The sequence below is a fragment of the Budorcas taxicolor genome, chromosome 16, assembly GCF_023091745.1.
Source record: "Budorcas taxicolor isolate Tak-1 chromosome 16, Takin1.1, whole genome shotgun sequence".
NCBI classification, from domain to species: domain Eukaryota; kingdom Metazoa; phylum Chordata; class Mammalia; order Artiodactyla; family Bovidae; genus Budorcas; species Budorcas taxicolor.
The window spans coordinates 4,854,693-4,924,439 of NC_068925.1; the positions used below are offsets into that span (position 1 = coordinate 4,854,693).

The window sequence follows — 69,747 nt, forward strand, 5'->3', positions numbered from 1 at the left end:
TCCAGCTGCCTGGGTTTCCTCCTGGAGGCTGAGTGAACCTCAGGCCAGCTCAGGGAAGATTTTGCTGCTCGTACCCCTCCAGGTTGGCACCTCCAACCTTAAGCATTTAGGGCCCTCAGGCCCATTCGTTTCTGTTAAAAGTTGTCAGAAATTCTCCATCCGTTTCTGGGTCAGGATCCCAAAATCTGATTCAAGGTCTCAACCTGACCTAAATCTTTCCTGCTGTCAGGGTGACAGATTAGCAAATAAAAATACAGAATGCCCATTTAAATTTGAATTTCAGATAAATAATACACACTCAGTTTAGTATGTTTTAGGTAATATTACACTACAGAATTATTCATTGTTTAATTGAAATTCAAACTTAACTGAGAAGAGAATCCTGTGTTTTGTCTGGCAACCCTACCTGCTATACCCCTTATTGGTAGAGCAGCAGTTTTTAGTGTTGCGGCTCTTTACACCCTAAAAAATTATTTAGGACACTCAAAGAGCTTTTATGTGGGTGAAATGATGTTTACTACATTATCAATTAAAACATAAATTTTAAAATATTTATTAATTTATTTTAAAAGACCAGTCTAAAGAAACAATGGTAATAACTCACTACATGTTTATATATAGAAAACACTTTTTACCAAAAAAGCTATATTTTTCAAAAAAAAAATTAGTGAGAAGAGTAGCATTGTTCTACATTTTTGCAAATTTTTTTTTTTTAATTTATTTCTTCATTTGACTGCACCAGGTCTTAGTTGCAGCATGTGGGATCTAGTTCCCTGACCAGGGATTGAACTTGGGGCCCCTGAATTGGGAGCCTGGAGTCTTAGCCACTGGACCACCAGGGAAGTCCCTGCAAATGTTTTTAATGGTTGGCTTAATGAAAAAGATAGATTTTTTTAAATTAAAAAATTTAATTGAGTAACAAAATACATAAAATTCACCATCTTAACTGTCTTAAGTGTGCAGTTCAATAGTGTTAAGTATGTTCACATTGTGCAGAACTGGATTCTTGTACCTCCTCAAGATTCAGTCTGCTATAATTCACTCACAGCACACACATGGTTGAATGTGATTCCAAGCTGGTTCTCATTTCTGAGCTAAGCGGTGGGGTGGGAGGAGACTGAGGCTGGCTCTTGCCTAGTGCCCTAGCAGGGATGAAAAAAAAAGGGCCCAGAAAGACTCGGGACCTAGGGACCTAGCAAATGGCACACAAGCTGTGAAGCAGACCAAGCTGGCTTAGAGAGAGAGAGACAGTTCTGCTTCATCTTGAGGCTCTGAGAGACTAAAGAAGGCAAACTCCTCCAGGCAGGGAGGAAACAGTGGATGCCTTTCTCAGGACATGGTCAGTGAACCAACATGCTCGATGCCCCAGCCCGCCCTCACCCATGGCTGGCGAGGCAGGAGCTGTTCTTGTCCGATGCCGGCTGCTCATTTTGGCCCTCACCCTCGTTTCCTGCCACGACTTGTGGCTGTGGGGAAGGACCGCTCAGGGAGACCCTGCCTTGGGGCCGGAACACCAGGAGCCTTAGTTATGGGCACTTATTCCTTTTCTGACCAACCTGTGACCAAAGCCTGGGGCCAGAGCCAGCCAGGGGTCTACCCCTCAGCCACACGAGGGGTCCCGTTACAGCCAAGTCCAGGGGAGCTGGACACATTTTCTGTACCAGACACACACCCTTAGCACGCTCATGTCTGTGCTGTTTGCGGTCATCCTGTGGGTGTTATTTTATGGCTTCAGCTTTATTATATACACATTCCTTGAGAGAGGGAGCCATGCCTTGACTGCCTTTGTGTCCTCCCTGGCGCCTACAACAAAGTAAGGTCTCGATACGCGTTGACGGGTTTATTAGGGGGTGAGTTTTCACTGATGTAACTATCAGATTCCCTTTTCTAAGGGGCTGGGGCCATGGGAGCAGGTGGAGGCCCTTTATTAAACATTTATTGAGCACCTTCTCCCACTCCTTCGTTTTCTTCGGGGAGGTGTTGCTTACAAAGCACGTTCAGGAGTCATCCAGTGATGTCCCGGGGCAGCAGAGCTGACGTGAGTGCGCTGGGAAAGTGACCGTCTAAGTGATTGCACTGTGCCCTGCCTACAGGAGGAATGTGCTAAGCCAGGGAGCTTGTCTCTGGGGCAGTGTGTAGGGGAGGCTCTCCAGAGTTCTGCTGGGGGAGGGCGCCCTGAACCAGCCACCTGGTGCGTCCTGGCTGAGAGGCTGCCACGCCACGAAGGCCATTCATGGCCACAGTGTTCTCTGCCCAGTTTCCATGCTCTCTGAGTAAGCTTCCCTCTGAATCTCAGCTTCGCCTCATGTAGAAGCAAGGGGTGAACGTGCTCATCAGCAACCCAAGGGCCTGGTTGGTTTGACAGCAGTTTACAAACCAACAAACTGACGTTCTGGCTGTGTCTGTTCATCTTCTGGAGCTTTGCAAGTCTGCCCCTGAGTCTCCTGGGCCTGTGGCTAGCAAGGTTTCTGAGCAGCCATGTGAGGCCCAGACCCTGAATTGAGAAAGCGTCTCAAAGGGGACCTGGCCACCACGTGAGACTCTGAGGAGGAACCAGCCAGCTCCCCCCAGGTGGCACCCAGCCCACGGCTTCTCCATTCATAGAGCCCTGCACTTAGAGCCAGCCAGGGGTCCTTCAGCAGAAGTGGGGCTCCACGCCAGGGGCTGACCTGCTTCGGCAGGAAGCCAAAGGACCAGGAAGACACTGCAGACCAGGCTGGAGGCGGATTCGGAGTCCAGCCAGAGAACTTTGAAAGGTCACTGCACCCTTCCCTCTGCTGCTGGGTGAGGCATGTGGTCAGCCCTGCTGGGGAGCTGGGTCAGCACCCCTGGGAGCTGGTGTCCTCCGAGGAGGAGAAAGCAGGGACGAGCAGGGAGTAGCTTCCACCGGAAATGGGGTTTTGGCCTCTGGGGCTGGGAAAATCCTGTTGTGCTTTTCTGTTTATTAGGGAAGCTGAGTCAGTCTCCTATCTCCTAAAAAGCTGCTGTTTGTAGAATTTCATTGGTCAAAGCCCGCACTCCCCTCTCCCAACAGCTTCCTTTTCTCTGGGGAATTCCTGTGGGGGTAGGTGACACAGGGGAGGAATTGGAGAGTGAGACCCAAAATCAGAACTTTTGCCCATTTATGGACTTGAAGCCCCCTCCCCAACTCTAGGATGACTCATTCCAACTCAACCTAAACATCCCCAGAGGGGAAAGGGTGAAATTGAGTCAGGGGATGAGCTGGAGTGAGGAGGGGAAAGCCTGAGAAGCATGGGGTGCTGTGCTCAGTGGCTTCAGTCGTGTCCGATTCTGTGTGACCCCATGGACTGTAGCCCCCCAGGTGCCTCTGTCCATGGGGTCCTCCAGGCGAGAACACTGGAGTGGGTTGCTGTGCCCTCCTCCGGGGGGTCTTCCTGGCCCAGGGATCCAATCTGGGTCTCTTATGTCTAACCTGCACTGGCGGGTGGTTCTTTACCCCTAGTGTCACCTTCTTATGAAACACGATCAGTAAGGAGGATTTTAGAGCCGAAAGCAGGCGGAATAAAAGAGAGAGAGAGAAAGAAGTTTGCAACCCAGAGAGGAAGCTGCTTGCCCAGTGGCGTGGCATTTCTCTAAAGGCAGCAGCTCTGTAGAGAGAGGTTAAAAGCCCTCACTTGGAGTCAGTCCTCCAACTCTGGTGTCATCAGAGCCACTCACCAGGCCTGTTAAAATGAGGGCTGTGTGGAAGCTTGCCCAGGATCTGAAGCAGGAAGTTCTGAAACAGCGGAAGAGAACTGGGAATCCGGGAGCTGGCTTGTTCTCTGGGGCCTGGGTTGTACAAGGCAACTCCCCTCCCCTCTGCCAATGTCAGAGGCAGAGGCCTGGCCCCAGAGTGACATTTCCAATGTGCTTATAAAATCTCTAAAATCCTTAGATGTGCGGTCATGAAGTTTCACGGCTGGATGGTTTTGAGAGGTCTTTTAACACAGCCCTCTGGTACAGGAAGACAAAGGACGACCCCCTGCAGTCTTCTTCCATCCCTGGGAGAAGCCTGTGTCTTCCTCAGGAGGAGAAAGTCAGTTGCATATGGGCAAAACCACCTTCCTGACTCAGCAACACCCATCTCCTCCGCTGTCGAGCTTTCACAAACTGATCAGCCACAGAGTAACTGCTTTCCTAGTCAATGTGTGTGTGCATGCTAAGTCGCTTTAGTTGTGTCTGTTTCTGTGCGACCCCATGGACAACAGGCCACCAGGCTTCTTTGTCCACGGGGATTCTCCAGGCAAGAATACTGGAGTTGGTTTCCATGCCCTTCTCCAGAGGATCTTCCCAACCCTGGGATGGAACCCGTGTCTTTTACATCTCCTGAACTGGCAGGCAGGTTCTTTACCACCAGCACCACCTGGGAAGTCCTTCCTAGTCAATGAAATCCAGGAATCTTTAGAACTCAGGGACTTCAGAGATCAACTAAGCTGATTTTCCACCCAAAGCAGAAATTCTTTCCTAACAACTCCTGTCTTTATCTCCAACTCACATGTCTTTCAGAAATTCCAGACTCCTTATACTGTTCATCTCCACTGGAGATCTGAGTGCTCCCTAGCTTCCTGCCCCAGCCCCAGTCTCTTATAAATGCCGAGGCTGCTCGGCTAACCCTTTGTCCTGCGTCCTTCCCAGCTCAGACATGCTCTGGCTCTCAGTGAGTCTCCAGATTCGGACTGGCAGAGCTGAGCAGAAGCTCTGGTGGGGTGTGGGCACTATTTCATGCGGAGGACTGCTGTTCCCCACCCATCTGAATTGCCATTTCCCCTTCCCACCAGCCCACCAGAAGGGTCTGAGGCAGCCCAACTGGATGGGGTCCCGGGGGGATCAGACAGCTCCTCCTGACGTGCCCGGTGGGGGGTCTCCCCACTGCATGAAGCGGAGCTTCCATGCTCCCCAGCGAGGGGGTTTCCACCCAGGGACAGCCTGGATGGACTTGCCCCAGGGAAGGGCTGAGGGTGTGGAGAGAATTCTGGTCTGGTTTCTGAAGGCCCTTTCCTGTCTCCCAGAGTTGCCCCCCGGTGGTTGTCTGGGTTATTCACATTCCGGAAGCGCTGATGTGGCCCTAAGTATTCCTAGGGCCCCAGACTTCCCCCCTGGGGCTCAGAGTCATCTCTCTGAGTCTACTTTCTGGAATGTTTCTGGTATGAAGCATCTGGCAGGTGAGGGGAAGGGCCCAGCAATATGGAATCCACATCCCCAGAGCTTGGGTCTCCTTAGGGGCTGGTGTAACAGACACTCTCTTCCCCCCAGAGTCTCTTCCCAGCGGCCTGCCGCCTCCCCGGTTCCCTCTCTGCTGCCCACCCCTCCCAGCCCCTGGTTTGAAAGAGATTAAGCAAACAAACCTCAGAGGACAGAAGATCTCAGTCCTGGAGAATTGCATGGACTGTATAGTCCGTGGGGTGGCAGAGTTGGACACAACTGAGCGACTGTCACAGCCACAGCCCCTTCTTAGACGTTCCAGCCCCAGCAGTGCCGGTAGGGTGTGCTGCTGGGGCTGTGGTGTCCCTTCTCCCATCCTGGCTCCCCACACCAGCTTCTCCCTGTTCTCACTCACCCTCTGCTTTTCCAGCTCCCTTTTGAGGCTTTCGAGGGAAGGGGAAGGCATTTGGGGCAGAAATAACTACCTCCATTGTGCCTAGACAAGAGCGGGCCTGTACATTTGTAGTTCCATTCACTGATATTCACTGGTATTCTCCCAACTCTCCAAAGCCTTCCTAGATTAAATAAATCCCACATCGCCCACTCCTGCTGAGATTTGGCATTCCCCCAGACCTGGAGTTCAAGAGATGTGGTTTTATCCCTGGGATGGGAAGATCCCCTGGAGGAGGAAGTGGCGATCCACTCTAGTATTCTTGCCTGGGAAATCCCCTGGAAAACCTGGTGTTGCAAAGAGCTGGACACAACTGAGCGAACTAACACTTTTCACTTTCACCTGGTGGTTCAGTGGTAAAGAATCCGCGTCCAACGCAGGGGAGACTGTTTGATCTCTGGGTCAGGAAGATCCCATGGAGTAGGAATGGTAACCCACTGCAGTATTCTTGCTGGGAATCCCATGGACAGAGAAGCCTGGTGGGCCACAGTCCCTGGGGTCGCAAGAGTTGGACATGACTTAGTGATTAAACCACCATCACCAAGTGTTTGATACATAAGCACTTAAGTGGTAGCCCCTGTTACCTCCTAAACTGCAATTATTCTTTTCCATCACCCCGTAGCCCCTTCACCATCATCTGAACTGGCAATTTTTCTATTGAACTTTAAACACATGCGGGCTCGCTGCTCAGTCTGCATCCTCTTTGAGGTTACGATCTTCTGTGTTGCACCAGCAACAGAGCACTTACTTCTGTCTTTCACAGAGCTTTCACTTTTTTCCTGAGTCAGTGAATAAATGAACACAGTTGATTCCACATCTGAACTCTCTGCTTCTTGGGTAACGATTTTCTCTTAAGCTTTTCCTATGTCTACCCAGAGTTTGGCCCAGAGCTCCGGCATTCATTTGGACCACAAACAAAGGTATCAGACTGAAGTATCCCATTCGCAGCCTGAACGGTTTGCTTCCTCTCCCATCCTGACCCCACAGTTACCTGGCCTCCTCACTTCTTTCCCAGACTCAGCCACTTTGCCAGCTTCGCACAAGCAGGGAAGGGGAGGAAAGGGCAGGTGCCCCATGCCAGCAGGCACTGCAGGCTGGCGGGAGGGCAGGTGTGTGTGGAGCGGGCAGCTGCAGCTGGCCACGACTGGGGCTGTTTGGGGGGCTGTGCACAGCAGAGGCGGATAAGGCATGGGGGAGGGCGTCTGCTTGGAGCCGGAGCCAGCCGGTTGCTGGCCTGCACTTTGTGCTTATCCTCCCTTTCATCCTGCCCTCCGAGCCTGGGAGTTTCTCAATGGAACCGGCGTCTGGGGAATGCTCTGCAGGGGGTGGAGAGGGCTGGCCAACGAGGGGGGCATTCCAGGCATTCTTTACATCCTCCAGGAGCCAGGCGGTTGGGCGCAAGAGTGAGAAGCTGCCCTGCACTAGCGGGAAAAGGGTTTCTTTGGAAGGAGAGAATAAAGGTGGGGGGGTGCCTTCCAGCAGCCAGGGACAGAGCTGGATAGGGGAGGGAAGGGCGGGCTATATAACTGGACAAACCCAGTTCTTCAGTGCTAAAGGCAGAAAGGGCAAGTTGGGACCCTCAGTCCGGGGCTCTCTCACCCTCTGTGTGCTTACAAGGGCAAAACTGCTGATGGAGGTATACCTGGGAGTCTTTTGGAGCCAAGAGCCAGGTTTTTGTTGTGTATTTTGCTTTCATTAAGCAGGGTCTCCATTTTTCACCCCAGAGAGTCCAAGGAAGTGTGTGTTAGGAGAAAACTCAAAGATCTGTGTCCCACTACCCAAACAGAATGACTGAAGCTGTTTTCCAATCACCGTTCTCATTTTTAATGGGGTGGTTCTTTCTGGTCACAGGAGGGAAGAGGGACCATCAGGTAGACAGATTCAGGGCGTGGCGCGAGGAGCCAGAGACCCCTCCCAGAGAGTGCGATGGGGCATGCAGGCTTACAAAAGATCCCCACCCCCGCCTGTGATCAGCAGGGAAGCTGTGCACTAATACCTCCCTGTACACAAAACTCGGATGTCATAGTGGAATTCCCCAGAGCATAGCATTCACAGTATTGAAAATAGTAAGATTCGCTCTTTTAAAAACACAGAGATGAAAACATTAAAATAAATAAGGACTTTCTAGGGCCCTAAAGGCCCGGAGAAACAGATACATCCATTCTCAATAGCAGGAGCAGCATGGAGGCTGGAGAAGTTCAGAGTCCTTGAGGTCCAAAGTGGGGTCCGGGGGACTCTGAGCCCCTTGAGATGAAGTCCACTAGCAGCCTGAGCCTTTTCAAGTCTTTTAGATCCATAGCAGCGACTCCATTCGCCCTGCGGCATGAGGACCTCCTGGCTGACCCCGTCTCTCCCTCAGGCGGACAGCTGGTCCCTGGGCGTTCTCTTCTACATCCTGGTGCAGGACCACGAGACGCTGGTGAGACAGATCAGCAACAGGGCCTACCGGCAGCCGCCTAAACCCTCTGGGGAGCGAGGGATGTGGGCATTCTCATCCAGACCCTGGGTGTCCTTTGCTAATTCCTGATGCGGGAATTAAACAGTGACATAAAGTGAAGCTTCCCTGGTGGCTCAGACTGTAAAGAATTTGCCTGCAGAGCTGGAGACTGGGAAAGATCCCCCCGAGAAGAGAACGGCAGCCCACTGCAGTATTCTTGCCTGGAGAATTCTGTGGACTGAGGGAACTGTCTGCAGTTGCAGCCTGGTGGGTACAGCCATGGGGCTACAAAGAGTCAGACGCGACCAAGCGATTTTCACTCCCACTTTCCAAGTTTGGAGGATGGGAAAGGGGAGAGAACCTTTGAGGAAACAGAGGCTGTGTTCTCTTACTGCTCAGGTAAGTATGGAAGGGCACACTCTAGGAGACCATTCCCAAGACACCCCCGGGAAAACTAGCGGGGAGGGCCACATTCCAGTTTGAGTGGTTCTGTTAGGGGAAGCACACTGACTGAAACCGCCCACCCTGGCCAGGCACCATAGTAACCATTTGCATGAGTTGTTTTATGACAGGAGATCCTGGTAAGGAACACGGAACTAATAAGCCTCCACCAACTGGCAGAGTTCAGGAAAGGTCAAAAGGAGACACCACATGTCCCACCACCTCCCAGAACCCTTCTCTCTGGCATCCATCTTGGCTGAACAAGGCATGCACCACCAGGAAGGACTCTGAGTCAGAATGATTGGCTAAGGGCAACCCAGAAACTAACCCCATCACCATAAAACCCGAGACTGCGAGCCACGTGGCAGAGCAGCTCTCCTGGGTTCCCTGACCCTCCTGCTCTCCACCCGGGTGCCCTTTCCCAATAAAATCTCTTGCTTTGTCAGCACATGTGTCTCCTTGGACAATTCATTTCTGAGTGTTAGACAAGAGCCCAGTTTCGGGCCCTGGAAGGGGTCCCCCTTCCTGCAACAGTTGGTGGAGATGGGAATGTGTGCATGAATGAAGAGCTTCTAGCCCCACCTTGGCAGGACGGCATCACACACAAACTTACTCCTTATAGGAGCTAGGCACTGATAGAGTGCTCTTTCCAGCTCTCTGTGGCCCTACTATGGGGAGGGCACAGGCTACACTGTACCCACACGCGGGTGGGCAGCCGGCAGAGACCCTGGCCAGGCCTCCGTGGCTCAGTGGCTGCGGCGCCAGCCTTTGTTTAAGAAGTCCAAGAGTAAGAACTACACAGCCCAGACCATCCAGGGGGACGCCGCCCCTCGCCCTGGTAAGGGTGGCCTCAAGCTGCCAAAGGCATCCTCAAGAAGAAGGCATCGACCCCCTCAGAGGGGGCAGTGGGCAAGGCAACCTGGAAATTAACAGGCAACCTAGACTCAGCCACGGGCCTTCCTCGCTGCTTCTCTACTCATTTCCCCTCTAGAGCTACCTTCTTGGTTCCATGGGGCTGAAGACATTGAACCCTCAACGCACTTCACTTGCCCACTGCCCACATCCAGCCCTCCCCATGGCTCAACTGAAACCACCTCAGCCTTCTGGGCTGGGATGCGGGTCCTGGGAGGCAGGGAAGAAGGCAGCCTCCCCCTTAGGGTGCATCCAGCTGCATCTCAGAGCCTGCTCGCATGGGCAATACCCCCTCTTCAGCTGAGCTCCGAGCAGACCCTCAGTCCCTGCTGGCCGCCCTCCGTCCCCTCCGGGCAGTCCAGCAGGGAAAAGCAGCTAGTCCCCAGGGGGTCCTGCCTCCAGCGCCTCAGGCCTCGGCTTCCGGGGCCCTCCAACGGGGGCGCCTCCAGCCCCATGAGGTTGTCCACAGACACAGAGCCCCGCAGAGGGGGCTCGGGGAGCCGTTCGGGCAAGTCCAGCTGGTCAAAGGACTCAGAGGACAGGATGCTATCCTCACTCACAGCCCCCGAGGGGTGGCTGGCCCGGGCTGGAGGGCGCGGGGAGGCCAGTTCATCCAAAGAGCCGAAGGTGGTGGGTGCTGTGTGCTCCAGGGCTGCGTGCGAGAACTTGCCGTTGTGTTTGAGAATGCCCTTGCGATGCGGCAGCCGCCCCGAGGCTGGAGGGGGCTTGTGCTCCATGGTATCCCCACTCACAAACACGTTCCCGGCATCCGTATCCCCACTCACAAACACGTCCCCGGCATCCAAGAGCTCCCCAGACTCGCTGGGCTCAGGTGAGGAGTAGTAGCCGGACTCCCGCTGGCGCGCCTTCTTGAGGATGCCCTTCTTGGGGAGCGGCGGGCCAGCCTGGCCTGGGTTGGCGGGGCTGGGGCCGGGCTCAGGGCCCTGCATTGCCCCCTCTGCGGGATTTGATGTCTTCTTCTTGAGAATGCCTTTCGGCAGCTTGAGGCCACCCTTCCCAGGGCGAGGGGAGGCATCAGTGGCTGGGGCCCCCTGGAAGGTCTGGGCCATGGCGTTCTCCTTGCGGGACTTCTTGAGCGAGTGCTGGCGCTCCAGGCCAGGGGCGAGGGCCCTGCCGCCCGGCGCCTGCTGCTTCAAGAAGCTGCAGACCTTGGCGCCGTTCTCCAGGAGGGGTCGGGAGGAGCGCCACAGCCACTGAGCCACGGAGGTCCGGCCAGGGTCGCTGCTGGGGTGCCCGCCCTCGTGCGGGGCCCCCTGCTCCCCGACACGGGTGGTGTAGCCCCAGTTGACCCACCAGTGGCTGGCCACGTCCTCCAGGGTGGCCCGGCGGGTAGGGTTCACCATCAGTAGCCACCGGATCAGGCCACAGGCATCTAGAAGGGGAGAGAGAGGCTTCAGCTCCGTAGCCACAAGCTCGGGCACCTGCAGCATCCCTTCTGGCTCACCCCACGGATGCTAAGACGGGGCTCCCTCCCAGGTCAGCTGTGCCCCCAGGCAGGCTCCCCAGTCTCCAGGACCGCAGGACCACAGCCCTGTTTACAGGGCTGCTCCTTTGCTCCAGTGAAATGCAGGCCTCTGGGGGTGGAGGCTATGCTGCTCAAGAGTAAACCAAGGTCCTCACACCCTTCTTCTCACCTTACACATCGTACATGAAAGGACAAGAAGATTTCTAAGGACAAACGCAGTAGGCAGTGAGACAACTGTGGCAGAGAGGATCTAGACTAGGCTTTAGGAAGCACTTCCCAAATAAGCATGCCCATAAAGGAAGATTTAGCCCTTCCTTCCTTGCAGGTCACAGACACAGGAGGCAGGGAGATGAGAGCAGGAGGTGGGGTGGAAGGTACCTTCATCTACACTGGGTTGCCGTCTTCACTTAGTGAAAGCGAAAATCGCTCAGTCATGTCTGACTCTTTGCAACCCCACGGACTGTAGCCCACCAGGCTGCAACTGCAGACAATCCCCTCAGTCCACGGAATTCTCCAGGCAAGAATACTGCAGTGGGCTGCCGTTCTCTTCTCTGGGGGATCTTTCAGACCCAGGGATTGAACCCCAGTCTCCAGCTTTGCAGGCAAATTCTTTACAGTCTGAGCCACCAGGGAAGCTTCACTTTACGTCACTTGTTTAATTCCTGCATCAGGAATTAGCAAAGGACACCCAGGGTCTGGATGAGAATGCCCACATCCCTCACTCACCAGAGGGTTTAGGCGGCTGCCGGTAGGCCCCATTGCTGATCTGTTTCACCAGCGTCTTGTGGTCCTGCCCATCAAAGGGCATGGAGCCATGCACCAAGATGTAGAGGAGAACGCCCAGGGACCAGCTGTCCACCTGAGGGAGAGACGGGGTCAGCCAGGAGGTCCTCATGCCGCAGGGCGAATGGCTCCAGGCTCGCCTTCAGTGCCCATGAGGGGGAACCCAGAGCCCAGAGCATCCAGGGACCACCTCCTCCTAGTACCCAGGGGCAAAGAGGGCCATACTCTAGAAGGGACTGGGAGTCATGGAGAGAGGCGCCACCTGCCTCTGCTTGGGGAGGCTGGCCAGGGGCTAGGAAAGGCAACGGGAATGCAGAAGGTGTGGGGCACAGAGCCACGGTGTCAGGGGTCAGGGGTCAGGGTTCAGAGGACTTAAGCGCTCAAGCCAGTTTTGCTACTCCCAGCTACAGAACTGGCTAGGCACTGCTCTGGCGGGGAAGTGAGTCTTGCAATCTGAGAAAGGGAATCATTAGAAAACCAGCTCACCCCTCTCTCAAGGTCTAAGCCAAGAGATTAGGAGGAGGCCAGGTACTCACCTCTGGTCCTGTGTAGGGCTTTCCATTGACGATCTCCGGCGAAGCGTAGAGGGGGCTCCCGCAGAACGTCTGCAGGAACTTGCCTTGGTGGTAGAGGTTGGAGAGGCCAAAGTCAGCAATCTGTAAGATTGGGTCAAACACGGACAGGGTCACACCAAGGCCTGGATTGTTTTGTAGCTCCTGGTCTGCCCCTCTCCAGACCCTGAGGAAACACAGGCCCTGGCAGAAGGAAAGGGTGCCCATGACCTCTAGCCCATACTGGGCACTACCAACACAGCTCAGGCCCTGGAAGAAAGAGCCCTTCAGAGGCTGTGTCAACGAGGTGTGCCTGGGCAGAGGTGAGGGGAGCACCAGAGTCCTCACTGTTCCCCAGGCCCTTGCTCAGCCTGCTCTCCACTCCAGGGATGCTCACTCTGCCTACACACGTCCTACCAACCCAGAAGGCCCACCTCCCCCTGGAAGCCTTCCACTGCCCTGAGATCTTCTCTTCCCATAAAGCCGTACGATTTCCAATGACTCACAGAGGGCCCTGCTTGTCAGTTCTGTCTCCTCACGCTGCCATGTCAATATGCTCCCCACGTGGACCACCTGCCCCGACCCCTTCTGCAGCTCCTTGCCCAGCTGTGGCCCATGGATGGGACTAGTGGCCACTTAATGACTGAAGGACGGCTCTCAGTTGGAGGGGGAGAGACAATGTCTCATGTCAGTGCCAAGGACTTCAGAACACAGTTACCCCATGGGCTTGGGTTGCCTTCCCAGCCAAGGGCTCATCTTGGCCCACATCTAGGCAGGAAAGTGGTGGTGGGACTGGGGTCAGCCCAGGAGATCTGAGAAGCCACAGGGAAGGCAGAGCAGAGATTAGGGCCATCATTATGGCCCAGGAGAAGCAATCTTCTTACAGGAAGGGCCTCCTGAGCCCTCAGATACTGGGGGTTTGAGGGCCCCCAAGCCCATCTTCTCGCTCCTTAGAGAGACCCTTCCCCCAGCTCTCCTCAGACAGAGGCTGAGACCTATGCCCTCTCGCTCCTAGCTTTCCTCCCCAGCAGAGGGTCACATGTGTCCAGGGTGGGGAGGAGCTGTTTATGAACTCCTTCTTTTATGGGTTTTATTGGCCTCTTATCAAGCAGTTACCTATTGACGCCCATAACGAGGCAGATGACTGGTACAGATGGGAAAGTTCATGCCAGCCTGGACTGTGTGCATTTACTGGCTCTGGCCTCCCCCTCCCTGGTTAGCATCAAAGCGAGCCCCACCTACTCCGGGAATTGGAAAGGAGAATGAACTCAGGGCACCTCAGGGCACAGGTCAGGGGCCACTGGGGAAGAGGCTGTGACCTGGGTTGGGGAAGAGGCTGTGACCTGGGTTCGGGAAGATTCTGCGGAGGGTCCAAGTGCAGAGTCAGAGCCCTCCCAGGTGTCTTCAGGGCAGGCTCTTGCTGTCTGCCCCTTCCAGCCCTGAGATCCGAGCTTATCACGTCAACACGAACTTCTCAGACCTAAATTTAACTACTTAGCCATGGGAATTCAGCAGCAGAAGGAAGCAGGAAGCTGGTGCTGGAGTGCTTGCTGTGGTGAAAGGTGCAAAAGGGCTCCTTAATGGTAGCAGATAAAAGTGCACATGCATGCGTGCATATGTGTGCCTGCATCTCTGTGCACACGTGCAGGTGGGAAACACACAGGCCATGGCCTCTCCCTGCCACTCCCAAGGCTGTGAGCAGCAACCGACCCTAGATCTAGACTCCTTCAACCTTGTGATGTTGAGGGTGTTAGAAGACTGGTTCCAGCTGACCTTGCTAGCCATGGGCCCTTGTGTAAGACACGCCTTATCATGAGGCCTCAGTTTTCAACCCACAGAAGGAAGTGCTGAAATGGAGGGTGGCTGAGTCCTTACCGGGACTCAACTCCTCCTGGAACCTCCTGGAGACTAAAAGATGCTTAGGTGGGGCCAGTGCAGACGGCCTGGGGAGGGGTGGGGGAGCAGTTTTAAACAAGAAGTGAGGCTCACCTTGATATTTCCGTTGGCATCTAAGAGGATATTCTCCAGTTTGAGATCCCGGTGGACAACCCCGTTCTGAAAGAGGGAGGGCAGGGGTCAGGGGTCAGGGGAAGGCCATGAGGGGAGATGGACATGAAGACCTAGTCTGGACAGTGAGGAAGCACGAAAGGTGGGGTAAGCACAGACAGGCAGGGAGCCCACCTTCACCGGTGCAACAAACCATGGGTCCTTCCAACCCCAGCCAGGAGACTTGAAGCCAGACACGCCAGCACTCCCATCTCGCCTTTGTTTCTCCCTCCCGGGAAAGCCAGCCCCCCGGCCCAGGGCCCGCCCACCTGGTGGCAGTAGTGCACGGCGGAGACGATTTGCCGGAAGAAGTGCCTGGCCTCACGCTCGCTGAGCCGCTGCCGCCCGCTGATGTAGTCATACAGGTCACCCCGGCTGGCGTACTCCATGACGATCACGATCCTGCTGCTGTTCTCAAACACTGGGGCAGAGCGAGGCAGCAGAGTCAGGCCCTGCGGGGGGCACGCTCCCACCAGGGGCCACACCCTCCTCCCGGCCCCAAACCAGACAACTGTAAGGGGCTAGGATGCTGCCCGCTGATGCTCCCAGCACCTCCCAGTAGCAATGAGTTCAGGCCAAGAGGACTGGCTCACTTCCCTCTCCTTGGAAGTTCAGGCTTCTGAGCATTCTTAAACCTACCCTACGAATTCCGAGACATCGCTGGATAAGAATGAAAAGTCAGGCTCCCTGGTTCAGAACTCAGTACTTTTTTGCCTGCTGACCTTCAGCAAATCTCTTCCAGATACCTCAGTAAGGACATGGGTTTGGGATTCGAATCCTGGCCCCATCACTTACTAGCTGGGTGACCATGGCAAGTCATTCAATCAGTGCACCTCAGTTCCCTCATATGAAGAGGGATAATGACAGCAATTTCACAGGGCTGGGGCGAGAAATAGATAAAAACAAGCGACAGCTCTCAGGCTGGCTGAGCGAGCTGGTGTGGAGCCTGACAAGCAAGCAAGCACTCAATAGATGGTTGCTAAGCTGCTAAGTCACTTCAGTCATGTCTGACTCTGTGCGACCCCATAGATGGCAGCCAACCAGGCTCCACCATCCCTGGGACTCTCCAGGCAAGAACACTGGAGCGGGTTGCCATTTCCTTCTCCAATGCATGAAAGTGAAAAGTGAAAGTGAAGTCGCTCAGTTGTATCCGACTCTTAGCAACCCCATGGACTGCAGCCTACCAGGCTCCTCCATCCATGGGATTTTCCAGGCAAGAGTACAGGAGTGGGGTGCCATTGCCTTTATTATTAGCATCCTCATGCATAAACTTGAAAAATAATACTCAGAAGATCAGAAGAGGGATAAAAGCATATGAAAGTGGTTTGTAATCCACGGAGAGCTGAGACACTCATCACTCTGAACTTCTTTGATTTCCCGTCCAGAGTATTCAGGCTTGGGCCTTGTACACAGAAACAATCAATAAATATTTGATAATTAATTGACTCGCTGGGCTCCTGGCGGTCAGCCTATTTCAGCTGGCTCATCTCCACGTGTGGGAGGGGACCGCTTGCCACCACAGGCCTCGTCTGTTCTCCTGGAAAAGCAGGGAATGGCTGGTTCATCAAACTGGCCCTTCAGCTGGGTGTGTGTCAAAACATGTATGTCCGTGATATTGCATCTTCGTGTCAAGCGGGTCCTATGAGTCTGGCTTGCTCAGTCAACCCCAGAGCGATTCCTGTCTAGCCTGGGAGAAGGAGTTGAGAGAGGAGGCTACTCTAAGGGAGAGTCCGAGCTCCCAAGCAATTGGGTATCTGGCCAGGAAGACTGCTTTTTCCCAGGAGAGCACCATGGCCCAGACTGCTGGGGCCTGCCTAGAGACTCCAACCCTGTGGGTCTCTACAACCCTGCAGAGATACCATTAGCCTTCTCAGCCACTTGCTTGGGTTCCTCATGGGACGGGGTCAGGCCAGGGGACCATGGCAGTGGTTCTGCTCTTAAGCCTTCTAAACAGAACTTGAGAGAGGAGACCTCTCTTCCTCCCATCAGGAATATTCAGGCTGAGAGCAAAGTCTCAGGCTCCCTTCCTCCCTCCTGCTGCTCCTGCCATTCCTTGCTTCCTGCCTAACTGATATTATGTAAAGGCTGCCAGCAGACAGGAGTGTGTGGAGGCCGTTCCCTGTCTTTCCCGCGTCACCATCTCTCGCTCAATTTGTTGTCTGGGTCACAGGGAGCAGGGTAGCTGGGGTGGGAAGCCAGCACTGATGTCAGTGTAAGGGGAAGCTGCGAGATACGAGGACGGGTAGGAACCGGCCTCACGGTGGGAATGATTCAGAGGACAGGAGGCCTGGCTCTTGAGACGTACAAAGAAAGAGAGCATCCACACGCCTGAGACAGGCGCAGGTCTCCGTATGCTTCAGCCACCCCCACAGTGCCAAGGCTCTCACTGGGTTTGGGGAGGCAGTGTTTAAGTATGGGAAACCTAAGAACAAAAATGCCTACAAATCTGTGGAGTTCCTCTCCTGAGCCGAGTACTTGGTGACATTAAATTTGATCTTTGCAACAACCTTGTGACGTAGGTGAGATTATCTCATTTTACAGAAGAGGAACTGAGACCCAGAGACTACATTAAATTACTTGCTCAAGGTCATGCAGCTGGGTTTCAAATCCAGCTCCTGCCCAAGCCTAAAGCCCATGCCTTTTTCTACTCCTGTGTGTCATCTGTTCCGACCGCGTGTGCACACGCACACACACTCTCCGCACACACACACACTCTCCGCACGCACACACACTCTCCGCACGCACACACACTCTCCGCACGCACACACACTCTCCGCTTCAATGCCCTGCCCTCTGTACCTTCGTGGATGGCAATGATGTGGGGGTGGTTGAGTGATGACATGATCTCAATCTCTCGCCGAATGTGCATCAGATCTTGCTCATCTTTGATTTTGTCTTTCCGGATTGACTTGATGGCCACCTGGGAACAGAGGGTGCAGGAGAGTGAGGAGGAAGGCCTGGCAGGCAAAGGCATCCCTGAGGACACTCTGGGGGAGCCCTGACCCTGGTGATCTGCCTCCAGCTGCTACAAAGGCCATAGGTTGCACCCAGAGAAGCCTCTCTACCCTTCACTGGGGCAGGCAGCAGAGAGGCTAGAGAGAACCTTCTCTGGCAAAGATTCTTGCCTGGGTTGGGTGCAGTTTATGTAGTAGGAATGAGGATAAGTCGATGACCTCACTCAGAGTATGGATAGGTGAAGACGGTAGGTAACAACCTGTACTTGTGAGGCCGATGCTTTGTGATTCAAAGCAAATTTATCTTGGTCCACCACGAGGAAAGGACTGGGCCTCTTCTGCTCCCCACTGGGTGGCGAGCACGGTGCCTGGCACGCAGTAGGCACTGAATAGCCATTTGTTGCAGCTGTCACTGAACTGGCCTCAACCAGCCTGAGAGGCAGGCGCGGAAAGCACCACCATCCCCATTTCCAGGTGAGGAAGCGCGCTCCTAGAGAGGCTGTTTCCTTCCTGTTCAACATCACACAGGCACTCACTGGCACAGACTGGCTTGCACTGTTGACCCACGTCTGATACTTTTTCCACCTGATACTTTTTCCACTACAGCCCTCTACTTCGCTACAAACAGTCTCTTGCTAAAAGGTGGGAAACAACCCAAAGGCCCATTAACGGATGACTGATCAGACAAAATATGCTATGTTCACACAATGGAGTATTATTCAGCCACAAAGGAGAATGAAGTACTGATACATGCCCAACACGGACGAACCCTGAAAGCATGCTCAGTGAAAGAAGCCAGACACACAGGGACAAATGCTGCACAACTCTACTTATCTGAGTAACCAGGATAGACAAACGCACTGCACAGAGAGCAGGAGGCTGGTTACCGGGGTGGGGGTGCAGAGGCGATGGAGAGTTATTGCCTAGTGGATACTGAGCTTCCATTTGAGATGATGAAAAGGTTTTAGAAACGCACAGTGGTAACGATGCACAGCATTGTGAATGTACTGAATTGTACACTTAAAATGATGACAATGGTAACTTTTATATGTCTTACCCCACATAAAAAAGTGAAGTTGCTCAGTTGTGTCTGACACTGAGCAACCCCATGGACTGTAGCCCACCAGGTTCCTCCATCCATGGGATTCTCCAGGCAAGAGTACTGGAGTGGGGTGCCATTTCCTTCTCTAGGGGATCTTCCCGACCCAGGGATCGAACCCGGGTCTCCCACATTGTAGGCAGACGCTTTACCGTCTGAGCCACCAGGGAAGTCCCTGCTTACAAAAAGATCACTCAAAAAAGTTATGAAAAAAGTACTAGCGTTTTCAATCCAGGTGAATAGTAAGGTCTCTCCCCCAGCACCAAACAACCAGACGGTTAAACAGAGTCCCCTGGGCTTCGCTACCCTGTCTGTAAAGGTGAACATGCCACTTAAGGATTAAACTCTGGCTGGTACCTGCGGTGGGTTCAGGAAGGGTGGAGTGAGGCAGAGGAAATGGAGAAAGAACTGCCAAGAAGCCGCTTACGCACAGCTCTTATACACAGAGGGGTCCCGGGCCTCTGTCCCGCCACACGGAGCAGCGACACAGGAAACGCGCGCGTGGAGTGCGGGCAGTCGGGGAACCAGGCTGGACTAAGGAGGATGTCTGCCATGCTCTCCTCCTCTGCCTCTGTGAAACGACCGTATAGACGCCACGGGCCACGGGACATGCAAGGCGGGCACCGGGGCCGGGCGGGGGAGGGCGAGGCGTCACCGACGTGGGCCGTTCCGACAGGCCTTTGCGAGCGCACGGGAGGCAGACACAAGACCCCCCCTTCCCCGGAGCCTGGCGAGTTGTAAGAAACCCGAGGAAAACGGCCCCTGGTTCATCCCCCAGGAGGGTCTGCCGCCCCTCGAGGTCCAAAGGAGCCGGAAAAAGGAGCCCGGGGGCGGGGCCGCCCCCCCCCCCTTCCCCGGGCTCTGGGCAGACAAAGGCTTCCTGCTTCTGACGCGCCCGCGGGCCTGTGTCCCCGCAGCCAGGAATGCGGAACCGCCGCAGTCCGGCAAAGGGGCGCTCACAATGCCCGGGCCGGTCACCCCAGCAACGGGCCAGGGACGGCGAGCCTGCGAGACGGGCGGCCGGCGGCAGGGGCGGTCCCCTCGGCGCCTCCTGCCCGCGCCCCGCAGGGGCCCCGCTGCAGCTGCAGGGCCGGCTGCGCCCCCGGCGTCTCCTCACGCCCTCCACCCCTCCCGCTCCAAATGACCGCGAGGAGCGAGCGAAGCAGAAAAACCCCCAGCTTAGAACTGGACAGGGGGTGGGGACGGGGGAAGGGGCCTAAATCCTCCTCCAACTACAGGCTTCAACCGGCAGCCTGGCTGCTGATCACCTCTCCTATACCCTTTTTCTCCCCCTGAAGGGGAGATATTATGGACTCGTTCTTCTCTCTTTAAATTCTTTGTTTTAAAAATCAGGTAATACCCCGAGCTCTTCAGGTAAAGGGCCATAAATTGAATCTATTTATGTAAAAGGAAAATCACATATAAATCACATACTTAGATAATGAAACAAATATTTGAGAATTTAAGATACATATGCAAAACCTAGGCATATCTCAGATGCACACACAGACATACACAATGAGCAAATCACTGTAGGCGGGGTCAGAGCTCTAAAGGAGACAGGCCTAACAGGAAGAGAGGTCTCAGAAAAGGAAAGGGCCCTGAGGGGTGCTAGGAGTCACTGCGGGGATACAGGGTGCACAAGTTGAACCCTGAAATCCATTCTGGAAGCCTACACTTAAAACCAGAATTGTTCATCCTCAATGGACAGCTCCATCCCCCTGCCAGCTCATGCTCTGGTTCCATTATCTATGCTAGGTCTTAGGAGACCACAGTTTGGCTGGCACTTCCCAGGAAGGAAACAGGTTAGGTCATCGAGCCACCACCAGTCCTCAAGCAAGTGACAGACAAGAAGAGCAATGTGTCACTGCCCTGGTGGGCCTGGGGCACTTCCCCCACCCACCCTAGCCCCACCAGACAGGCCTCTAACTGCTGGAGAGCCTGTCAAAGTATATAAGATGGAGCAACAGCTCAGGCTTATAAGGAGCTCAGCATACAGAAAACACTCAACTGTTTACTGGTGAACACAAATCACAAATAAATATTTATTGGTTATATCATTGGGCTGATCCCTGGGACCTACGGGACCAGTGCCCAAATAAGATTTTCTGCCCTTTTTGTGAGGCATGGGTGGAGTCAATCTTGTTTACTAGAACTCATTTTGAGAGACCTTTTTCTCATGAGCAAGATAGTTGAGGAACCACTCTCTAGAATTAAAATATAGTGACCAGACTAAAGGAAGAGAAAGATAGTCGCTGAATGGATCACCCAGAGGCAGGAAAGCCACCTGCGTACCGACAATCCTGGTTCATCCCATGTAATTAATAGTGCCCTTCTTACTCACCGAAGTATTCAGGCTGAGATGTTATATTACATGGCCACCCTACTCAGAAGGGCCAGGAAACTGAAACACAATAATGACAATATAAATGTGAACATTAGATCAGTGGAGCGGCGCCAAGAGCCCAGGTATTTAATCTTTATTTGCCCCTCTGGAGCTATGCAACTCAAGACAAGTCACTTAAATGATCTGGTTAACTGGTCTGGCTAGTTCTAATGTTCTCATCTGAAAAATAAAAGGGCATCTATTCTCCAAACATTTGCTGAACGCCTACTACATGTCTGGCACTGCAGTAGGTGCTGGATTCAGACAAAAACTGGACAGTCCCTGCACCAAGGCCCTTGATCCAGTCAAGTATGATTGAGATCCCTGCCCACCCGGGAGCTCCAAGAGCACTGGAGAGCTTTGCCTGGAGGAGCAAGGTCAATCACCCCTGGGAGAAAGCTTCGTTTTAGATCTTGGAGGAACAGTGGGGCTCACCAAGCCAAGGCACATAGGCTTTTGGAGGGGGACAACAAGGGCATTCCAGGCAGACAGAAAGGTTTGGGAACACACCAGAAAGAAAGGAAAGGAACTATTCGTGAATTTGCACACTAGGATCTCTAAGCTCGCTTCTAAACTCCAGCATTTTCTGATGAGCTTCTTCAGAAATGGGTCACCTGCTATCATGCCAGGAAGGTGCTGGCCAAGGGTTGTTAGAATGGGCTTATTCAGAGGCCTCATGCCATAACCGTGTTAACCTGCCTGAGCAAAATTCCTATTGCTACCAGCCCAGTGGTTTTCTTGCCTCTGCAGCCCTGCCTGCCTGAAAGGCAGCATGGCTAATTCCCTATCCCATTTTGCAAATGCAAACACTGAAGTCCAGAAAGGTGACTCTTCCCAGGTTCCTCAACAAGGCCAGGCTGTCAGGATCCAAGATGGAGGGTTGCTGTGTGGAGAAGCTACCATCTCAGAAGACAAAAGGTCTTTACAGATGTTCTGGCCTGCCTCTAACCCCTGCGGAAGGGAATACCCCACACCCTGCCTTGGGCTGGGCTGTGCACCACCAGACACCATCAACCCACTTACAGATAGACAAACATGTTGGACAGATGGGTGCTGAGATCAATTGGTTAAACACTGCCTTCTCTCCTTCTAATCCCCATAGGAACTCAGATCAAGAATAATATGCATTCAGGAGAGGATGGCAGAAAGATCTTAGAAAAAGATGACCTACAGGTACTGGCTGCAGATGACAAGGGAGAGGGTACAAATTGGGCATCTCTGGTCATAGCTATCAGCCAGAGTTGGAGCCAAGATCTTTGACTCCTTTTTGGCCTTTCACAGAGCAGCTGCCTCTGGGAGGCAGGTTGAAGAGCTGGAGGATGACCCATTTAGATTACAGAGGAGAAGCTGGGCTGGGCTGGCAGGGTGGAGATAGGCCTGGGGGTGGCTCACCATCCCACCAAGCCTTCCAGAGAACCCAGCAGGGACCAGGAATGGGTTCTGAGGAGAGGGGGGCGCTGCCTCCCCTAAATCCCATGCTGTGCCCACCCCTTCTTTGCCACCCTCCAGCCCGCTCTGCCAGACAAAGCGCTTCCCTACCCAGCCCTCCTGCACGGCTTGGCCAAAGCCCAGGAACAGGAGTCACCTGCAGCCAAAGTCTCTCTCTCTGCCCTGAGCAGGCAGGTGCAGCAGGTGCTGGGAGGGCAGCATCACACAGAAGAGGCCTCTGGCACCTGGCCTGGTGGCAGCCCTTCTCTGGATCAGGGGCTAAAGGAGAGACTGGGACTCTGAACAAGGCAGAGGCCAAAGGGCTTAGGGAAGTGAAGCACATGCCATTCTCTTCCTCAGGGCAGGACAGACCCAGGATGGAGGGACTCCACCTTCCCCAGGAGAGGGAGAGGAGGACCGTGACAAAGCCAGCCCTGCTAGGGTAACACCACTATCACGCATGTCAGCTATCATGCACATTACCTTATTTAACCCTAGGAGAACCCCCACGAGGCAGGAGTTATCACAATCCCCACTTTACAGATGAGGAAGCTGAGACGCAGAGAGGTCACACGGCTCGGAAGGAGCAGAGCCCGGATTTTGAATGCTTGCACCTTGATGATGAGCGGAGCAGTTTTCCTGACAAAGCAAAAGCCTCGAATGTAGTATAGTTCACCCACTCAGGATCCCTGGGCGCAGGCAGTGAGGATGTGGGGGTGGGGCTTGTTCCCGAAGACTCTTCCCACTCTCAGTGTGCCTGGAGCTCTGGGAAGGGCAGTCAGAGCTAGCTGCTGGAATGACAAAGCAAACTGAGGCAAGCCCAGGCTCAGCCCAGAGCCAGCTCCCAGTTCGAGACTCAGGCCTGGTCATCTCGCGCTGGGTGGTCAAGTCAGGAGCCGATGTTGCAAGCATGCCACTAACCACCCCCGGGACATGTCACCTGCCCTCCCTGGGCTTCAGTTTCCCCATCTGTCAATGAGGGGATCAGACCATTTCAGTCGTGTTCAAACATTTTGAAATCCCACGCAACAGTCCAATATAAAAATGAGACAGAAGCTCCCCTGGCCCAGATCACTCTCCCCTGGGACTCCACTCTGCTCGTGCAGGTAAGAACTCTATGCAGGTCACCCTAACAGCTGTGGTGGACTCCACCATTCCAGGCACCCAGCAGGGGCTTTTCTTCCTGGGGGAGGGCGTAGGTCAGGAGAGCTAGGACAGTCACAGGAGGAAATGTCACGTGGATACCAGGAATGCACTCAGAGCTAGAAGATCCAGAGCAAATAGTTATTTTTCTTTTAATGTCCTCCTGGAGTGGCCCTTAGTCCTGCCCACCCGCCCCTCCCTGCAGACAATCCCATCGGGCCCCCGAGAAGCCCATCAGACAGGCTGGGAATTGCGAATGGGGCGGAAGTCACCCAGCAGGCTTTCCTCTGACCCTCCTCCCCAAAGACCTTGGTTCATTTTGGGGGAGGTCGTGGGCTGTTCCCACACTCCTCTCCTGGGGCACCAGGTCAGTCTTTCTTCAGGGAGGACACTGCAGAGGCAGGAGTGGGGTTGCAGTGGAGAAGAGGATTCCTCCCCAGAATTTAGAGAAACCAGAGTTTAGCAGCGTGTAGAGCTGCTCTCCAAGGAGGTTGGAGGCCCTGAGCAAACTCCCAGCAGAAGTACAGGGTGATCTATGGATCAGGCAGCAGGTTCCATTCCTACTTATCTCGGCTCCCTGGAGACAAGAGACATGAAGCCAGGGAGCACCTTTGAATTCTCTGTTCTGATGTAATAAAAGCGGAAATCTCTGCCTACAGCCACTGAGGTTTGCAAACTGAAAGCTGGTTCATCTCATTCCAGAATCAATGATTTCTCTCTTTCTCTTTTACTCACACACAACCGGCATACACACGCAGTGACCCAGGTCAAGAGCTTAATGGGTTTCTGAATTTCAGCCTCAGTTTCTGGGCCACCCCATTCCTCCCCAATCCAGTCTGCCCCCCAAGAGGTATGAGCCACAAGCCACAAGCAGCTATTTTTCACTTGAGCCCCTAACAAAGCCTGGGTCCAGCAGTCCCAAGCCTGGAGGCTTATTGGGCCATTACACTTTATAGAAAGAGAAAGAAAAGGAAAGTCAGGAAGTACATGATTGCCCAATAGCTATAACCTGGCAGTGGGCACCTGGGGACTGTGCCAGGAGTCAGCAGGAAAAACACACTCGGTTCTATTGATGGGGCCATAATCCACTCCCTTTCCCCAGCATCCACTCTCCTTCACCAATGAAATGACTTCCTGAATTTCAAACCAGCTACTGGCTGCAAAAGCAAACAATCTAGGGAGGTGACTTGCTGCCATAGCCAATAGGCAAACCACGGCCGTGCATACACGCACATCTCATAACCAGCACCCAACTGGATTTGGCAAAACAATCCCTAAACCACCTGTTTTTAAAAGGCTTCTTAAAATACAGATTATTTAGGGACTTGTCTGGTGGCTCAGATGGTAAAGAGTCTGCGTGCAATGCGGGAGACCTGGATTGGATCCCTGGGTTGGGAATATCCCCTGGAGAAGGAAATGGCAACCTACTCCGGTATTCTTGCCTGGAAAATCCCACAGACGGAGGAGCTTGGCAGGCTAAAGTCCATGGGGTCACGAAGAGTCAGACACGACTAAACCACGAATACTTTCACTTTCGACCTTTTTGGAGGTTCAGTGGTTAAGACTCGGTGCTTCCACCGTAGGGGCACATGTTTCATCCCCGATCCCACATACCGCACAGTGTGGCAAAAAAAAAAATACAGATTATTTGGCCCCATCCTAGATCCTCAGAATGATATCCTCCCAGTGCGGAACCAGAGAAGGTGCTTCAATAAGCACCCAGGTGATTCCAATGTACATTAAGCTCAAGTTAGGGAACCACTGTTAATTTCTGCAAACTTGCCATCCTTTTAGGGCTAGTCTTCCCAAATCAGTTCTCATTGAGGGGTCTATTGTCAGAAAACAATTTAAATTCATATTTGTACCTCATTCAATCCTCATAGAAACTCTGAGGGAGCCCATATTTTCTTCATTTTTGCAAAAGGAGAAACTAAGTACAGAGAAAATAAACTTCATAAGGACACACATTAAAGGACTCCCCCCCCCCCGCCCCCCGCCCCCGCCCCATGACTCGGTAGTAAAGAATTCATCTGCAATGCAGGACATGCGGGTTTGATCCCTGGGTTGGGAAAATTCCCTGGAGACTGAAATGGCAAACCATTCCAGCATTCTTGCCTGGACAATCCCATGGACAGGGGAGCCTGGTGGGCTATACAGTCAATAGTGTCAAAGAGTTCGACATGACTGAGCAACTAAACAACCCACAGATTACTACTACTATACACACCTACGTCCCAAATGAACAGGACACGTCCCTGAAAAGGCCCCAAATCCAAAGGTACCTTGGGGCACAGTGGATCTTTCACCAGAGCCTGGTTTCACATTTACCAGAGTTAAAAACACATCATAATAAAACTTTGATTGAATGTCAGAGCTGGCAAGGACCTAAATGTCAAACCCACCCACGCCCCTCAGGAGGGAGGGATGTCTCCATCGTCTCCTGGGCTGCCAAACTCCCAGAACTGAACTGAGGAACTGGACGCCTCATTCCTTTATTCAGTCGGCTACACATACGCATTACCCCCACTAAGATCAAGTGCCTTCTACTTCCTCTTCCCATGCTACTCCATTGGAGAGTCTGTTACAAACAAAATTCCACTAAAGTCTCATCTCTAGGGACCCTCCTCACCCTGACTCACTCTGGAAACCATCACTTGCTGACCAGAGTTGCTCGGGTTCTCAGGTCCACGACCATTGTCCCTATATTCATGGACAAATGTATAGAGAACACCATCAGCGCGCGCACGCACGCACAAAACACCACACACACACGAAGATGGAGACTGAAGGCAGGCAAGCCCACCGAGCAGGGCGCTGGCCCCCGGCCCACCCTCCGCCCCTCCACAGGCGTGGCCGAGCCCGGAGCCCGCCGGCCGGCGCCGCACTCACCAGGCGCCCGGAGCTCTCCCGCGCCTTCTTCACCTTCCCGTAAGTCCCCTTGCCCAGGGTCTCCAGGAACTCGTAGCGGTGTCGCAGGTTGTGCTTGTGGTGGTGCCGCTTCACCGCCTGCTTCTTCATCAAGGGCTTGGGCGACTTGAGAAGCCCGTCGGCCAGGGGCCGGACCAGCTCGGCGGCCAGCGCGGCAGTGGCCGAGGGCGCAGGGCCGAGGCGCCGGGGGAAAGGCAAGGACTCCATGCCAGACGGCGGGCGCGGGCGGAGGAGGTCGGCGGCTCAACAGAACCGAAGACCCGGACACCTGTGCCGCTTACGCCCGGGAACCCAAGCTTGCACCTGCGCTCGCGAGCCGGCGCGGAGCTGCAAGCGGTTATAAACGTCGGGAGCCCGCCGGGGGACCACGCCCCCCGGCGTCCATTGGCCGGGCCGCCCGGAACGCGTGACCAGGGCCGCTGGCATTGGCTCCTCCCGCGCTTTGCGGGGAGAGTGACAGTGGAGCCCCGCCCCCCGGGCTCCGGGGGTGACTTGCAGCGGAAGGGGCGCGCGGGGCGGCCGTTGGGGCGGGGCGGGCTGGGGTTGATGCTGCCGGGACCCAGACGCTTTGAGAGCCCCTACATTGCTCTGTGCCTCTCAGAGGCTCTTGGTACTGCTTAGAGCCACCTGTTGTCCTTTCACCGCGCTGTTCTCAGTTAGCCAGAGGCAAACTGACAATGATACTGTCCCCCAAAGGATTTCTCCATCCTGAGTAATTTGCTTCTCCCAAGTCAAAATCCATAAAGTCACTCCACCACTTCTCTGAGACCATAAGGAGGAAAAAGGGATGGATTGGAATGGAGGCAAACTCTCGAGTTGGAGGGTTAGGGGAGAGCCGTTTCAAGGTTCTGAGTTCTTCTGCTTTCGGTCGGATCAACCTTAACTGTATCCCAGACATGCAGTTCTGGGAAGTTCCTACTTCTTCAGCAAATAAGGCTTCTAAGGTTGAGTGAGTTCCTCAGGATGTGGTAGAACTGATGAAGCAAGGGAAGGAGGCAGAGCCAAAGGGAAACATCCATTCATTTAAAAATATATTACACTCCTACTATTTACTTGTAAATAGTTGCCCATTCAAGTTTTCCTTTTTTTTTTTTAACGTTTATTTGCATTTATTTTTTGCGGCATTTATTCCCAGGCCATAAGTTTTTGTTTCTTCAGTTTCTTCTGGGACATCTTTTTCTTCTGGGCAACCTCCTCTTCTGGTTTAGGAACAATCTCTTCTTTTTCAGTAAGGATCATCTCAGTGTGGCAGGATCAGCTCATGTAGCGGCTGATCCAACCGTGAGCTCTGTAAGTCCTGCCCACATCTTGGGGGCTTTGTTCACTTGGATTTGCTCAATGACCAGAGAATATACATCTAAGCCCTTAAGTTCAGCATTACTCTCTGCATTTTTGAGCATGTGTAGTAAAAATTCAGCACTCTTTTTGGGCCACCAACCCTGCGTCCAGCCCCACTGTTTGGCCTGTGCACACCTACCAACTCCACCGTTGTAACGACGGAATGGCACACATTGCTTCTTTAAAGTGACATCCTTCAGGTACTTGGTGGCTTTCCGGATATGCATACCCTTTATGGCCTGTTTCACGAGTGTTCTTAAAGTGAATACGAAGATTTGAACCTCTTGATTTGCATGATTTTGTGGGGTTTTCTGGGTCAAGTGAATAGTGCACCATTTTTAGGGGTCACCTCAGGCCGCTTACCAGAGAAGGCTCAACTTTTCCTTTCTGTGGTTTTTGAGCCTGGTTTTTAAGGTCTGGAGCAGAATCCTTAGTCCAGAATCCCCACTGTGAGTGTCATTTAGAGTGAAGAGACTACCCATAGGCTCGCCTCTTTCCTCTAAGTGTGGGATGTAATGGGGAGAAAGGAACATTTCCCCCTGAGTCTTCATAGTAGTCCAGTCCTGTGAAGGGTGTATTATTCTGTCCAAGGCCACACAACTGGTAAGAAGCTGGCAGAGCTGGGATTCAGAAACCCCTGGAGGATGCTGCCTCCAGCTGTGTATTCAGGGCAGGCTGAGGACCAAGAAGGACTAGACCCCCCAGTGACTGAATTTTGTATTTAGTCTGCCCACTTTCCTACTTCCACTGTCCTTTCTAGTGTGAGTTCGCGCTGGAGAATGGGGCCCTTGGCTCCCTTTGTCGCTGCAGAGGATCTGCTTATTCAGGAAACCAAGCCCAAATCTGGAGAGCCACAGGAGGTGGTACCAACCCCAAACCTGGAGAGCCACAGGAGGTGGTACCAACCCCAAACCTGGAGAGCCACAGGAGCTGGTAGCCAGTCTGGCATTCTCCTCTCTGCAGCCTCCCCTTTGGCTCTGAATTATCTGAAAGTAGAATGAGGTCCAGGTGAACGTTCCCCTGACCTGCTGTTTCCTTTCAGCAATGAGATTAGCATCCATTCCTGGGATCTAGCTGGCTGGGGCCATTTAGATAGATAAGGGCTCTCAAGAGGAAGCATGGGTAACATAAGAGCAGCCACAGGGCAGCGTGTTAGGACCCCTGAATTCTCGTTCTGACTGATACCTGCCGCGTCTGTGGCCTTTGATCCCATCACTTAGCAATTCTACAAATACAGGTGCCTACTAGGTACTACCTATGGATCTGAAGGTGACAGGGTGGCTTCTGCCCTCAGAGAGTTCTCAATCTAGTGAGAAGTAAACAAGCAAATCCTAGAGGCAGATGTATCCATGATGAGGGAGAACAGAATGCCCTTGGGGTGTATTTCAGGAGGGCACCTCTAGCCCTCTCTGGAAAAGCCGGGTCTGGGCAGCTTCCTGCAGACAGAGCCTTTTAGGCTGAGACCTGAAAGATGTGAGACAGCCAGATGAATCAGTATGTTCTCATAAGTAAGGTGAAAGAATTGTACAGATGAATCTAAAATTCCCTTTCAAGCTTGATCCAGACGCCTATGCAGTCCAGACTAATCTAGACCTAATCTAGACTCCAGGCATCCCGAATACACAGCCCATTGCTAGGCACACAAAGGCACTCGGCAAACGTTTATGAACTAAAAGAATGCATATGCAGTGGAATTCAAAGACTCGAGGGATTTCCCTCTGTTCCCACCTAAACTGACTATTGCAGGGGTGGGGGGTGAGGCAGGGGTGGGGGATGAGGCAGGGGTGGGGGATGAGGCAGGGGTGGGGGGTGAGGCAGGGGTGGGGGGTGAGGCAGGGGTGGGGGGTGAGGCAGGGGTCGGCGAGGGGGAGCCCCTGTACCTCTTGGACCTTCCCCACCCCCACTTCAGCTTCCTTTGATCAGAATGTGAACCCCCTTTTAGGGGGCAAGCCGTGATAGCCAAAGTCTTCAGAGAAAAGAGACCGCCTCAGTTCCAGACAGGGTGCCGGCTGGGCTTTAGTCATGAATAGACGGGGCTGCCATCTGTCTGCAGCAGACAGGCTGGGGGGCAGACAAACAGACATAGAGCCGGAACAGCATGAGACTCGGAAACGACCCTAACTCCGCACCCTCAATGCCCGGACTCCTGGAAGGGAGACCTGGTCTGTCACAGAGTGAGAACGCCTGACAGAGGATGGGATTACGTCAGCGAGCTTGGCTGCCGGCAGATAGCGGGGAATTCCTGGGTCATGTGCGCGGATGTGCCTAGACGGCTGGGCTGGGCTGAGCTGAGCCGTCCGGTTGAAGGTGGGCGCACAGGAGCTTACCCTTGGTGATCATGGTGTGAGGGGCTCTCGGATTAATGGTTTACTGAGCCTGCTAGATGCTTCGCTGGGAAGACAATTAGAAACACACATCCGTCCCAGCCCTGACACACTTCACAATCTGTGCCTGTGTCTGGGTGGGTCCATATCAACGGGAGCGGATGTTAAGACGGCTCAGAGTAAGGACTGCAGTGATGGGTTAAGCGCAGGGTGCCTGTGGGAGGGCTGGTGAGAGATATCAAGGCCATGCTTTGGGGGTGAGGTGGGGAGTGGTGGGAAAGCAGTTCTCCTGGAAAAGAAATAGATCTCAGGTGACTCTTGAGGGATGATTAAGAATTAGCTCCTTGCTCTCAGGAAGTTTACAGTTTAGCAAGGGATATAAGATAAGTAAACAATTTACCATCTAATCCAAAGCAGACAGTGGGAAGGCTCTCAAGACCAGCGCATAACACAACATTGTAAATCAACTATACTCCAATAAAAATTTTGAAAGGTAAAATAAAAAATAAGAAAACTAGGTAGGTGGTTGGGCCACTAGCACAAATTTAGGGCACAAGAGGAACACTTAAATGCTTGAAGAAATTATGAAGGAAAAACTTTCATGTGTTAACCAAATAATAAGCAGCTTCTTGCAACCAATTGCCCTATGCCTCATCTCATATCACAAATTTCACATCCCTGTATCTATAGTGTTACTTCTGTCATTCTCTTGGACAGATGAAAACAAACTATAATAAATTTAAATAATGTATGTATTGTTTTTAAGAGACAGGCACAAAATGCCATGTACGGTTAAAAGGATGAGTCTTATTCTGGCTCAGGGGTTCGAGGGAGGGCTTCACAGGAGGCCAGCTGGACCAAAGGGAGAGTAAACTGTGATGAAAGACGTTCAGGGATGGGGTAGTGGGGTGAGTGAGGGGCGGTACTGAGAGAGCAGTAGGGGAGAGAGGTAGATGAGGGCCAGCTGAGCGCTCTGTGGGGGGGCTGAGCTTTGGGGGGGCTCCCAGGCCCTAGAGCATCTCCTGCCTTGGGATTTATCTGGGTATTGATGCCTAGACTCCTCTTTCCTTTTCTCTGGGAAAAGGGCTGGTGCAAGCTGGAGGGCTCAGCTTACCACTGCTTTGCCTGAGACCACAATCATTGTATTTCCCTTCCTCAGAGCTCTGAGTTATAACCCTCTGTAACTGTCACTCTCGGGTGGTGGACAGGATGGCCCTTTCTTTTTCAAGGGCTAGAGGAACTGCTTGATTGTGAACCCGCTCATTAGAAGCGGCCTTCCAAGACTGGGCTTTGAAGAGAGAACTGGGACGGAATTCTTCGTTTCTGACTCAATGCTGCCCTCTGCTGACAAAATCAAGCCTAGCATGTTTTCTGGAATGCCCAAAGCTGTGACCAACATCTGTTGGATCATAGAAAAAGTAAGAGAGTTCCCTAAAAACATCTACTTCTGTTTTATTGACTACGACAAAGCCTTTGACTGTGAGGATCACAACAAACTGTGGAAAATTCTTCAAGAGATGGGAATACCAGACCACCCAACCTGCCTCCTGAGAAATCTGCATGCAGGTCAGGAAGCGACAGTTAGAACCAACGTGGAACAATGGACGGATTCAAAACTGTGTCAAGGCTGTATATTGTCCCCCTGCTTATTTAACTTATATGCAGAGTACATCATGCGATATGCCAGGCTGGATGACACACAAGCTGGAATCAAGATTGCCGGGAGAAATAATAATCTCAGATATACAGATGACACCATCCTTATGGCAGAAAGAGAAGAAGAACTAAAGAGCCTCTTGATGAAAGTGAAAGAGGAGAGAGAAAAAGTTGGTTTAAAATTCAACATTCAAAAAATAAAGATCATGGCATCCAGTCCCATCACTTCATGGCAAATAGATGGAGAAACAATGGAAACAGTGACAGACTTTATTTTCTTGGGCTCCAAAATCATTGCAGATGGTGATTGTAGCCATGAAATTAAAAGACGCTTACTCCTTGGAAGAAAATCTATGACCAACCTAGTATATTAAAAAGCGAAGACATTACTTTGGCAACAAAGGTCCATTTAGTCAAAGCTATAGTTTTTCCAGTAGTCATGTATGGATGTGAGAGTTGGACTATAAAGAAAGCTGAGCGCTGAAGAATTGATGCTGTTGAACTGTGGTGTTGCAGAAGACTCCTGAGAGTCCCTTGGACTGCAAGGAGATCCAACCATCCTAAAGGAAATAAGTCCTGAATATTCATTGGAGGGACTGATGTTGAAGCTGAAACTCCAATACTTTGGCCACCTGATGTAAAGAACTGACTTATTTGAAAAGACCCTGATGCTGGGAAAGAATGAAAGTAGGAGGAGAAGGGGACGACAGAGGATGAGATGGTTGGATGGCATCACCGACTCAACGGACGAGAGTTTGAGCAAGCTCCAGGAGTTGGTGATGGACAGGGAAGCTTGGTGTGCTGCAGTCCATGGGGTTGCAAAGAGTTGGACATGACTGAGGAACTGAATTGAAAGCTGTCATCACAAGTATATGTCTGTTTAGGCAGTTTGTTCATTTAATGAGCCATTCATTCATTCCTTCATTCAACAAATATGTACTGAGCAACTACAGTGCTAGGTATAATATTATGCTTCCCTTGCGGCTTAGCTGGTAAAAAACCTGCCTGCAATGCGGGAGACCTAGGTTTGATCCCTGGGTTGGGAAGATCCCCTGGAGAAGGGAAAGGCTACCCACTCGAGTATTCTAGGCTAGAGAATTCCATGGACTGTATAGTCCATGGGGTCGCAAAGACGACAGGACTGAGCGACTTTCACTTTCACTTTACTTTCTATATAACATTTATTGAGCCAGTTCTGGTTCTAAGCACCTTCAATATACATGTCCAAGACCACCTAGCCCTAGCTAGAAGTAACAGAGCTGGGAGGCAAACCCCATCAGTCTGACATCACAGCTCAAGTCCCTAAGAATCACGCTGTCTTGTGGGACCCAGATGGGCTCTGGAAATACAAGATGGAACTGATGAGCTACTTATAATCTAAATAAATGAGCCTTACCAGGAGTTTGGGAAATTTTGTGCTACCAACTCTGAAAACAGTCCCCAAGCTGTCCATTAAAATGGGAAATTTAATGTTATTCACAGGCCAGGCCTAGGAAAGATGTGACCAAGGAGAAGCTAGCTCTTCTCTGCAAGCCAGACAACTTGCACCGTCTCCCACCTGCAGCAGCAGGGAAAGTACACATAGATGAACCCGAGTCCTGGGTGGCGTGGCAGCCCGAACGCGGGCACTGCAGAAAGGAGTGGGTTTATTAAGACCAGAGATAACGCGAGGGCTGTGAGCACAGTCAGCTGACCTCCTAACAGCCCAGGGAAGTTGACAGGACACAAGTTAGAACAGCAAGCTGGCTCAAGAGAGAGCTGACACTTCGTGGGTTAGTAGTGAATTTTTCTTATCAAAAGAAAGATAATTCCCTCTGGAAAGTTGGCATAGGTGATTGGTTAGGGCGCTAGAGGGTGAGTACTGATGTGGGCACTTCTGCAGAGTGGGGTCAGGAAGCTCATGGGTGATGATCAGAGGCCCTTTTGGCAACCGTTACAAAGGTGCTCAGTCAGCTTCGGAGGTGATGTTGGTTCTGGGCTCCATGTCTGAGGCCTTGGTGAAAGGCCTTGCACCTGTGGCCGTGGCACAGACGCCACACTGGGTTCCAGGGAATTCCCTGGCAGTCCAGCGGCTAGGACCCCACGCTCCACTGCCAAGGCCCAGGTTCGATCCCTGGTTGGGGAACCTTGCAAGCTATGAGGCACAGGCAGGGGAAAAAAAGTGTTAGCTGCTCAGTCAGCCCCGACTCTTTGCGACCCCATGGACTGCAGCTCACCAGGCTCCTGTGTCCATGAGATTTTCCAGGCAAGGATACTAGAGGAGTCCTGAATTCCAGCTTCTCTTTTACCACTATCCATGTGTGGTCATGGCTGAGGACCTTCTCTCTGGAGGGCAGTTTCTTCATCTATAGCAAGATATTTGGATTAAAAAAACTGAGTTCCATTTCGACTCTGCTGTAACTTGTCCTGTGGTATTTAGCAACATGTTAGAAATCTCAGTCACAGCTTTTTTTTTTTTTTTTTTGCCCACCTGGCAACTGATCGCCTCACTACAGGAAACTCAGGAGCCCTGTTCCTTCTGCTACCCCTGACACAATGTTTTGGCTCAGAAGTCTGACACCCTGCGCTCCAAGCTCCACTCTGCCACTAATAGCCCTGTCTCTTGGCACCTCTCTGGATAAGAATTATTCTCTTTTGGGCCTCCCTGGTGGCTCAGTAGTAAAGAAACTGTCTGCCAATGCAGGAGACACAGATTCCATCCCTGATCTGGGAAGATCCCACATGCCTTGAAGCAACTAAGGCTATGCGCCACAACTATTGAGCCTGAGCTCTGGAGCCTGGGAACTGCAACTGCTAAGCCCACTGAAGCCTGGCCTCAGACATGGAGCCCAGAACCAACATCAGCTCCGAAGCTGACTGAGCACCTTTGTAACCGTTGCCAAAAGGGCCTGTGATCATCACCCATGAGCCTCCTGACCCCACTCGGCAAAACAACCACTACAACCTGAGTGCCCTAGAGAGGATGCTCGGCACGAGAGAAGCCACCACAGCGAGAAGGCCTCGCACCGCAACGAAGAGTGGCTCCCGCTTGCTGCAACTAGAGACAAGCCCGTGAAGCAGCGACGACCTGGCATAGCCAAAAATAAATAACATTATATAAAAAAAGAATCATTCCCCTTCGAACAGCTAACACTCACTGTGCCCTCGTCACCGCATGAATGAATTCACTCCTGATCACAGTTCTATGTAGACTCTAACATATGATTATCCCCATTGCACAGATGAAGAAACTGAGACAGAGAGAAATTAAGTAACTGCCTTTGTGGGGTTACAGAGCTGGCAAGTGGTGGAGCCAGATTGGAGCCCAGGCAATCTGGCTCCAAAGACAGCACTCTCAGCCACCAGGCTTTGGCTGGGAGAGGATTCTTTCCAACGTACTTGGTTTTTGACTGTGCTGCGTCTTTGGTGCCGCTCGGGCTTCCCTCTAGCGGCAGCGAACCGGAGCTGCTTGCTCTCTCTCGGGGCCCGTGGGCTTCTCACTGCAGCGGCTCCTTTTGTTGCTGAGCCTGGGCTCTAAGACCTGCGGGCTTTAGTAGCTCCCAGGCTCCAGAGAACAGGCTCAGCAATTGTGACCCACGGGCTCAGTTGCTCGGCGGCACGTGGGATCGTCCCAGACCAGGGATAGAACACACGTCTCCTGCTTTGGCAGGTGGATTCCTAACCGCTGAGCCACCAGGGAAGCCCGGAGAGGATTCCTGATTGGCTCAAGTCTCCAGTAGCCTAAGCTAAGTCATAGTTCACTCAACCTGAAATGCACCTCATGACCTCCCCGTGGGCTGGCTGTCGGACGAAACAAGACGAGAAGCTGTCAGACGGATGTTTCTTCAGCCTGCTCGGGGTTTTGCTGGATTCTGGTCCTCCCAAGTCTCCTTCCTCCCCACCCTCCCATTCTGGCAGACACCCAAGCATGTGTTTCTGTGGATGGGAGCTGGGACAGCACGGGAGCTTATCAGACTCCCTGAGCTACAGCTGATCTGATCTGGGACAAAGAACTGTCAGATAAGCCCAGTGCTGGGAAGTGGTCCTGGAAACCACCGGAGGCGGGAGCTCTGTGCTGGGGGAGGGAGAGAACAGCCTTTCTGGGGTTGGGGGAAAGGAGGGCCTTTGAATTACTCTCACTGCTGATTTTTAATGCAGACAAGGGCTCTTTCTGAGAGCTGGGAGTTGGGGTGGGTAGGTATTTGTGTCAATTTAGGTCTAGAACTTCTAGTTATTTTGGAAAGGGGCCTCCTTACCTCATTTGTTAATGGCTAAATAAGAAGATCTTTTTCTGCCCCTCACTTCTGTGTTCTTTTCTCAGTCTCTGAGGCTGTGTAACTCGCGTTGCTGTGGGGTTGGGAAGTAGCGGGGAGCACTTAAGCTTATGACTTGGGCAAAAGCTCTCATGGGATTCATCCCCTGGGTATCCAGTCACCAAGTTTGAATCCTTCCCACCAACCAACCCTAGCGTGTTACTGAGATGCTTGATGGACTGAGATGGAGAATAAGAAAATAAAAATAAACTCCTACCTTGACAGGGATCCATGCTTTCACACCCCATATTTGACTGATCCATCACTGACCCTGTGAAGTCAGAGCCTTGGGTTAGATCCTAGGGCTGCTGATCCAGATGAAGCAGGGGGTTCATGAGACTCAGAATGGCAGCCAGAGAATGGGTTTCCATACTGAGGAGCCCCACCCCATGCTGGCCACGTGACCTGGGGCAGCTGACTCAGTCCCCTTGAGGCTAGGTTCCTGTCCATCAGAGTAGATCCTGAACTCAGATGCTCTCTGTCAGCTGGAAAAGGCTCCCCAGTGGCCGGGGATTTACGGCTGTGCCTACTGTGGCAGAGGAGCCTGGTAGGCTGCAGTCCATGGGGTCGCGAAGAGTCGGACACAACTGAGCGACTTCACTTTCACTTTTCCCTTTCATGCATTGGAGAAGGAAATGGCAACCCACTCCAGTGTTCTTGCCTGGAGAATCCCAGGGACGGTGGAGCCTGGTGGGCTGCCATCTATGGGGTCGCACAGAGTCGGACACGACTGAAGTGACTTAGCAGCTACTGTGGCTCAGCACTCGGTACTTCAGACTCCACTGAAATGCTGTTCCCTTGAAGGGGCTGAAGGCCCTCCTCTTCCTGGCCTGAGCCACAGCTGCCGCCCTGCACCCGGGGAGGTCCACACAGGGCAGGGGTGGGCGGGGTGCCCGGGGTGCCCAGGAGGAGGATCTGCCCGTGCTTGGCTCCCACCCGTGGCCTGAGCCCTTTGCCTCCCAAGCTGATCCTGGAATGTACACCCCTAGCCAAGCACATTCTTTCACCAGGTCACCAGCTCCTGGCCCTCGGGAAGGAAAGCAGCAGCTAGCACTTCCCTTGGCCCTCAATGACGCTTGCACAGTCTGGCGCTGGGGCTGTTACCTCCAGCCTGGATTAACGGGCTGGCTGTCATGCATAGCTCTGGAAAAGCCTGAGGCAAAGGGGAGAGGGAACCCAGCCCTAAGCAGGAGGATTTAAAATCCTGCTGATTTCCCAGCTCTGGTTCCTTACATCAGTCAGATATCTGTGCTCAGAGGATGGGGGGCTTTGTAAAGGTTATTCTCAAAGCTGGTGCTCTCTGTGCTCTTGGATGTCTGACATTCATTCAGTTCAGTCATTGGCTGCACGTTTATTCCATTCAGTTACACACTTAGGCTCTGGGTGCCTAGCGAGGGTTAGGCATAGAGTATTGTGGGCCCACAAGGGTCACTGATATCGCCATGTCCTGAGGGGAACCTGTGTGCAGGGGGTGAGGTGGGTGTACACAAGGGAGGGGGCGTTCTACATTCTGGGAGCAGCCGGGCTGGGGCGGGGAGCGGAGGCAAGCGGCAGGGGTGGTCCAGGGAGCTGCCTGCTCCCAGTGGTCTCCCAGGGGCTGCCCGAGGCAGAGGTGCAGAGGGGTGGCTGGAAGGGCAGGGCTTTGGCGAAGGGTCCTAGGAGCCGGGGCCGGGAATCACCGGAAGGACCAGGAGGGCTGGGGGACGGTGTCTAAGCTCTGTAACCGTGTAGGTGAACTTGTAGACGGGAGCGATTTCCCCAAAGGCAGGGGAATCCAGCCATGATCTGTTGTGGGCAAGGGAGGTTGGAAGAGAGCGATGAGGTGGTCGTTTTCCACCCAGGGTTGAGTCGACTTCCCTGAGGTGCTGGGGCTTGAGGTCTGAGGTAAGACCAGATTGGAAGGGGAGCTCCAATCCAGTCCCTGCTTCTACAGATGGGGTGCTGATCCGGAGCCGGGAGGCTGGGAAAGGCTTTGGCAATTGGTCTTCCCTGATAAACATGTGTTGTTAAGAATGTGAATTGCTAACCTGAGTTGAGACCTCAGAGAGTCAGACTCAACTTTCTGTCAGACCCCCAGCGCTCCCTCGGGCCCTCCAGATAAGGCAGATGAGTCCTGGAGATAGTGGATGGCCGCACCTCTATCTGGACGGCCCAGTTAGGGCCCCAGCAGGTGAGAAGGCCGCCAGCAGCAAGCCGGGAACTCCCCGTCCACCTCGTCACCTCGGAGCAGCAACTTGGACGGTGCAGGGAAGGGAGAGTGACCCCACCAGCCTGAGAGAGACAGAGCTCTCCTGAAGCCACCCAGAAAACCCATCATTTCTAAAGCGTCATCTTAGGCATCAAGTCTTCAGACATTTCTGGCCTCTAGCCCCTCACCCCACTGACCTTCTGAGTCATCTGTCAGATATTTCCTCTTCAGGGGAGGTAGGTGGCTGGGAGGTTTTGCATGAAAAAAAAACCCACAAAAGTCTCAGGAGCCAGGAGCATCTTGTCTGGGCAAACTAGGAACTGGGACTGGGCATTAGGATCTTTCCATACGCTTGCTCAGTGCGTGTGCTGAGCATGTGAAGTGAGCAGGGAAGACCTCAGTTCAGTTCAGTCGCTCAGTCGTGTCCCCATGGACTGTAGCACACCAGGCCTCCCTGTCCATCACCAACTCCTGGAGCTTGCTCAAACTCATGTCCATCGAGTCGGTGATGCCATCCAACCATCTCATCCTCTGTCGTCCCCTTTTCCTCCTGCCTTCAATCTTTCCCAGGATCAGGGTCTTTTCTAATGAGTCAGCTGTTTGGCTACATCAAGTAGCCAAAGTATTGGAGTTTCAGCTTCAGCATCAGTCCCTCCAGTGAATATTCAGTCTTGATTTCCTTTAGGATGGACTGGCTGGATCTCCTTGCAGTCCGAGGGACTCTCAAGAGTCTTCTCCAACACCACAGTTCAGAAGCATCAATTCTTCGAAGCTCAGCTTTCTTTATGGTTCAACTCTCACATCCATACATGACCACTGGAAAAACCATACCTCTTACTATGTGGACTTCTGTCGGCAAAGTGATGTCTCTGCTTTTTAATATGCTGTCTGGGTTGGTTATAGATTTTCTTTCAAGGAGCAAGCATCTTTTAATTTCATAGCTCCAGTCACCATCTGCAATGATTTTGGAGCCCAAGAAAATAAAGTCTGTCACTGTTTCCATTGTTTCTCCATCTATTTGCCATGAAGTGATGGGACTGGATGCCATGGTCTTTATTTTCTGAATGTTGAATTTTAAGCCAGCTTTTACTCTCTCCTCTTTCACTTTCATCAAGAGGCTCTTTAGTTCTTCTTCACTTTCTGCCATCAGGGTGGTGTCATCTGCATATCTGAAGTTACTGATATTTCCCTTGGCAATCCTGATTCCAGCTTGTGCTTCATCCAGCCCAGCGTTTTGCATGATGTACTCTGCTTCCCTGGTGGCTCAGAGGTTAAAGCGTCTGCCTGCAGTGCAGGAGACCTGGGTTCGATTTCTGGGTCGGGAAGGTCCCCTGGAGAAGGAAATGGCAATCCACTCCAGCACTCTTGCCTGGAAAATTCCATGGACGGAGGAGCCTGATACAATTCATGGGGTCGCAAAGAGTCGGACACGACTGAGTGACTTCACTTTCACTTTCACTCTGCATATAAGTTAAATAAGCAGTGTAACATACTCCTTTCCTGATTTGGAACCCAGTCTGTTGTTCCATGCCTGGTTCTAACTGTTGCTTCTTGACCTGCATACAGATTTCTCAGGAAGCAGGTCAGATGGTCTGGTATTCCCATCTCTTTAAGAATTTTCCACAGTTTTTTGTGATCCACACAGTCAAAGGCTTTGTCATAGTCAATAAAGCAGTAGTAGATGTTTTTCAGGAACTCTTTTGCCTCTTCAATGATCCAACGGATGTTGGCAATTTGGTTCTTCTGCCTTTTCTAAATTCAGCTTGAACATCTGGAAGTTCACGGTTCACCTACTGTTGAAGCCTGCCTTGGAGGGTTTTGAGCATTACTTTGCTAGCATGTGAGATGAATGCCAATTGTGCAGTAGTTTAAACATTCTTTGGCATTGCCTTTCTTTGGGATTGGAATGAAAATTGACTTTTTCCAGTTCTGTGGCAACTGCTGAGTTTTCCAAATTTGCTGGCCTATTGAGTGAAGCACTTTAACAGCATCATCTTTCAGGATTTGAAAGAGCTCAACTGGAATTGTATCACCTCCACTAGCTTTGCTCATAGTGATGCTTCCTAAGGCCCACTTGACTTCACATCCCAGGATGTCTGGCTCTAGGTGAGTGATCACACCATCACGATTATCTGGGTCATGAAGTTCTTTTTTGTATATTTCTTCTGTGTATTTTTGCCACCTCTTCTTAATATCTTCTGCTTCTGTTAGGTCCATACCATTTCTGTCCTTTATTGCATCTATCTTTGCAGGAAATGTTCCCTTGGTATCTCTAATTTTCTTGAAGAGATCTCTAGTCTTTCCCATTCTGTTGTTTTCCTCTATTTCTTTGCATTGATCACTGAGGAAGGCTTTCTTATCTCTTCTTTCTATTCTTTGGAACTCTACATTCAGATGCTTATATCTTTCCTTTTCTCCTTTGCTTTTGGCTTCTCTTCTTTTCACAGCTATTTATAAGGCCTCCCCAACAGTCATTTTGCTTTTTTGCATTTCTTTTCCATAGAGATGGTCTTGATCACTGCCTCCTGTACAATGTCACAAACCTCCGTCCATAGTTCTTCAGGCACTCTATCAGATCTAATCCCTTGAATTTATTTGTCACTTCCACTGTATAATCATAAGGGAGTTGATTTAGGTCATATCTGAATGGTCTAGTGGTTTTCCCTACTTTCTTCAATTTAAGTCTGAATTTGGCAATAAGGAGTTCATGATCTGAGCCACAGTCAGCTCCCAGTCTTGTTTTTGCTGACTGTATAGAGCTTCTCCATCTTTGGCTGCAAAGAATATAATCAATCTGATTTTGGAATTGACCATCTGGTGATGTCTATGTGTAGAGTCTTCTCTTGTGTTGTTGGAAGAGGGTGTTTGCTATGACCAGTGCGTTCTCTTGGCAAAACTGCATTAGCTCTTTGCCCTGCTTCATTTTGTACTCCAAGGTCAAACTTGCCTGTTACTCCAGGTATCTCTTTACTTCCTACTTTTGCATTCCAGTCTCCTATGATAAAAAGGACATCTTTTTTGGGTGTTAGTTCTAGGAGGTCTTGTAGGTCTTCATAGAACCGTTCAACTTCAGGGAAGACCTGGTCCCCTATTTATGGAGCACGTGATGAAATGGGGAGATCACAGGACTCCTTTGGGTCTCTGTTTCCTGTAAAACTGAAGAATCCCAGTCTTGCCCAAGTTCCTAGGGAAACAAGGGCGTGAACGTTCCTCTGGCTGTTTTGCGGCAAACTTTGCAGGGGGTTCTGGAGGGGGCGCAGGGTGGATGTCAAAGCAGCGGGTGCTCCTGCGCTGGCAACTCACCATCCACACTGAAGAGGTTCTGAGCCCAGGCACCTGCTCCCAGGGTGTGTACCATAGCATAAGTGTGAGGGCTATATGTGTGAGTGCAAGGTGTGTGTAAGAGTGTAAATGCATGTGAGAAAATGTGTGCACCAGCACGTGGGGTCCATGCAACTGTGTAAAAGTGTGAGGTGTGTTTGAGGTGTGTGAGTATGAGTTTAAGGCATGGGTGAGGTGAGCTATACTGTAAGGGTATGAGACAAGTGTGAAGCATAAGAGGGAAGTGTGTGAGTCGTGTCTGTGAGCATGAGTGATTATGTGAGTGTAAAGATGTGTGCGTGCGTTAAGGTCTGTGTTAGAGTGAGGGGTATGTGGGTGTTTGAGGTGTGTGTGAGCATGAAAGAGAGAGAGGTGGGAAAAAGGAGAAAGATGTGTGTATGTGTGTGTGTGTATGCGTATGAGCTTGCACGTGTGTGTATGTTTGTGAGTATGCGTATGTGCAGGAGTCTGGCTGGCCCAGAGCCTGCTGGCTGGGGTCACAGGAAGCTCGTCTGGGGTGAAATGCCAAGTGCGGAGACCTGTAAAGGCTCCCTTGGTCTTGGAAAGAGGGCCACTCTGGCCACTGAGCTGCGGCCGGGGGATTCTCAGTGCTCCGCTCCGGGCCGTCAGGAGCGTGGGCTCCAGGGCATCTTCACACCAGGCACACACCTGCCTGCTGAGCTCAGATGAACTGGAATATTTGGGGAAACAGCCTACAGTTTCAAGCGTTGAAGGGTCACACCCGGAGGGAGAATCCAGGCTCTGTAGAGACACTGTGCTCTCAAGCCAGCTGGCCTGGGCCCTGCTCAGAGATCAGCTCCCCCTGTGCCCACCCCCCACCCCTGTCACTTCCTGCACCTTAGGTAGGGAGGGGCGTGCCTGGACTGGCTGAACCATCGCCCTTCTTCTGAGGCACTCATCCACCGTTCCAGGTCTGCATGGACTCCAACTTGCCTTCCAAGCTTTTCTCACATCACTCCCCACTCCCTTGTGCGCTCTGGCGCCAAATCCCCGCTTCCCCTGAGGCCCAGTTATTCCAGCAGGCTCCCCAGGACGCCTTCGCAGGCCGGCTCAGCCCTCTGACTTAGGAACAGGCAAGGAGACTCCTCCCTCCCCCCCCCGCCCCCCCCCGACTCCCCCACCATTCCAGAACTGTGGGACAGTACATTTCTGCTGTTTTTGAAGGCACCAGTCTGCTGTGTTTTGTTATGGCAGCCCTAGGAAACTCACCTGCCCGACCTGTCTGCGTGCTTTTATGAGCCGCCTCTTCAGCTCCTGCCTGTGCTCCGCCTCTTGCCTTCGCTTCTGCAGTTGTTTAATTCCAAAAAGAGGTGCCTGCCCACGCAACTCTTTGATCTCACCAAGCAGATTTCTCCAGCTCTCTGGAGTTGGAGGCCTTTGACCTGAGCACTGGTCCTGCTCTGCGGACACTGGGAGTCGGGGTGGGGATGGGGGTGCCATGTCTTCCTGCAGAGCTCAGAACGGTGGGGGAGGAAGTTTGCATGCCCCTCCGCCCCCAAGCTGAATTCGAATCTCCTTCCTGTCACTTGTTAGCCGTTCCATCACTTGTTAGCTGCACTGCTGCTCAGTTTAGTCACAGGGCTGCTGGTTTAGTCTCTTCCACAAGCTGGAGGTGGGAAAAGGCCGATGGCACCCCATCTCCTGCGAGGGTCTCTCTGGGCCAGAAAGCTCAATCAAATGCAAGAGATCATCAGAAAGAAATTCTGGGGGAGAGCAGCAATGGAGCAGCAGTCGGACTTCCCTCCAGAGGAGGCCTGAAGGGTTTGGCCCACATGTTTTTCTGAGGACTCCAACACTAACTGGGCTTCATTCTTTTTTTTTTTTTTTAATTGTTATTATTGTCTGGTGAGTGTATGCTCCTTGGTTTTTGTCTCGTCACAACAGAGATTTGGAGGGACGGACATTAAAACCCCCTCGGCATGTCACAGCTCTCGAGTCTTGGACAGACCCTGTTATAGCTCTCAGTTCTCGAACAGACCGTGTTATAGCTCTTAGACAAATCAGTGTTACAGCTCTACTTTATTTAGAAGATAGCGGGAAAATCCATCTTCGAGGCGTGAGGGCACGTAGATCCAGACACAGAGCGAAGAGCGGCCTGGGCGGGGGTTGCGGAGAGCCCCTTGGCTTCTCTTTTTATACGTTTTTCTCCCCCCGGGCCTGCCCTCTGCAAGCTGGGCTTAGTCAGGCCTGCTGTTCTACTGAAGTGCTCACTCGGTCCTCAGACCTTCCTTTGACCTTCCTCTGTTCTACCTCCGTGGGCTTTTCTCTTCCTTGTCTTTTAGCCACCGCCGTTTTGGACTCCTTTTCCCTGTCCTAACTACCTGATGTTATTATTGTCCCCGTTTCGCCGTGCTGTGTGCTCATTGCTGCGCACAGACTCTCTCCAGTTGCTGTGAGCAGCTCGGGCTCTGAGCTGCGTGGGCTTCAGCAGTTGTGGCTCGCAGGTTTGGCTGCTCTTGGCATGTGGGATCTTTCCAGACCAGGGATTGAACCTGTGTGCCCTGTGTTGGCAGGCAGATTCTTTGCCACTGGAACCCTGGGGAAACCCACTGGGGTCCTTTGTGATCTTAGATATGCCCTGGTGATTTTACTCACTTCATTTTTCTCAGAAGACGGTCCCATGATGCTTCTCCAGTCAAAATCCTTAATTTGCTCCCAGTGTCCTATGTGGATCAAGTCCAGAGCCCTTTGCAAGGCATGTAAGGCCCCCAGACCAGCACTGCCTGCATCTCCCCGGGTTCTGTGTGTGTGCTGTCCCCCAGTGGCTTGAGAACACTTCTGCCTCTCCCTCAACAGCAGAAAACACCCATTCCTCAGGAAACCAAGCCTTTATCTTTCCAGGTTTGCCATTTTGAGCCCCTTACATAGTGCAGTACAGCTGACTGTCTCCCTTTTTCTATGTGCTTTTGCTTTTGAGGCAATGAAGTGCTCTGGTCACAGCTTTTGGAGTCAGACTTGGTTCAGATACTTACTAGCTTGTGATCTTGGACAAGTTATATAACCTCTTGGAGCCTTAGCTGTCTCAAGAGCAAAATACAAGGATGCTGCCTACTCCAGGGGTAACCTGAGGACTGAAGCACCGGGGGGAGATGGCACTGTCCTTGCTGTTGTTTTACAGGCTGGGAAGCGGAGACAAGAAAGCGGAGGGACCCCGAGAGGTATGGGGATGAGAAGGGCTCAGGTGGAGAGGGGGTGAGGCCTGGCGCCAGGCCGAGGTATGGGGATGAGAAGGGCTCCAGTGGAGAGGGGCTGAGGCCTGGCACCAGGCCATTGGACCCGACGCTGAGCGCCCTCCACAGGGCACAGCTGCGACGCATGCTCCTGATACCCCCTATTTCCCTCGCTCCTCAGTGAGCTCCCCCAGTCCTCCCAGCGCGGACTCCAACAGGTGAATCCTAGCAGACACCAGCTTGAGTCCGACGGCCCTCACATTCCAGCGGTCAGTCCCCTATTCTCATGATGGGAAGAACCTTTGGGGCAGGCTGTACCCCCAAGGAACCCCAAGTATTTGAAATGCCTCAGTCCAATCCACGTCTGGTGCCATTTGGTGCCCCCTACACACAGGCTAGGCTTCCTATCAGAAAGGGTGGAGGGGCCCCAGTTGTAAATACCTTTCCTGGGGAGGCCCTGAGAGGGAAGGAGGCAGGGCAGAGCCAGGAGGCAGGGCAGAGCCAGGAGGCAGCCAGGGCTGGGTTTGGCAATGCTCCCCCTAATGTATCAGCCATTCCTCACAGTGTTGGCTTCCACAGCCCCCTTTCCTAACAGTCTCTCAGAGGGCTAAACTAAAGTGGGGCGGGGGTCTGGATGCAGTGGGGAAGGCCTCCCGCAGTCTGCTCACCAGGGGGCACCCGCTGCCATGCAATGCTAGGGTGGGAAGGAACAGCTTGGTCAGCAGATGGCAGTGTCCTTCCAGGGCCCAGTAAAGAAGAGCAGGTGCCCAGAGAAAGGGAAGAAAAACCCCATCCTGTCCAGAGCCTGGGTCCCCTTGTCTCTGAAGGTTTGGTGGAGGGGTTACCTCCTCCAGGAGGCTCCCCCTGGCCCCTCGGACAGGTGTTCCTGCCTCAAGAGACATGATGATACCCTTGCGTAGTGAGTGCTGACTGCCCCACAGCTCCTCCAGGGCAGGTATTTTTTCATCTTTGTAGTCCTGGTGTTAGCACAGCTTTTAAGAACAACTTGGAATCGGGAAGAGGTGCTGTACCAGCTAAAAGGAGGCACATCCTTTATGTTTTCACATCAGTCAGCTATTCTCTTTCTGCTCTGGGCAAAACAGAAACGAGCATGAGCTGCATGAGATGAGGCTAGGCCTGACAAAGGTCAGGTCGAGAGTAATCTGACAGAGGTCAGCTAACGAGTGCAACCTTTTCCCAGCACACGCACGGCGCGTCAACGCTGCAGAGACGGAAAGCGTGCTGTTTTCCTAGGAGTGAGGCGACTGATCGGGATGAGGTGGTTCGAAGGAGGAACCTTCTCAGAGTGAGCAGCCGAGAACGAGTGGCCCCTCAGGGTGCCACGTGGCCTGAGAACGTCAGAGGGACTGCTTTTTGGGGTCCCCTCCAAGTATCCAGACCCCATCCACCCGACCCCCACATGAGGGTGCCACGGAAAACAGGAATATAGGTTTAATCATTGTGCTCCTGCTGTTAACCAGGGTGCAGCGAATCCACCCCTCACGGATGTGGATGCCACAGTGTCAGTGAGCAAGTTTCACACGGAAGTGCTCCGGGCCCATCAGTGACACACGGCCAGGCCTCTGGCGGGGAGGGGTGCCCGGAGGAGAAACGGGGTGAGGAGAAGGGTGGGGAGCAGATCCTGGGCTAGCAGTCTGTCCCTTCCACGTCGTTACATTCCCACCAGGACCCCAAGCGGGACCGGTCCTTTTCGGCCAGGGCGGCCAACCTGGGCCGGCCCCCGTGAACCCGACTTCCCTCCCAAGCCAGCCGCCTCCAGCTCCAGGGCCATTCTTGCTGAGCAGACGAGGTTCTGGGCAGGCCCACAGCCAGCCACCAACGGGGAAGAGACAGAGACCAAGGGAGGCAAGAGGGCTTTGGGACAGCCCTTGTCTGTTTTTCATCCCAGGAGACCCTCGGATGGGTGCAGAGCCAGGGAAAGGACAGCGGTGAGCAGCCATGCTCTGGGTCAGAACCCAGGAGATGGCAGAGGTGAGCCCACAGCGGGGAAGGGGCAGGCGCTCCCGTCCATTTCTCTGCCTGAGCATAAGTGAGGACTCCCCGCCCTGGCCATCTCGGCTCCAGTGGGGAGGAGGGGTGGCCGCGTCCCAGACACGTCTTCCAGCTTCCGTGGGTTGGTAGGGTTTGGAGGTGGAGAGGTCACTTAGAGCCCCGGGGCCTGACCCGACTGGCTGCGGACAGGAGCTGGTACCCGGGCAAGTGGCCCCAACTCTTGTTCAGAGCGGGTGGCCCAGTCCGGGACGCTGTGGCCCGGCCCAGAGGCAGCTAGGCGTCCGAGACACACAGGGCCTCCACCGCGTCGCTCAGACCCTGGTTGACGCCGCCCACGGCCAGCAGGCAGTTCCTGAGGACAAGGCTGGAGCAGGCGCAGCGGGGCGTGGGCATGGCGGGGAGGGCCTCCCAGCGGCTCTTCCCTGGGTGGAACGCCTCAGCCGTCTCCAGGACTGTGGGCTGGTTCCCTGAAAGTGCAAGGGGCTGGGCCTCACCAAGCATCCAGCCACCAGCCCGCCCCGGGGAAGGGCCTACCTGCACCCTCCCTCTGGAACCACAGGCAGAAGGTGACCCACTGCCCGCCCGCCCTCCCTCCGCCCCGGGGGAGGTGACCCACCTCCCGCCTCCCTCAGGAACCACAGGCAGAAGCCCAGCACCCTGGACTCCCTGGGCCGCAGGCCTTCCCCACCCTCTGTCAAACAGCCACTCTGCCCTTCCTGCCTTCTCGGTCCTTCCATCCCCTCAAGATGAAAGACTCAGCTTTCTTCCCCCACCGCCTGCTTTTACCACACGTTTCTAGACACTACTGCCTGTCTCCTGCCCGTGACGAAGGAAGCTGTTCACATGGTCTAGCTCACGTCAAGTCGGGGAATCTGCCCACACTGAATAAACTCTGGGTTCCCAGGAGCCGCACTGCCCACTTATTGCTCCCTAGTTGATGGTGGGACACCACCATCCAAGTTCCCTGATCTCTGGGAGGGCTCATTCAACAAATCTTGAGTTCATCAGAACAGCTGATTCGATCAGACTGCTTTCCTTCTCCCTGATAGAGCTGAGAGTCCAGGGAGAAGACAAAGAGGACCAAAGCCAATCCCTTCTACCTCCAGCCCTCCCGGGACAGGCCCCCGGGGACCTGGGCTCTGCCCGCCTGTGTCCTGTGGTTCTCAGCATGTCCCTTATGCTCTCTGAGCCTCAGTTTCCCCCATGTAAGAGCACAGACAGACCATATCTGAGGCCCACCCACGGAGGCGGGATGTCAAGGCTGGGAGGAACAGAGCACTTTGGAATCAGCTGGTAGGCAGGCAGTGTGCCAGGAGCCAGCACCCTCTTCTGCTCATGCACATCCAGAGTCCACGGAGCACCAGGCCGCAGCCTGGAGGCTCTATCCTTACCAAGCCCTCCAGCCACTATGACCCGACCACTCAGCGAGCCGGCCACAAAGTCTGCCCGCCGCTTCTTGAGGAAGAAGGAACGCTCCATCTTCAGCCATCCCCCTGCAGGCGTGGGCGATGTCAGGAGAAACACAGAGAGAATGAGATGCTGACTGCCCCTGCCAGATACGCACGAGTGCCAAACCGCTCTCACCCTGAGCGGCACCTCGACTCCATCTACCCTGTATGCTCAGGGCATGTACAGTGCTTCCTGCCGTGTGAAATGGCACTCAACCTACCCTCTCCATGCCTGCTGCAGGCCAAGGAACCATAAGCTCTTATCATCAATCACCTTGTCCCACCTCTGTCTTCACAGACTTTACGCTGGAAAGGCGGAGAGTGTCCCAGTCAGCATCCTTCTGTTTCAAAGCCCTCCCTCACCTGGCCCTGGCTGGATGTTGTAAGAAGGAACAACAGCTGGGAAAGGCTTTGATAAAAACAGCCAGCCAATCAGAGGGAGCCCTGGACAGATGAAAGAATTTGATCCCAAGAGTAGCCCTGAATAGAGAGGAGCGTTCAGACTTCTGAAGGGCTCACGCCTCTGGGTAAATGGGCCCAGGGCAGACGGGTGGGATGGGGGTAAGGTGGGGGTTGGGCAGAAGGGAGGTGGGTCGTTAGGGCCCGGTGTCCAGCTTACCTTGCTCCATGTCGAACACATCCATCGTCCGGAGGAACTTGGGCTGCCGGTAGAGCCGGCCCTGCCGCAGGCCCCCCAGGCTATACAAGCGGTCGTCCAGGGTCACAAAGCTGGAGAAGGCCCGCTTGCAGGGGACGTTGGGGAACTTGGCCCAAGAGCGAGTCTCGATGTCAAAGACCTCGAAGGCGCTGACTGCATACTTGGACTGCCGTCCTCCTGGAGGCCAGGGCAGGGCACAGGTTGGGTAGGAGAGTGAGCCGGGGGCTGGGGCTGGGCTCCCCCTCTCACTGTTATCTGATCACATAGGAAGCTCCCTGAGGCATGGGGGGCAGTGTGGTTAACCCCAGAGCCCAGGATATGCTGGGCTCACAAACACTGCTTCCAACAGGAACTGATCCAGAAGGGAAGAAGAGATGGACATGGGCCAGACAGTCTGTCCTTACCCAGCACGTAGATCTTGGAGCCTCGGAGGAAGGAGGTGGCGGCGTATCTCGGAGTGGGCATGTGGGCCAGAGATACCCACATGTCCTTGAGCATGTCATAGTGTTGGAGGTGATTGTGCGGACGGAGGTCCAGGCCCATCCCGCCCACTGCGTACACGCGATAATCTAGGAGAAAGGCCACACGGCAGACACCGTGAGACAGGCCCATGGCACTCAGCCACTACCTTGGCCAGGCTCTGTCAACCCCTTGAATCCCAGCACTGAAACCCGGCCACATTCCCAACCACTGCTCTGCCAGAGAATGGGTTGGTGGCACCATTAAAAGCTCCTGCCACACTCAAGCCTGGGTCTTCTTGAAACCACGTCAGGCCTACGTGCCTTACCTTCCTTGGTGCTTGGCCCTTGGTTAAGCCCAAGATGCCAAGCCATGCCCAGAGGTAGACTGCAGTGGAGTCCAGGCCTGGACAACCCTTTGCAGGTCTTGTCCCCCCCATTCTCCTTCCTGGGCAGCCAGAGAGATGCCAAAGAGGGACAGTATTTCCCTGACGCCCTCCAGGAGCAGCCTGATGCCAGGCACTCCCAGACCAGAACTCGAGGCCTGGAGGGAGCCTTTGGAGATGAGGCCAGCCCTGCTGCCACTGGCCTTGCGGGACACTGGCCTACTGCTGTCCCTTTCTTTCTCTGGATAGGGGAAGGCCATCCTCCTGGACACACAGGAAAGCTCGTGGGCTCCAGGAGGCAGCTTGCACCGAATGGGATAGGGCTAGGGGTGAAGGAGAGAGAGGCTTTGGATGAAAGAAGCTCTGAGCAGGCAGCGAGCTGGGCACTCTGAGGACAGGAGAGCTTCTCTACTGCTTGTGGCCGCAGGTGACACAGCACACCGGGGAGGCCGCGCAGCCTCCAAGCTCCCCTCACCTCAGGACCTCAGGCAGCCCGCTCAGGACACAGCCCGACCCCCAGAGCCCTCTTCTCCCAGGGACCCATCCCTGCTCGGGGTTCTGTCTACTAGAGGCCAGTCCTCACCACTTCTGGCTCTAAGAGGCTTTTATTTTTCAAGAGAATTACAGGAATGAGTACTTCTTTCTACTTTCCAATCTTGCTAAAGAGAGAAAACAAATCCCAACCCTAGCCTGTGGCTAGGAGATGGGGCTTGCTGAAGAGACAGTCACCTTAAGCACACTCTGCGTCTCCCATTGCTGTGCTCACCTATACCTCTGAAGCTGGGAGCCCGCCCCTCCACTCCGCACTACCAATTCTGCGTCCGATTCTTACTCACCCTTTCAGAATCACCTTGGTGTCCCCGAACTGCAAGGCTGGGCTGAAGGTGGTGGCTCCTGTGGCCACCACCCTGCTTGCCACTGTTACTGGGATAACCTTTGTATGTTTCTTTCAATAGATTGTTAGGTCCTGGAAATTTGTTAATCTGTGGCCCCAGCATCTGGTATAAAGCCTGGCACACGAGCGTGTACATTTTTAGTAAACTAACTGCTGAGCCCATTCAGCGCCACAGTTAAGAGCACAGACTGGACCATCACCTGCAGGCTGTTACTTGGGCGAGTTACTCACCCTCTCTGGGCCCCACATTGCTTCTCTGTAAAATGAGGACAGTGGTACTACTTGCCTCATCAGACAAGTTCTGAGGGTCAAAGGGGTCAATACCTATTAAGCACCTATGGTAAGGACTCTTAACCGTTCAGCACCACTTCTTGAGGCCTGGGGATAAAGGGCTCCCCTTTCCCTCTCCATTTCCCCATGGGCCTCCAGGCCTTCCATCTTTCTTACTGGGAGTTCAGGAGGCTCTGTTGGCTACTCTGCCCTGAGGGCTTCGTGAGTTTCTCTGTCTGATCTTCATTGGTAAGACCTGGGCTCCTAAAGGCAGGGATCGGATCTTCTGCCTCCTTCCTTCCCACCTGGAACCTAGAACTGTGCCAGGAACAGAGCAGGTACTCAAGAAATACTGATTTCTGACCTAACAGTAGACCTGACAGGCAGCTGAAATAATTTTTCGAGAGAAGGAGGTAAGAGTGCAAACCTCTAAGCCTGTCTGATCTGCATTTGGGGTCTCCTAACTCCTACTGGGCCATTTCCCATAAAACTGTGTTTTAGAAAGACAGTTTCCAGGGCCCCTTCCCTGCTCTGGGATATACCAGGCCAGAAAAGAAAGACAGGATGAGCTTGGAGAAACTGAGATAAAAAGCATAAAGCTATGTGGTGAGCATTCGCATGCCCTGAGAACCTAGTGAACCTGGGCAAGAAGCTGCAGGAGCCTGAACCTCAGAAACGTTCTGGTCTCTACTCATCAGTACCTCTGAGATTAGGAGGCAGACTGTAGGGAGACGATCCTGGAATCAGGTCCCAAGACCCTCCCTGTGGGGCCTGGGGATGGTATGAAGATGGTATGAACAGGCCCAGGACCCCAAATATGTGTCTGGAGGTGGTGGCACCTGCAAGGCACATTTCCAGGGATTTGCTGCTGTGGGTGGGAGGCCCAACCATTCTGCTGAATGAAGGTATCCATAGGGGTATCGACAGAGTGCCCTTTGGATCTCCCCTTTGGCTCTCCCCTCGGCCCGGCTTGCCCACCTTGCTGGGAGGAGGCTGCTGGGGTGGGGTGGAGCTCTGGCATCATGCGGAATTACCACACACTTCACTTGCCTGAGCCACAGTTTTCCCACCTATGAAACCAGGCCAGCGGGTCTTTAGTTTCAGTGTCCATGTAACTGTGACAGTGGCCTCATCCAGGGCTGGCTTCCACCCCTTTCCCGGGGCCTCCCACCCCTCCTCCGCCCGCCCTCAGCCCTGGCCCCACTCGCCTTTGGCTGTGACCGAAATGCCCATGGCGGCCTCGCGCAGCGCGCTCCGCTTCTTCCACTTGCCCTCGTCGATGTTGTACATCTCCACGACCTTCAGGGGCAGCTGACTGGCGCCCACGCCCCCGATCACCATGATCCGCTTCCCCAGGGCGGTGACCGCCACGCCGGCCCGCGCTGTGGGCAGCGGGGCCAGGGCGGTCCACTGGTCGGCCTCGGGGGAGTAGACCTCGAAGCAGTCCATGGGGACGCCATTGTCGTCACAGCCCCCGATGGCATAGACCTGCCCCCCGGTTTCCAGCAGGGAGCAGTACACCCGGCGGCTCGGCAGCGGTGCCAGGCGCTTCCACTGGAAGTCCTTGACGGCGGGCGCCTCCATGGCAGTCCCGGGGCCCCGCCCGCCGCGCCCCCGCCGAGCGCGGAGCGAGCCCGGGTCGGCCGGCTACTCCGCGCCGCCCCTCGCCGTCTCCATCTCGCTGGCGTCCGCCGCCGCCCGCCCCGCGGCGAGGGCCCCGACGCCGGCCAGCGCTTCTCGCTCCCTCGAGACTCGGCGGCCCGGCGGCGTCCGCGCCCGGCCCCGCGCGATGAGCCGGGCGAATCAAGGGCGGCGGGGGCCCCGCGCGCGGCCTCCTGGCCTCCCAGGCCCCCGCCCCGGCCAACTTTCAAGGGAAGACGCGGCGGCGTCTCCCCGGCTCCGCTCCGTCCGCCGCGGGTCCGAGACCTGGGGGCGCGCGGAGGCCCGGGAGGGCCCCTGCGCGCCGGGCGCCGGGCGGCCTCCCGGCGAAGCGAGGAGCGGCCCCCTCCGGGCGCCGCCGCCCGCGCCCCGCGGCTCTCCCCGCCCGCCGCCTCCCGCCCCCGCCCCGCGCCGCTCACGCAGCCAGGCCGGAGGGGGCGGCGGGCGGCGGGGCGCGGAAAGCGCGTTACGCGAGAGCGGCGCGGGGCGCAGGGGAGGGGGCGCGCCGTCCTGCCCGGCGCGCGCCGCCGCCACCCAGGCGGCTGCGGAGAGCAAGTGAGCCGCGGCGGCGGCAGCCGAGCTGCCGCCGGGGTGGGGGCGGCCTCGCGCCCAGCCTCCCCGCGGCCGCCACACCTGCGCGGGAAGCCGCGTGCGCCCCGCGGCCGCTTTACGTAAGCCTCGGTGCTCCGGCCGCGGGGGAGGGAGAGGGCCCGGCGGCAGGCGCGCGCCCCCTGGCCTGCTGTTCGGGGAACACGGGGCCCCGGAGCCGCGTATCCGGATGACGGGCCGGGACTCGCTCCAGGGCGGGGTGGGCGGTTTGTGAGTGTTTGTTTTGGGTGAAGAGGCGGAGAGTCCAATTACCCAGTTTATCTACAGTACACAGACCCAGTTCGTGACAGACTGGCTCAACAGTGGGCTCTGCTTTGGGGGCGGTATTATCTGATGGTTTAGTCTAATAGGAACGAGTTATGTGGGTGTGACACACAGACCTGACGCAGGGCCCCCCAAACAATGTACACGCTGACCTGTGCACACACGCGTAATTTACACATCGCACCACACCCTCCGCCCGGAAATGGCCACATCCACAGAGAAACTGAGAAATGCTGTCTGGCGGACACACAGCCAGCCAGAGACAAAAGTGGAAAGGCGAACACGCGAGTGGGCCCTTCCACGTCATCCTTCTTTACACACCTTAGGAAGGGAAAGCCTGGGTACCGAATCTGGGCCCTCAAGCACCAACCCACAGGACTTGCCAAATAATTCTTTCAAGACCGGCAATGGCCTTATCAGGACAGCAGTCTGCAGTAACAGGTGCCCCTGAGGCCGGTGAGCCGCCTGGTGTGAGGAACTGCAGGCTTCTGGGGTCCCGCTAGGCAGTTCTGCTGAACAGAGCCAAGTCTTGAAACACTCAGGCCTGGGAATCTGACAGACCTGGATTTAAATTCTGACTCTTAAGAGAATTTAACTACTTACTCTGAACTTCAGTTTCCTTATTTTGTTTAGATTAAACTTTGTATTTTGAGATAAATTGTGGATTCCCTCTCAGTTGTAAGAAATTACATTGCACCTTTTACCCAACTTCCCTCAATGGCAACATCTTGCAAAATGTATGGTATAATAATATCCTACCCAGAATATGGAAGTTATCAGTCAAGATACAGAAAATTCCCATCACCACAAGAACTCTTCATGTTGCCTTTTTTGAAAAAAAGTTGAGCTATAATTGATTCACACTACGTTAGTTTCAGATGTATGTGTTGCCTTCTTATACCCATACGTTCTTTCCTCTTGCCTCTATCTCGCCAACCCCTGGCAACCACTAATCTATTCTCTATTTCCATAATTTTGTCATTTCGAGAATGTTGTGTAGAGAATTCTCTGGCAGTCCAGCGGTTAGAACTTGGCACTTTCACTGCTGGGTCCTGGGGTTCAGTCTTTGGTTGGGGAACTAAGATCCCACAGTGATGGTCCACCCCCCCCCAAAAAAAAGAATATTATTGGGATCGGCTTTTTTTATTTTTGCTCCCAGCATAATTCTGAGGAGATTCATCCAAGTCGCTGCATATATCACCAGTCCACTACTTTCTGTTTCTGAGGAGCATTCCATGGTATAGATACATCACTGTAGATTTTTGCAAAGATTAAAAGAGAAGACATTTGCAAAGTGTTCAGTTCAGCTTCTGACACACGGCAAGGGCCTGGTAAATCGCCATTAATGCCATAACTATTACAACTACTGTCAACAAAACCAAGAGAAAGGAAATTTGCCCCTCACTGAGAAATGACTTCCTGTGAGAAACAGAAGTCACAGCTCCTGATAGGCCCATCTTAATATCTTGATTCTTGGCTTAGAAATTCCACTGCTTTTTAGTTTGAGTTCTCTGTACTTACGTATTAAGCACCTCTAGAACCTCACAGAGGATGGTTGTGCTGGGGCTCAGAGCAGGCCACTCCGAGATACACCACAATGGCATATTGACTGTTTTAAGTTAGTTATTTAAGAAACAGACGGCGGGAAAAAAATTGATGTTGAAAAACACTCTGAACTCCTTCTTTACCTCTGAAAGTGGGAAATAAATCTTCCATGTCAAAGTACCCTACCCAAACCAAGAGGAGAGAAAGCAACCTCACCACCAGAGGAATGGTAGGGAATTCAAGGCTGAGAAATTTGTATAAACAAATTTTGTTATTTTATTAGTCTGCTACACCAGGCATGAATTCCTTTGTTAAATTTTCACAAATACTTGTTTCTTTGTCTAAAAATAATATATAAACAACCTGCCCTGGTCACTTTGGGGGTCCCATTTCTATGGGACCTCTGGATATGTGAGTTAAATTTTTTATCCCTGCTGATAATTTTGTGTTCTTTTAATTATTAGACCAGCAGAAAGAACTCAAGATGAGGAAGGGAAATATTTCCCCTTCCTCGAAAGTAATGTTCTGTTTATTTAATAAGGATGCGTAAATTCAAAAAAAAAGTAATCTGCATTAATGAAGTTTCACTGGAAGCAACAAACATTTCTCTTTTCCTGGAGACCACAGTCTGCCCAGAGGAATTGGGAATAAACCCTCAACCATCAACTTAAACTGTCTCACAAGATCTGGACATGGTGATCAAGAGCATTGAAAGCCGTACGTATTCCTCAAAGGGGTTTGTTGGGTGGGTCCGCCTTCAGCCTCTTTTGCCCACTGAGCCTTCTACCAAAGCAGCGAGGCAAGGCTTCTTGTGGCCCCACCCACCCCAGCTGGGACAGCTCAGTGAGCAGGTATATAAAGCTCATACTACTTTATGTTTGCCTAACTTGAAATAAACTTGCACATCCGCTTTCCCATAATCTTCAAAACAACCCCAGGAAATGTTGGCAGTCAGGTATCAGTATCTGCTTTGTAAGATGAGGTCTCTGGGCCTTAGTGAAATGAAGTAATTGACTTATGACCATGTGAACCATTCATGTGGGTCTAGTTGGTGAATTCCAAATCCAGCGCCTTTCACTGTATTCCAGTTAAATCACAAATGAAAGAACTGTGTATTACTAAGGGCATCAAACTTCTCTCCTCTCAGCTTTCAGCCCAATTACAGTGAAGGAAGGAGCAGGGGCCCTCAGAGGTTTCAGGGACTACCCTCTCCCCGTTGCCATATAGTCTAGGGCAGGCAGCATAGCTCGGAAAGGACCAGACTCAGCCCCCAGAATAGGACAGTTCTAACCTAATGTTTGTGTCCTGCAAGCATCATGCTCGGAAGACTGTGGGATCCAGGGAGTCAGACCCTTGGAAAAGTACTAAGACAGGATGCCTTCCAGGCCACAGCCTCATTGCTTGTTCTGGAAGTCCCAGCCTCTCTGCATCGCCCCCGCTCCTTCCCCCACAGCTCTTCCTCCCAGCCAGGTGACATCCTTTAGTCCTTACACTGAACGTACACTGAGAAAGCTTGTAACCTAGCAACCGCCACTTAGGATTCCCTGAGTCACCTGCCGTTTCCATGCCTGGGCTGAGTGCACCAGCCTGGGGACTTACGCAGTGCCAAGCAGAGGTGGGGGTCCAGTGATCCCCTTTGACTCCTCACCAGCTCATTCCAGTGTGTAACCACATTACCTGTCAGGAAGGTCTTCCTCTTTAGAGGAAGGATTTAGAAGCCTAAACCCTTCTCGCTTTCAGAATTTGTGTTCATTGGTCTGGGTTTCTCTTCCTCTTTAGATGACTGTTTGAGTTTTTGCCTTGGTTATAAGGTAGCACTGGAAAGGTAGGAAGGTGGGGAGAGGAAGTTCATGAAAGTCTCTAAACATGAAGCCTTTGATACTCAGGAGCCTTTGTTATTGTGATATCGATGCATCAGTCAAATTGGTTGAAGGGTATTTAGCCCCAGAAATACTTATTAAGTATGTTTTTAAAGAAGTCTCTTTTCGGGTGTTGTTTAGTCGCCAAGTCAGGTCTGACTTTTTTACAACCCCACGGACTGTGGGGTCATCCATGGGATTTCCTAGGCTCCTCTGTCCATGGATTTCCTAGGCAAGAATACTGCAGTGTGTTGCCATTTCCTTCTCCAGGTTTTGGGTTTATTGAGGCCTAATTTGGAGAAGGAAATGGCAACCCACTCCAGTGTTCTTGCCTGGAGAATCCCAGGGACGGGGGAGCCTGGTGGGCTGCCGTCTCTGGGGTCTCAGAGTCGGACACGACTGAAGCGACTTAGCAGCAGTAGCAGCAGGCCTAATTTACATACAAGAAACTGCACAGTCTGACTCAGCATCAATAGAGTTTATTAGATATTCAAGGGCTGGCCTTCACTGAACTCTGTGGTAGGTAGTGGGGAAGCTGAGGGTGTTGGTGAGGGGACAGTCTCTGCCCAGGAAAATAGGCTGAGTCCCAGCCAGACATACTGAGGGTGACGTATGTGTGTGCAGGGCCTCAAGGGGCTGGTGCAGCGTAGAACACAGTGTGCTGGAGTGGGGAAAGGGGAGTTGTGTAGCTCTTAAGTGCTGCAGTAACTTCTTCCTCGTCTTCAGAAACACAGTTTACCCTCCCGTCGGTGGTGCAATGCTGGGGACGGCACCCTGCATTCCACTGGGGCCGCGTCACCACCCTGGTGCAGCTCTCTCTCTGCAGGCAGGCGGCCTTGGGAAGGTGTGTGGACTCTGGAGTCAGACAGACAGGGCTGAATCCTGGCTCGGCCACCCCTGGCTGTGTGACCTTGAATAAATCCCTGATGTCCTGAATCTCAGCTCCTCATCTGTGAGAAAGGGAAGAAGGAAACTACTTTCTAGCATGATGCGGGGAACAAGACGCCAGGCGTGGCTCTGGGCAGGCAGCAGGTCCTCTGTAAAGAATAGTGTGCTTTCGTCCCCTTGCGACGGAAGGTTTCCATACTTCTGGCCAGAGAGCCTGAATAGCAGGTGCCAGTCTCACAAGGGAGGCACCTTACCAGAGCCCACACCCATCCAGAAATCCAGCCATTTCTGGGTCTGTGTCTTGAACAGGATATTTCCTCCTAGCTAACTGGAATGAAAAGAAATAGAGGAAAACAACAGAATGGGAAAGCTAGAGATCTCTTCAAGAAAATTAGAGATACCAAGGGAACATTTCATGCAAAGATGGGCTCGATAAAGAACAGAAATGGTATGGACCTAACAGAAGCAGAAGATATTAAGAAGAGGTGGCAGGAATACACAGAACAGCTGTACATAAAAGATCTTCACGACCAATATAATCACGATGGTGTGATCACTCACCTAGAGCCAGACATCCTGGAATGTGAAGTCAAGTGGGCCTTAGAAAGCATCACTACGAACAAAGCTAGTGGAGGTGATGGAATTCCAATTGAGCTCTTTTGAATCTTGAAAGATGATGCTGTGAAAGTGCTGCACTCAATAGGCCAGCAAATTTGGAAAACTCAGCAGTGGCCACAGGAATGAAAAGGTCAGGTTTTCATTCCAATTCCAAAGAAGGGCAATGCCAAAAATGCTCAAACTACTGCACAATTGTACTCATCTCACACGCTAGTAATGTAATGGTCAAAATTCTCCAAGCCAGGTCTCGGCAATACGTGAGCCGTGAACTTCCAGATGTCAAGCTGATTTTAGAAAAAGCAGAGGAACCAGAGATCAAATTTCCAACATCCGCTGGATCATGAAAAAGCAAGCGAGTTCCAGAAAAACATCTATTTCTGCTTTATTGACTATGCCAAAGCCTTTGACTGTGTGGATCACAATAAACTGTGGAAAATTCTGAAGAGATGGGTATACCAGACCACCTGACCTGCCTGTTGAGAAACCTGTATGCAGGTCAGGAAGCAACAGTTAGAACTGGACATGGAACAACAGACTGGTTCCAAATAGGAAAAGAAGTACGTCACGGCTGTATGTTGTCACCCTGCTTATTTAACTTATATGCAGAGTACATCATGAGAAACACTGGGCTGGAAGAAGCACAAGCTGGAATCAAGATTGCCGGGGGAAATATCAATAACCTCAGATATGCAGATGATACCACCCTTATGGCAGAAAATAAAGAGGAACTGAAAAGCCTCTTGATGAAAGTGAAAGTGTGAAAAAGTTGGCTTAAAGCTCAACATTCAGAAAACGAAGATCATGGCATCTGGTCCCATCACTTCATGGCAAATAGATGGGGAAACAGTGGAAACAGTGGCTGACTTTATTTTTGGGGGCTCCAAAATCACCACAGATGGTGATTGCAGCCATGAAATTAAAAGACGCGTACTCCTTGGAAGAAAAGTTATGACCAACCTAGATAGCATATTCAAAAGCAGAGACATTACTTTGCCGACTAAGGTCCGTCTAGTCAAGGCTATGGTTTTTCCTGTGGTCATGTATGGATGTGAGAGTTGGACTGTGAAGAAAGCTGAGCACCGAAGAATTGATGCTTTTGAACTGTGGTGTTGGAGAAGACTCTTGAGAGTCCCTTGGACTGCAAGGAGATCCAACCAGACCATTCTGAAGGAGATCAGCCCTGGGATTTCTTTGGAAGGAATGATGCTAAAGCTGAAACTCCAGTACTTTGGCCACCTCATGTGAAGAGTTGACTCATTGGAAAAGACTCTGATGCTGGGAGGGATTGGGGGCAGGAGGAGAAGGGGACGACAGAGGATGAGATGGCTGGATGGCATCACGGACTCGATGGAGGTGAGTCTGAGTGAACTCTGGGAGTTGGTGATGGACAGGGAGGCGTGGCGTGCTGCAGTTCATGGGGTCGCAAAGAGTTGGACACGACTGAGCGACTGAAGTGGCTGAACTGCACTGGACTCTGTTCCACTGCAGTCCGAGCAGTGTTCTGATCAGGAGAACAGCCTGTGCTCTTCCTTTAGATAATCACCTTCTTATTCCTCATCTGAGGCTTGGGCTGGATTCAGGGAGCCGGGGGCGAGGATGACTCATCGAATTAGGACAGAGGCCACAGCAGACTAAGGGGAGGGCTGATCCCTTCCCCAACTTGGAAAAGCCTCATTAGAGCCCCCTCCTTCTCAGCCCCAAGGAAGAATTCAGGGCTCGAGCGGACCTGAGTGGAGCCAGGGCAGCGCCGGGGCAGCAGTCACAACCGTCATCCGCATCTGTTCCCACGGCAACGCCAGCCTCTGGGGTGGCAGTCTGGGGCCCCTCAGGATGCCCTCGAATGAGAGAGAGGGCCTCACCTCCTGACCATGCAGCCTCAACCAGAGGGCTGAGTCGGCCACGTTCCTTCCGCTACCCGCCCCCCCCCCCCAATAGCACGGAGTGCAGTGCCCAGAGCTTGGCACGCAGCACGACACTCAGCACAGAGCATAGAGCCTGGAGCCTAGACGGACGAAACGGGGGTCACCATCCACGCCTCTGTCTGCCTGGGAGCAACCTCTGCCCGTTTAGGTAAAACCGGGACATTGGAAAGTGAGTCACAGATAAGGCATTGGCAGGGTGGTCATCTTGATTTTCAGACTCACAAGATACACAGTTTAGAAGGAAGAGTTGGGGAGCACAGATTCCTCTGCTCCTTAATGCATCAGATGATAAAGACTGCAGGAAGAGGAGCCTTCTCGGAAAGACTTCGGCTACTTCTCTGTGTTTATTGAGGAAATTGTAAGAGGAAATGGGGCTTGTAATAAAGCCTGAGGATCTGGGTTATAAAAAGGAAGAATTTCCTGCCCCGGGAGCATCAGAAAATTAAAATACCAGCATGAGCTGAGGTGACAGACCTTGGTGTCACCTCCCCTGGGAGGTACTGGAAATAGGAAAGACACAGGGCTTGAGAGTCAAAAGACCTCTGTTCCAGCTCACATCTTGTCATAACCAGGCTGTGTACCTCTGGGCCAAGCATATCTATTCTGGTGTCTGTAAAATGAGAGAGGAGGGAAGTAGACAGTGGCCTGAGGTCTCTCCCAGCTGGAGCGTCCTTCCGCAGTGGGCATGCAGGGTGGGAAGCCCTAGAGAAATCATCGTTTAACCAGAGCAACAAAGCAGGCAGTTCCAGAATGGACATCCTCACATTCTTCTGGGTGGGGCAACCTTACAGAGGTCTGGCCTCCCTGGCGTTCGTGGGAGCTCCCCACTCCCCAGGGTTCTGTCCCCAGAAGGGACCGTACTAGGGACCTTTCCCTGACGCTATTGTGGCCACCAGCCTCGTTTCCCCAGCTCAGCCAGGGACCCGGGGACCTGGGCGAGCTGCCACTGCTGCTAAGGGGCTGGCTCCTGGTAGATCTTGGGCACCCACCCAGAAGCCTGACCTCCAGGACCCTGACATTTCCGGGGTGCCTCTTGCCTTTCCACAGGCTGCAGGAACAGGAGGCAGAGGACTCAGGGCTCAAGACACACCGATTCTGGCGCCTTCTCTAAAAGTAAAAAAATGGGTGCATTTATCCCAGGTCACCAGGCCACGGCCTGGATGGGCGTTGGGGGTGGGCTGGGGTGGGCCGTATCCCACACCCTTGCTGACCTGGAGGATAGCAAGGCCTTCACGGGGGTCCAGGGGCTCTGCAGAGGAGCTGGGGGCTGCCAGCTGGGGGAGGCAGCCGTGGAGCACTCAAACACAGCTCTTTAAACACCCATTAGTAAGTTAATATCGCCATTTCCAGAGCCAGCCGCGTCCTCCATTCTTCTTAATTAAAAAGAGCTCCATGTCCTGGCAGAGCTGAGAGAGGGCTCTGAATGATTTACACACCAGTCCCGCTGCTCCAGCTGGGCGTTGGGCGAGGAAGATTGATTGGCAGATGGGCCGGCCTGCCTGGCAGGGCGGGCACAGGCGTGCATGTGTGTGTGTATATGCGCTGGGGGGCCCGTGGGGGGTGCTGGCTCTCCGGCTGGCGGGTTCTCAGTGAGCAGGGCAGTGGACATGCAGTCGGGTCCCAGGAATAAGGCCTTCCTCAACAAAAGGCTCGCCTGCTCCCCTCCTGCAGGGGCCCCCACTTCCCAGCGAAACTGTCTCATGAGAGGACAGATGCTCAGGCTGGAGGCTGTTGTCTTGCCTTCAGCCAGGGCCCTTGCCCAGAGGTGAGTACGGCTCACCTAGCAAATCACACTTACTGCTTTTCTGTTGATCATTGCTGCTTGCATTAGGAGGAGGGCTTCCCACGGCCTGACTTCCCTTCCCTTCCTCCCTCGGAGCCCCAGATTTTGCCTGAACCTGATGTGCAATGGGATCGAAGGTGCTGGGGCTGTTTATGGAGCTGGGAGGACGAGGACCGGGGTCTACAGGTTGGACCGGCGGGAGATGGCACTCAGTCCGGGGCCTCTAGAGGGCTGGGAGCTGGGAGCAGCTACCGTCAGAGGTCCTAGCCCTTTTTGCCTCTGCCTTCTTGCCAGGCCTCAGGCAGCTTCTATTATTAGCTGAGCAGCCTCATTCTCCAGCCTGTGGCTCTCACCTCCACTTCCGGGAGTCCACCATCTCCCACGGGTGCCTGAGAAGCAGGGTTGGCTCATCCTCCAGCTGGAAAGAGTGTCTGTCCACCCTCGTTGGGACCATTATGGAGGAAGAGGGTGGTTTCCCTCTGGCAGTGTCTCTCCTCACCTCCTCCCCTTGTCCTCTGTGCTCCACATCACACAAGCGCGCGCACACACACACACCCTCCTCCCCAGAGGTTCTGGAGAAGGGACCAGGCGGAGGCACGTTGGGGGCGGGGTGGGCACGGCAGAGCTGGCATCACCCTGTGCCCTGCTTTAACCCTCCCTCCCACGGGAGACCGGCAATCTGCTGCAGAAGCAAGGTTGCCATCTGGCGTGGTGACCTGCGTTCTCTCTGTGCTGGAGACAGAGAGAAGGGAGAGGCGGGACAGGCTGGCTGCAAGTGGGCTTTGTGTGTGTGCATGCTTAGGAATAGAGATGAGCGCCCAGCAGAGGGGAGACGCAGACCAAGCGGGGGTGAGTCAGACCTTCTGCCTGTCCTCATTAGCTGGGCACCCGGGAGGGCTGAGGCGCCCAGGGAGCTTGCACCGCTTGCCCAGTTGAGGCGAGAACACGTGAGCACCCATCCCTAGCCTGTCACCAAGGATGGCCGCCTGCTCAGTGCCCACGAGTGCTCAGGACACCACCAGGGAAGTATACTGAGTGACACCTCTATTCACGCCCTGACCCTGGGTGGACACCCCAGCAGAGACCAGGGTCCTGTGTGTCCTTTCGTGTTTGACGGTCCTGGCCCAGAGGGCTGCTTTCTCCCTTGGATGACACCGCTGTCCTGTGTCCCAGCCTCGGGAGTCCTGATCTGAGGGCTTTCTCGGTGTAGACTCTCCTGAGTCACAGGTGAAGTTCTCTTACGACACTCCGGGGCTGTGCATGTGGGTGTTGAGCAAGCATGACTGCTGGGCCGCATCCGGGGCCCCACCTGTCCTTGTATGACATTGTGGTCTAAGAACTGTCTTTACATTTTTAAATGGTTGGGGGGGAAAATCCAAAGGAAAATGTGTTGTGATACATGAAAATTATGTGAAATTCACATTTCTTCGTTTATAAATAAGGTTAGATTGGAATACAGCCATGCTTATCACTCACTCGTTTATGTGTTGTCAGTGGCTGCCTTCCCTCTGAAATGGGGAGTGGAATAGTTGCATCAGAGAGTGTGTGGCCCACAAAGTGTGAAATATTTACTATCTGGTCCTTTACAGAAAGTGTCTGTGCACTGCCCTCCCATTTAGGCCCCTTTAAAGGGAAACTGAGGGATACCACCTTCTTCTTGACAACCTGCTTCTCGCTTACTTTGACATGTTAAGCTGGCACAGAAATATCTTGTGACAATGGAAGGAAACTAACCTTTGCTGGACGCCTACTGTCTAGCAGGCACATTTCCTGTTTATCACATCCTCTGTACAGCAGGCTTGAGGGGGGCAAGCGCTTTACAGCAGGCTTGAGGGGGGCAAGCACTAACGGCTGCTTACATTACGAAGGCCTGGAGGCTCAGAGGGCTTCAGAAATCCACCCAAGCTCGTATGGCTGATCAGAAGACGATTCTAGATTCAAACCCAGTTCTGTCTGAAAATACTTTCTTCCAAAGCCAGGATCATCCCCAGGCCAGCGTGATGCTAAATTGACTCCAACGGCCCAGAGAGGACCCACCCCCGTGGCTGCTGTCTTTGGCCTCCCCATGAACAGGGGGATGAGACTCTGGCTTCAGGGACCCAGCCTCTCCTCAGGTTCCCTCAGCGTCAGAGCCTGGTGAGGGGAGTGTGCGCGAAGGAAGCAGGTCAACAGCACCACGGACAGCCGCACAGTCAGCGCCTCCTTCCTCGTTTCCTCACCTCTTGCCATCTTCTTTCATCACTTATTAGGCTTCCTTCGGGAAGGCTCAATTTGCATTTAAATAGAAAACCTCCAGAATGGCTCTGATGTAACAGTTAAGGTGTTAATTACAAATTCATTCCTCTTTAAATATTAAAGCATTTAGTACCTCTCTGGGGTGATGGAAGGCAGCAGGAATGCGCGGTGTTTATTGCTGTTTACTGCAAAGCCCTTACAACTCCCCACCAGCAGAGGGCAGAGAGGAGGCATTCTCAAGACCCATGGAAGGATGTGTGTCTTGGCAACCTAAAATCACTCAAAAATAAAGGACCAGCAGCAATCATTCTTGAAAGAAAGGAGAAGAGGGCCAGCAGGATGAAGCTGCTAGCATCGGGCAGAGGGGCGTCTTCAGGTTGCCAGTTCCCTGAGTTGCTTATTCACCACTCTCTCCCATCACCAAGCCTAATGTCTGGCATGCAGTGGAAACTCCAGGAATGCTTACTAATTTAGTGACTGGGTAAGTTAGCCAGTCAGTCAGCTATGAGAGAGATCATTCATTCAACTACCGTTATGACTCGGGTGCTGTACTAGGTGATCTTCACAAGCCTCCTTGTTAAATAGCTTATTCCTCTGCATTGCCCCCAGAGCCCTGCCGATGATACACTAGTTCTTCTCTGTCTTGAAGAACTGTGCTTTGTGTTTTACATACTGATTTATAAATTCGCCTTCCTATGCCACGGTTAGTAATTGTAGCAAAACTGAGAGGTGCACCAAGTTTTATTATTCCCATTTCACAGGTGAGAAAACAAACCCAGGGGAGGTGAAGACATGAGCCTCAGAGCACCCAGGTCAACTGGAAGCTCAGTCAGAGCCTGAGCCTTAGTCTCGGGACTCTCAGCCTGGATCTCTTTCAAGTAGCACACTCCCCTCCTCTCTGGCTGAGCCAGTTACACTCCAGAACTCACAGTGTCACACCCCAACTTGGCCCTTGTCCCCAGATGCCGGGGCCCGAAGCCCAGCTCAGCCTCTCGGCCAGGCTCAGGGCCCGGTTGTGGCTTGCTGCTCTCTGCTGCGTTTGTACATTCTTGCTTGTGGAAGTCCTGTTCCTTCCCCAGTGCTCAAGCTCAATGTCACCTCTTCCAGGAGCCTTTCGTGATCCTGGCAGGCAAGAGCAATCTTCCCCTGTTTCTGTAGAATTTTATCTGTGACTTACAACAATTGCCTTGCATGATAATAACCACCAATGATATTCAGAGCGCTATTCCAAACTCTTTACATATTTCATATCATTCAAATTTTATATGAACTTGATAATAGTTAGCAAGTATATGGTGATTATTAGTGTTGTGAACAGTTTTATATATGTGTGTGTGTAAAATTTAGCCGGTAAGATAATTACTATTATAGTGACTATAATTCTATACATATGTATGTGTATAATTTAGCCGATAAGGTAGTCAGTATTATCCCCACTTGGCAGATGAGGAAACTGAGATTTAGGTTAAGTGACCTGCTGAAGGTCAGAGGGCCAGAAGAGGGAGTGACATCCAGACTGGCCGACCTCAGAGTCCACATACCACTTGGGTAGAGGTTCTATTTGACTTACCAGACGATTAGCAGTTTGCAGGTGGGAGCCAGCGTTCTGTGTCATTTTTGCCATCCCTTCAAAACCAAGCACAGCAACTTGTACATAGCTGGCACTCAGTATGTTGAGCTGAATTCAGACCAGAAGCTAAAAGTTCTGGATATTGGTTGTGTGTGGTCCAATCTGGGAGCACACCTTTAAGTGCAAAGCTAGAGTGGCCCAGCTGAGGAAGAAAGGCCCTTAGGGACGCTCACCCCGCCCGGTCCCCCGCCAGCCCGTCTCTAACACTGCTGCCTGTCTCCCCAGCAGAGGCACTGGGATGCCAAGGTGACAGTGCAGAGATGGATTAAAATAAAACTTACCTGATCCGGGGAAAAGGGTATCAGTGATCGTCTGCCAAAGACACAGGAGGAGACGGGGCTGGAGAGGCCTGGGCGGGTCGGCCCGGGGCTCCTCGAGGAGCAGGCTGGGGCAGGGCGGCAGGGGCCCCAGGATCCCAGGCTTCCTCCGGGACTCGAGTCCCTGCGGCCGCCTCTGGCTGATGGACTAGGATCGCGTCCTACGCAGAGGGCTGCCTCCGACGCTTGGGAGGGGTCCTCCGCTCAGGGGGCGTGAGCCCCCACCGCGAGAGCCTCGGCCCTTTATGGAGCCGGGCGGCTTTGCCTGCCTCTCCCTCCGTGGGCCTCAGCTGCCAGGGCCGGATCTCTGAGGAGAGAGGGTGCGGGGCAGACCACTCGCACACACAGACAATGACTGCCATGGAAACTAACCAGCAAGAGGATTTAGGGACACGGACTCCTCTGCCGGGTGGGAGAGAAGGAAGGAAGAGAGAAAGCGGCCGCCCTTTGTGGCAGGACCTTTATGCAAAAGTGACATGTCCACTTCAGCCCTGATCCAGTGATGGCCAGTTTCCCTGTTCTGGGCTGTGGGTAAAAGGCAGAGGCATGAGTTGACCTTTTGGTATTAGAGCCCCAAACAGCCACCCTGCACCTTTGTCCTTCTGTGCACAGAGTGGGCATTAGCATTCAGAGAGGGAGAGCAGCTCCCTCAAAAACACCCAGCACTGCTGGAAACGTGAGACACAGGCTGCCAACCTTTCAGGGCCCTTTGGATCACTTTGCTTGAGGAGATGGCTTGCAGAAATGACGAAAAGTGCAGTGTCCCAAGGGGTAGCCAGATAAGGCTGCATTTGAAGCCCCATCTCCTCTATGGGCTGTAGCAGACTGTCCAGAGCTTGAAGACAGACGGCGGGGGCGATCGCAGAGATGCCACACACGCGGCTTCTCCGCTCTACGGCTCTTCTGTTTGGGACGATTGTCTCTCTGGGCAAAAGAAAATCTAACTAGGGTAACATTTTGTTTATTCTCTGAGGAGAAGGTACTATTGGAGTAAGACCATCAACTGAGCCCCAGAAATCCCACCAGCTATTCAGCTGTGAGACTTTAGACAAGTGTGAAAGTGAAAATCTCTCAGCTGTGTCCGACTCTTTGCAACCCCATGGACTTTACAGTCCATGGAATTCTCCAGGCCAAAATACTGGAGTGGGTAGCCTTTCCCTTCTCCAGGGGATCTTCCCGACCCAGCAATTGAACTGGGGTCTCCTGCGCTGCAGGCAGATTCTTTACCAGCTGAGCTATTAGGGAAGCCCTAATAGACAAGTTTATCCATCTGTAAAATGGGACTGATGGGGCTGTGGAGGGGATTAAGTGAGGTAATATGTGAGGAAAGTACTTAGAATAGTGCCTGGCCCGTAGTGTTTACCATTGCTATTGTTACTGTCGGTAATTTTTCTGGTCTTCTGTTTCCGCAGCTATAAAAGTGAGCCAATAACACCAATATCTCTCATGGGAATTAAAAGGGAGGATTATGAGATTATACTCGGTGGCATGGTGATTATCACAGGGTATACACTTGTCAAAACCCATCAAACTATGGATTTTATTGTGTGTAAATGACACTTGGATTTTTATATGAGTTTATATAAACAAGTGCATCAGTCACGAGTGTCTAGAACCTAGGAAATATTCTTATTCCCCAATCTCTCTCCATGAAGACAGAGGCGGACAGACAGCTAATACTGGGAGAGGAGGGCTGCATAGGGAGGGGGTGTCCATACACGGGCCACATTGATTTTGGAGGTAATGGACCACCTGTGGAGACTCAGTTATTCTGGATATTTCCTGAGGCTTGAACGTCAGTCTCTCAGTTACAGAGGCAACACCTGGGTAACCGAGTTTCCTTTATTAACCCAGCTCCTAATGTCATAACCTGGTGCAAGACAGTGAGCTGCACTCCAGCTTGCTTCACCTGCCCCTCCATGGGCCATCTCCCCTCCACTGCCTCTGCTCTTTGTCTCCCAGACTCCCCGGAGCTGCACTTTGGCCCCTGAGCAGGGTGGCATGGCGACGGTTGGCTGCAGGCTGTCACACCTAATGAAACATTGGCCCGGGCAGACAGCTGTCCATCAGAGCAGCCCAAGAAGGACCTGTGTGCCACATTAGAAATGCCTGAGAGAGGTTGCTACAGCCCAATTAAAGAGGCATTGTGTGTGTATGTGCGTGTGTGTATGCGTGAGCACATGGGTAAAGGGACTGGAGGGGGTGAAAGTAGAACACAATTAAGAATCAAATAAAACTGACCCCTGGAGACAGATTATAGGCCACAAGCAAACAGCTTGCCTGAAGGATAGCTGCTTGGATGACGCTGAAGACAGAATCCGTGCTGCCAAGTGGCCCCAGAATCTCCCTTGTTTGTTTGTCCTATGGATTCGTGCCTATAAATAAACATATCCCTAATCCATAATCTGAGAATAATTTTAAACTCAATCTGTGACTGCCCATTCTAAGCAAATGTTTGCGGGCACTGGCTCTTCTTGCTTCTCTGTATCGTTTGGGGATACAAGACTGAGTCAGAGACAAACGCAAAGATGATGATATGCTGAAGATGTTTCAAACGTGAAATCCTTTTAGGGTTACTTCCTTCATCTCTCCAAAGATGCTTACGTCTAGGGACAGGGAAGAAAAGGGGACAAGTTGGGATCGTGACAACTAAGATAGCCATTAAGATCATAGCCCTAAACTGCAGTTCTGAATGTGAAACCCTAGTGATGAGAGCGCCTAATGTTCAACCGAAACCTTGCCAATGGTGAAAACGAGCACTGGATCTTTTGGCAGCGGTCTGATGTTAGGTGACGAAATAAAGCGAGTTCCAATTGAAACTAGCAGGCTGGGTCCAGGTTACAGAGCAAACAAAAGAAGGTAGCCCAGAGTCAGCCGGTGTCCTGGGATACAGATAAGTCACAAAGCTGGGTTTATCTGCAGGTGTCAGGATTGACCAGCCTAGGGTCTATTTCCAGGGTTCTTCTCAATTTAGCCATCCCCTCCTCCCGAAAAAGAGGCCCAAGCTGGAATATGAAAAGGTGCTGGGTCTGAAATCCTGCCTAATTTAAGCTCTGCTCACAAAGGAGGCCAGAGAGCACGGGGAGGGGTGGAAATCAAGTGAGTAAATGTCAGCTCTGCAGTTGGGAAGAAGCCATTAGGCCGGCAGAGCATCCAATTAGCAGCCATTGAATTAGAGCAGTAAAATAGGGGCCTGACATCAAGGCCCGGCGGGGAGGGACGGTCTAAGTGGGCAGGAAGGCGCGCCGGCGGCGGTCAATGGAGGATTACCGTAAGACGTGCAAACGGCGGGCGCGGACGCCTACCGACGACAGCCCCCGTCCAGACACCCTTCACAAAATGCCCACACGATGCCTTTGTCCTTCCTCAAATCCTGTCTCAGGGAGCCCAGCCATCTCATGGGCGATTTTGGAAAACATTTCTCCCTTCTGCCTGAACCCAGAAACAAAATAGGCAGCTCTCAGCCACTCTGGGATTAGTCAGAACAGACAAAGAAGGGGAGCAAATCCCTCAGCAAATAGCGCCCCGGAGATTTCATTTTTCTGCTTTTCAGTACAAACCTACTCAGACAGATGCTGGAATACATCAGTCTGCCTGTGCAAGCAAGAAAAGAGAACTTTGTTCACATAGAGACATTTTCATTTAATGCTGTATTTATTTCATTTTGTAACCAGTGGTTTGCCAATGCTGAGTCTTCTCCGCCCCCCCCCTCCCCCCCGCAAAACTCTCGTTTTGTTGTTCAGTCTTCCCCCACCTCCCACCAGCCAAACTCTATTTCCTTTTCCAGAGAAGA

At 52.9% G+C, this 69,747-nt stretch overlaps 2 protein-coding genes and 1 pseudogene across 3 annotated transcripts; all 3 read right to left on the reverse strand.

Annotated features, from left to right (window-relative positions):
- Positions 1–9,440: 9,440 nt before the first annotated feature.
- Positions 9,441–26,472, reverse strand: NUAK2 (NUAK family kinase 2). Its single transcript, XM_052654037.1, has 7 exons — positions 26,149–26,472; positions 17,049–17,169; positions 14,519–14,670; positions 14,193–14,258; positions 12,189–12,308; positions 11,596–11,728; positions 9,441–10,776 (listed from the first exon to the last, which is right to left on the reverse strand). The coding sequence occupies exons 1-7, from the start codon at positions 26,392–26,394 to the stop codon at positions 9,680–9,682; spliced, it is 1,935 nt and encodes a 644-aa protein (XP_052509997.1). The 5' UTR covers positions 26,395–26,472; the 3' UTR covers positions 9,441–9,679.
- Positions 26,473–27,312: 840 nt separating this feature from the next.
- On the reverse strand, positions 27,313–27,861 carry LOC128061509 (60S ribosomal protein L17-like; annotated as a pseudogene).
- An 18,105-nt stretch (positions 27,862–45,966) lies between these two features.
- On the reverse strand, positions 45,967–52,209 carry KLHDC8A (kelch domain containing 8A). 2 transcript variants are annotated; one of them, XM_052653970.1, is made up of 5 exons: positions 51,834–52,209; positions 49,021–49,185; positions 48,578–48,793; positions 47,902–48,003; positions 45,967–46,977 (listed from the first exon to the last, which is right to left on the reverse strand). In XM_052653970.1, the coding sequence occupies exons 1-5, from the start codon at positions 52,207–52,209 to the stop codon at positions 46,784–46,786; spliced, it is 1,053 nt and encodes a 350-aa protein (XP_052509930.1). In that variant the 3' UTR covers positions 45,967–46,783. The 2 variants fall into 2 exon arrangements, with proteins under 2 accessions (XP_052509930.1, XP_052509929.1); XM_052653969.1 differs by lacking the exon at positions 45,967–46,977 and having other exon boundaries at positions 47,702–48,003.
- Between the last annotated feature and the right edge of the window lie 17,538 nt (positions 52,210–69,747).

Bases quoted from the DNA above. Each gene is read 5' to 3' on its own strand.
- NUAK2 (XM_052654037.1), bottom strand. From the start codon at position 26,394: ATGGAGTCCTTGCCTTTCCCCCGGCGCCTCGGCCCTGCGCCCTCGGCC. The intron at 14,259-14,518 runs GTGGGCGGGCCC...TCCCTCTTTCAG, and splicing joins CCGTGCACTACTGCCACCAG to AACGGGGTTGTCCACCGGGA. The intron at 10,777-11,595 runs GTGAGTGAGGGA...CTCCCCTTCTAG, and splicing joins GCAGCCGCCTAAACCCTCTG to ATGCCTGTGGCCTGATCCGG.
- KLHDC8A (XM_052653969.1), bottom strand. From the start codon at position 52,209: ATGGAGGCGCCCGCCGTCAAGGACTTCCAGTGGAAGCGCCTGGCACCG. The intron at 49,186-51,833 runs GCGAGTGGGGCC...CCTTTCTCCTAG, and splicing joins CATTTCGGTCACAGCCAAAG to ATTATCGCGTGTACGCAGTG. The intron at 48,004-48,577 runs GTAAGCTGGACA...CCACGCCTGCAG, and splicing joins TGTGTTCGACATGGAGCAAG to GGGGATGGCTGAAGATGGAG.